The 72089-nt window shown below is 36.9% G+C and overlaps 4 protein-coding genes across 5 annotated transcripts in view; 1 reads left to right on the top strand and 3 right to left on the bottom strand.

Annotated features, from left to right (window-relative positions):
• LOC137944550 (inositol transporter 1-like) overlaps positions 1 to 1765 on the bottom strand; it is a 4483-nt gene extending 2718 nt beyond the window's left edge. Inside the window, exons 1-3 of the mRNA XM_068790234.1 lie at positions 1008 to 1765; positions 723 to 793; positions 284 to 619 (exon numbers count right to left, since the gene is read on the bottom strand). Coding sequence (XP_068646335.1) covers positions 284 to 619; positions 723 to 793; positions 1008 to 1149 — 549 coding nt within the window. The 5' untranslated portion in view covers positions 1150 to 1765. The remainder of the gene's footprint in view (positions 1 to 283; positions 620 to 722; positions 794 to 1007) is intronic.
• Positions 1766 to 23752: 21987 nt separating this feature from the next.
• LOC137958344 (inositol transporter 1-like) lies at positions 23753 to 27755 on the bottom strand. The gene is made up of 6 exons (XM_068805312.1): positions 26959 to 27755; positions 26646 to 26716; positions 26231 to 26566; positions 25381 to 25488; positions 24785 to 24970; positions 23753 to 24546 (listed from the first exon to the last, which is right to left on the bottom strand). The coding sequence occupies exons 1-6, from the start codon at positions 27098 to 27100 to the stop codon at positions 23860 to 23862; spliced, it is 1530 nt and encodes a 509-aa protein (XP_068661413.1). The 5' UTR covers positions 27101 to 27755; the 3' UTR covers positions 23753 to 23859.
• A 6555-nt stretch (positions 27756 to 34310) lies between these two features.
• On the top strand, positions 34311 to 44769 carry LOC137944536 (probable E3 ubiquitin-protein ligase ARI8). 2 transcript variants are annotated; one of them, XM_068790222.1, is made up of 15 exons: positions 34311 to 34678; positions 36549 to 36673; positions 37420 to 37528; positions 37670 to 37760; positions 38895 to 39067; positions 39675 to 39779; positions 39877 to 39965; positions 40588 to 40695; positions 40810 to 40900; positions 40998 to 41087; positions 41790 to 41837; positions 42406 to 42477; positions 42564 to 42663; positions 42739 to 42868; positions 44185 to 44769. In XM_068790222.1, the coding sequence occupies exons 1-15, from the start codon at positions 34505 to 34507 to the stop codon at positions 44462 to 44464; spliced, it is 1785 nt and encodes a 594-aa protein (XP_068646323.1). In that variant the 5' UTR covers positions 34311 to 34504; the 3' UTR covers positions 44465 to 44769. The 2 variants fall into 2 exon arrangements, with proteins under 2 accessions (XP_068646323.1, XP_068646329.1); XM_068790228.1 differs by lacking the exon at positions 34311 to 34678 and adding an exon at positions 34696 to 35251.
• Positions 44770 to 54688: 9919 nt separating this feature from the next.
• Positions 54689 to 58676, bottom strand: LOC137945584 (calcium-dependent protein kinase 7-like). Its single transcript, XM_068791527.1, has 10 exons — positions 58182 to 58676; positions 57901 to 58024; positions 57622 to 57765; positions 57378 to 57530; positions 57120 to 57235; positions 56867 to 57034; positions 56455 to 56688; positions 56227 to 56368; positions 55636 to 55694; positions 54689 to 55102 (listed from the first exon to the last, which is right to left on the bottom strand). Exons 1-10 carry the CDS (start codon positions 58674 to 58676, stop codon positions 54689 to 54691), a joined length of 2049 nt encoding a protein of 682 aa, XP_068647628.1.
• Positions 58677 to 72089: the final 13413 nt, after the last annotated feature.

Raw genomic sequence — 72089 nt, 5'->3', positions numbered from 1 at the left:
CTAACAATATTAACTATAGAATTAATAACGCAAAGAAATGCAGCGATCTATTAAATCGCTTAAATTATTCTCAAACTTCGTGGCTGATTCGAAGTAACACGGAAACACAATTTTGTAACTTATCGTTACCCAATTTTATTCTGATGATATATGTTTCTTTTATAAAAGATGATTTCACAGTTAGCCCTGAGAACTAACATCAGTTGCAGACAATTAATAAGGTCTATAACAATCATACATAATATCCAAAGCAGCGAGTGAACGTAAGCAAGACAAAGCTTACCTCAGTGAAAGCAAGATTTACAAGGTAGGAAAGAAACTGTCCTCCTGTAATCATAAGCACATTCGTGCTCACTAGCCCTCCCCTTATTTCAGCGGGAGAAGCTTCCGCAATATACACAGGAGCAGTAACAGAAGCAACTCCCACGCCCAAACCAACTAGGAGTCTGCCAAATATAAGGAAATATGGATCTGGAGCAATAGCCATGACAATAGCTCCAGCAGCAAAGACTAAATCAGCAGATAGGGTTGCTTTTTTACGTCCATGAACATCATTTAGCCAACCCCCTGCAGCAGAACCAATAATCGCTCCCACCAGTGCCATACTAACAATTGTTTCCTGCAGAGCCGAAATATTTAGAACACTTACCCGCCCAAATGAACAATAGTAGGAAAATAGCACCTGCCAAATAGAAGAGAAAATTTTAACTGCTGCCTTGTACCTGTAAGAACTTGCTGTCGTCAACCACCTTAAATTCATCTCGAATATATAGAAGTGCCCCAGAAATGACACCTACAAATAACATTTTCAACATCAGAAAGTCAGGATATGTTATGGAACCTATTTGTTGAAAATCTAGAACTTTAAACAACTTTTAAAATTCATCTGCAGTTAAGTGAACTGTAGGAATAACCAGAGGGGAAAAACTGAATTTAAAAAAAATATATATATTAATAATAATATAAAATTAAAAAGAAAAAGAAAAAAAGAAGAAGGATACTCATACCTGTGTCGTAGCCAAATAACAAGCCACCGATACCAGCGGTCAGTGTTAAACCAAGTACATATCGGTTGCCGAAGTACGACATCTGTCGGTCAGAGGCATAATCCAACGAACCGGAGCTACCCGGCATGGTCAGAATCGTCATCTCCGGTAACTAATACGAGAGTCGATCCTGAGGAAAGAAATCGTAGGAACAGTGGAGAAATCGATAAAACCCAAAAATAAGACGTTTTATCAACTCCGTCTAAAATACGGTACTTCTCCCCACTTTTGTTCTTTCTATACAAAGAGAAAACAAGGAAAAAATTTCAACCTTTCTGTACAATCTAAGAAAAGTTCAACGCCAATAACCAAAGACTCGAAGTATGACGGATATCGGAGCAAAGACAGAAATTCCTTAAACCGATGGAAGGCCAGAAAGAAATAACGGACTTCCTATGATATAAACAATTTCGAAGAGCAATGTTTCTGACAGTATCCTATAAGGTTCCTTCCAAGTCCAGTATGAGGCAATGAGACATAGATTTTGGAAGTCCAGCACGGTTCTAAACCCTAAACTTTCCGATAGAATCACAGACAACCTCCGGAGCTCCAGTCTTTGGACAGCGGTAGGCACCGAGGGAGGAAGACGAAATTTAGAAACGACAAACCCCCTACGAAACTAAGAATCTGGAGGAGATCAAGAGGAGCCAGAAAGTGATCGCCACTGGCCGGAGAGAAACGAAACTCACAAAATATAACGCACCGCCTAGGAGAAATTCCGACTCCTACAGAGAGAAGTTACTACTTTGCTTGGGCGCGTTAGCAAAGGTATTTATAGATTTTGATTTATGTGGCACAGGCGACTGTGAGAGAACGAAAAGTCCTGGCCATTTCACGAGACCGATACTACCCCGTGACGAAATGCAAAATATCGAGTAGTTAGGGGTACATATGGTAAAAAAAAAAAGTGGTTCTTGGCAGCCGCAGTCGACATTTATCAATTAAAAAGATTATTATTTTAGTAAAACAGTAAAAGTCATTAAACTAAGAATTACGACCTTTTAAGATGCCAACGACACTCTACCTCTTCAAGATTCCCCGCCATAAAAATAGTGCTCCCTGACTCGGAAATCCGCGACCACCAGTAAAAGATTTTCCAGATCGGCCGGCGTGATTTGCCGAATCGAAAATGACCCTTACGCTATTGCGGTTACACTGTTACGCTCTCACACAGTCCATACAGATTTTGTCAGGCTAGTCTCGGTCCTGTTTTAAGGATCATTTATGATTTATGAATCTGCCTTAGGAAGACGGGATCGTTACAGTTCCTAATTAATTCACTTAAATTTCAATTTTAGATTTTAACGTATTAGAGCTAAAAGTCAATTTTGAGGGCAGAACTATGGGTTCATTGAACATAACGAGTAACGAGGACTGGTTCATTGGACGGCGGAGGTCCGGCTGACGTTGACGGTGGCGTGACAGCAGCAAGGTGGAGACCTCAGGCAAGCTGTAACCGAGAGTTCCGACACGGGAAATTGACATCGGATACATCTCCGGTGGAAGAGTCCACGTTTGTCACGTTTGTCCGCCACCAGATGCCATTAAAAAGGCGAAACGCAAAGCATCAACTGTAACTGCTCCGGTTCAATCAAGAGGAAGAAGACAATGGATTAGAATGACTCAACATGTAGGAGTGGGGATGGGTGTGTCGCCTACGTGGGTATCATTGATTCATTCATTCATCAATCGCCATGCTCACGCCGTCGATCTTGCCGGGAACGCTGTATTCTCGGGTATCTTATTCGTAGCTTCCTTTTTCCCGATTCGTGAGTTTTAATTTGGAAGGCAAAACTGCTTTCCTGCGATGTTTTCATTTCCGGCCGAAACATTCTGGGTTTGTTTTCGTTTTTCCCGAATTTGCTTGTGCAGGAAGATACGGATCTTGGATCAACGGCATTTGTTACTACTCATCTGTTCGAGGGCTTTGTTCTTATCTCTTTCTCAAAGGAGCCTAGCGGTTAAAACGTAATTTTCTTCTTTAAGGTTGATGCGTCTCGCACATGGGTGAGCCCCACGGCACTGACATGTCCGAATGGCTCCACCAATGACCCCACATAAATATTAATGTAACAGAAAAAGGACAGAAACATTCAGACATGTGATCATACTCGTGTGGGTCTCATCAAATTCGGACTCACGTATCTTAGGCGCTTCATTTGGATGTGTCATCTTAAACAGAGTCGAATTAGAGTCAAGAAGATAAACGAGTTGAGATTAGATTGGTCTCGAATGTTGGTGGAAGATAGAGACGGAGGTGAAAGGGTGACTCGGATGGCTAAAATTACATAAATCCCTAAATTCGGGTACCCCATGTAATGCGTCCGGTGGAGTGGGCGGTTGGTAATTTGTTGTTTTCCGTTTCCTTCAATGATGTAACTTGTAAGCGTCAGAGTTTCAGTCGTTGGCGTGTCCGTGTTTCCATTAAAAACTATTAGCTCAACGCCTTTAATTTTGGAGGTTTGATCTTGCTGTGTATGGGACCATGGTTCAAAAGTAAGTCAGATGCAGCCGTGTCGACCGTCGACTGGTGCCACGTCTTCATAGCTCAGAAATCATTGTCGAATAGGTTGCTCGATATTTTTACGCATATGCCTCGTCCGTAAATTGGGAGCTTTCTGTGGGTCCACCCATCGCCGGCCACAATCCACGTGAAGATGGGGACATTCTGATGAAGGTCATTGTCGCTCAGCCCCCCAATTTGCTTTCAGCCGCACACGTATCATGATATCGTCAGCGTCTCTTTAGTTTTGCTTTCATCATCGCTGCTGTCCATACCGACTCAACAACATTCTCATGGGTGCGATCACTGCCACAGGCCCCTGGACAACTTGGCTCTTTCGTTTTTGTCCTGAAAATGGTGGTGGTGTCGATAACTTGCCTGATCTTTGGCTTTTCCCGAACCGCAGAGCCATTTGTGTAAGTGGAGATGTTTTACTGCTTCACCAACCATCTGCCATTGCGATCCATGATTGTTCGTTTGAGAGGTCTTCTTCATCGTCGGTTTGGATCAGTTTAGAAGGTAACCGATGTCATTTCAAAATAAAATAGTTTTTAGTTTCGTGAGATCATGCGAGATCAAACAAAATAATTGATCTACTCTATACTCAATCTTACTTTGACCAAGTCGCCATTGCAAAAAAAAATTACGTTCTCGAATAATTCAGTTTCTTGTTCCTTCAAGATAAGCTTCGGCTTTCTTTTGATTAAACATTTTTTGTATTCACTCGTTTTATCAGCCTTCGGCATGTCAGCATCACAGATGGAGTAATTCTTCTTCGATTCATCAAGCTGAAAATGCTGGTCTTGTATGAATTACAGAAGTATCTCCCACTCGAGCGATCAAATGATTCTGCTAGCAATTTACACGAACAGATGCCAGGCGTCCGCGAACTTGGACGGTCACGGTTCACTCACTTCATACTCACTGAGACTATTTTGCGTCTGGAATGACTATGAAGCAGAGATACTTCGACCTGAATAAAGATCCCCACGGCGTCGCCGCGATTACCCAACGGATTCCATAAGTGGTTAGAGGCAGGCCAACCATCTGCCCTGTTTCTGCTTCGGATTCTCGTCCACAAGCTTGTTTTCCAGATCAAAGCTAAACAAGAAAGACAGTGCAGGGGGCATCCAGCTCTAGCTTTATTGGTTTCTTCTAAAGTGGCAGCATCGAGTGATGGTAGATGAATAGATGCAGAGTGCAGACAATCCGTCGATCATGAACTGAAACTTGTTGAAAATGGATTGTTGCTCGAGTCGTCTTCACTAATCAAAGAGCAGAGGTTGTTCCGGTCTTTCATAAATTAATTCCCTTCTCTTATCAACACTCGGTGGCATCTTTTTATTTTAAAAAAAAAAAAAAGTGAAAGAGTATGAGATTGCAAATAAACCAATCTAAGAGAGATGACGCTCGCATCGATCTGGTTTCTCCACGCAATTAGGGATAAATCCAGGTGTCATTGCGATACACTGAAGGAGGTCGATCATCAACCACAAGACAAACAACATTTTCTTTCTGAGTTGACAAAAAGAGTGGAAGACACTCCACAGTAACTTGAGGTGCCGTCTCACCTAAGATGTCTCGAACGAATGACGACCTCAAAGCATCACCGAGGGGATCAGGAAGCAGTTGAAAATAATGCAGTCTTATTTTTTATTCAAATCATCGGTTTAAATAGTTATTTTATAGAATATATATGAAAGAATTATGAGTGATTAATGAGATTACATAATCACTAGATTTATAGAATATTTACATGATTTCTTCTTAGAGAAGAAATCTCAGAGTAAATCTTAACACTCCCCCTCAAGTTGGTACATAGATATCACTCATACCCAACTTGTCAAGACATTTGTTAAAAGCTCGGTAAGACACTGCCTTAGTTAGCACATCGACAAACTGATCTTCAGATCGAACATGAGGGACTTCAATGATTCTTGCTTCTAATTTTTCTTTAATAAAGTGTCTATCAACTTCAACAAGTTTTGTTCTATCATGCTGGACTGGGTTGTGGGCAATATCACATGTTGCCTTATTGTCACAATATAATTTCATAGGACTTGTCTGCTCAATATGTAGTTCTTGTATCAGATTTTTATCCATAATAATTCATATATTGCCTTGGTCATTCCCTTGTATTCGGCTTCAACTGACGATCTAGCCACCACCTCTTGTTTTTTACTTCTCCAAGTGACCAAATTTCCACCTACAAATGTAAAGTATCCAGATGTAGACCATCGATCTTCTATTGACCCAGCCCAATCAACATCGGTATAACCTTCAATTTTCAAGTTACCTCTCTTTTTAAATAAAATTCCTTTCCCTAGAGATGATTTCAAGTAGCGCAGGATACAGTTGACGGCATTCATTTGTTCTTCACTTGGAGAGTGCATAAATTGACTAACCACACTTGGTACATAAGCTAAGTCTGGTCTGGTATGTGCAAGATACATTAGCCTCCCAACTAATCTCTGATAACGCTCCTTGTTAGTAGGGACTTGATTTGAATGTGTTTCCAGTTTCAGATTTTCTTCCATAGGAGTACTGACTGGACTACATGCTGTCATACCAGTTTCCTTCAATAAATCCAAAGTATATTTTCGTTGAGATAGAAAAAATTCTTCCTTGGATCCGGATACTTCAATACCAAGAAAATATTTTAAGTAGCCAAGATCTTTCATTTTAAATTTTCTAGCAAGATGACTTTGCAATGATTTCTTTTCTTTTGGATCATTCCCAGTTACTATCATATCATCAACATATACAATAAAAGTTATGATAGCCTTCTTGTTATATTTCAGGAAGAGAGTATGATCTAAGTTGTTTTGCTTGTATCCGATAGATTTCATAAAATTTGTGAACCTTCCAAACCACGCCCTTGGGGACTGCTTCAAACCATATAGGGATTTCCTCAGTTTACATACTTGTTTGCATCATTTGTTTTGCATGATACATTCGAGAGGTAATTTCATATATACTTCTTCTTGGAGATCTCCGTGCAAAAATGCATTTTTAACATCAAACTGATATAAGGACCAGTCAAGATTCACAGCCTGAGAGTAGAATCTGAACAATGTTGATTTTGGCCACTGGTGCGAATGTCTCCATATAATCGATCCCATAGGTTTGTGTATATCCTTTGGCGACAAACCTTGCTTTGAACCTTTCAATGGTGTCATCGGCTTTATATTTAATGGTAAATACCCACCTGCATCCAACTGGTGTCTTTCCTACAGGTAGGTCAACCACTTCCCATTTTGAATTCTTTTGGAGGGACCTCATTTCTTCATTCATGGCTTCTTTCCACTTAGGATCTTTCAAGGCTTCCTGCACACTATTAGGAATAGATATAGCAGATAATTGATTCACAAATACTTCATTTGCCTTTGACAATCTATGATAAGACACAAAATTATGCATGGGATATTGAGATTTAGAGGTGAGAAGAGGTTTATAATTGACTATAGGTTTTCCTCTTGTGGTTCGACGAGGTAGCACTCTTAGTTGAGTTTCGGAACTTACCTGAGGCTCAGACATGGACTCAGACTCAGAAGGCAATTGATCCATTGGTACATTATGAAGGGGGGGAGATGATGGCTGAGACTCTAGTTGCATCACTTCCATTTGGTCTTGTTTATCTCTATCTTGTGAAGATGTCGGTTGAGACTTTGGTTGCATCACTTCCATCTGGTTTTGTCTTTCTTCATCCTGTGAATCATGCTCATTTGTATCATTTTGATATCCACAGTTGTAATCTGAATATTTACCACTTGTAGTATCCAAGATATCCAAATAATGATTAAGGGTCTTCGATTCAATCATGTTCTCCCCCTGTATTGAAGACTCGGGAGTAGAATAATACATGTTATCTTCGTGAAATACCACATCAAGAGTGACATACAATTTTCAAGAGGGAGGATGATAACAACAATAACCTTTCTGATGTTGAGCATAACCAATTAAAACACACTTGAGAGCTCGGGGTTCCAATTTATTTCTCAATGACTTATGGAGGTGAACAAAGGCTATACACCCAAAAACTCTAGGTGGCAGATTCGGCATAGCAGGTGAACTTATGGTTTTATGAATAACACTCAAGGGAGTCTGAAATTGTAACACACTCGAGGGTATTCGATTGATAAAGTAAACTGCAGTTGTGATGGCTTCACCCCAGTAACTAGCCGACATATGAGCTTCAAACAAGGAAGCACGAACAACCTCAAGATGGTGGCGGTTCTTTCGCTCTGCAACCCCATGTTGCTGAGGGGTGTACGGACAAGTAGTTTGATGAGTAATACCACGATCATCTAGATATTCTTTTAAACTTTGATTCACAAATTTCCACCATTGTCACTTCGAAGAGTTCGTATTGTAAAATGATACTGAGTGACTATCATTCTGTGAAATTGTTTGAACAACAAACTAACTTCACTTTTTGACTTTATTAAACAAGTCCAAGTTATGCAGGTGTAATCATCGATAAAATAAACAAACCACCGTTTATCACTAAGAGAGGTTATATTTGTTGGACCCCACACATCAGAGTGAATAATCATAAAGGGTGCTGGACTACTATTCATGCTTATTTGGAATGGAACACGATGGTTTTTTGCCAATTCACATACATCACACTTAAAAATCTGAAACAAATAATTTTTCAAAAAAATTAGGAAACAATTTCTTTAAATAACCAAAGGATGAATGACCCAACTGTTTATGCCATAACCAAGTTTCAGAATCTGCAGATTTATTCTTCATGGAGAACGCTTGGGCTAACTGATGAAAACTCTCTGGCTGTAGATCAAGGTAATAGAGTTTCCCCCTTCTAGTACCATACCCAATTGTCTTCTGAGTTCGAATGTTCTTAAAAACACAAAGGTTAGGCCAAAAAACCACAATACAATGCAGAGTACGAGTTATTTGAGCAACTGATAATAGATTATGATTGAGGGTTGGAACAACTAATACAGAATCAAGACTCAAATTTTCAGTGAGAGTGATAGAACCTTCTCTAATAACGTGAGAGGGAGTACCATTTGCTGTAGATACGATATGTTATTCAGATGGTTTCATACTTTTAACATGATGATTGTCAAAGATCATATGATGAGTAGCACCAGAATCAATTATCCATTCACTATTTCTACTAGGAGAGGAAGAATTAAGAACCTTACCAGATGTAGCGATTAAGACTGATGCATCCTCAGTTGTGTGAGAGGTGGAAAATTTTGCTACTACAATGGAAGCATGATTATTTGATTTGGAGTTCCGTTTGCGAGGCGCTTTGGTAGGATCCCACTATTCTGGATACCCGATAAGTTCATAATATCGTGACTTTGTATGCCTAATCTCACCACAGTGAGTACAAATGCGCTTTGGTTTGGTTGTTCCAACCTCATAGCTGCGATTCTGAGATCTTAATATTCGATTTTGATCACTATTAGGACTAGTTGGTCGAACTGTTTTAAGCTTAGCTCGACGTGCTACCATTGCAGATGCCTCAACACGATCAACTTCACTATTTAAAGTAGTTCTACGAACAGAGTCACGATGTACATAAGCATAGGCTTCTTCAAGATCCAATATCGGGTCTTTTCTGATAATTTCGCCACGGACTTGTTCGAATTCTGCATCCAACCCATCCAATTTGTTTAAGAAAATATGAACACACAATCTTTCAACGGATTTTCTATAAGCGATAACATCATCAGGATATTTCATTATAATCTTGTCATGATGATCAAGTTCTTGAAAATTTTCCACAAGATCACCATAATACATTGATAAAGGGTGACCATTCTATTTGGTGAAGAAAGCTCTCTGATTCAATGAAAATAATTGTGATTCATCTGACCCATCATTGAAAGTTTTTTCCAGAGCATTCCATATTTCGCGTGTGGTACGTAGCCGAATATAGCGCTTCATAATATCTGGTGACATAGAGGTTAACAACTACCCCTTGACTTTTTAATTTTCAACATACAATTTCGCATAGGAGGCATCCGTTTCTTGTGGGAATGGTATTTTTCCCATAATATATTCGAGTTTTTCACGTCTTGCAATTTGCATCTCCATGATCTGGGACCATACATCATAGTTGACTTCGGTAAGAGTGAAGCTGGTTATAAAACCAAAGTTTTCAGATTGCACATGAATAATCGGTGTTGATTCCTTCAACATGATGAAAAAGAAGATCGGCGGGGATAAAAAAAAATCACCCAAAAAATATTGGTCATGGTCGCTCGGCAAAATAATAAAAAATCACAAACCTAAGTTAAGTGGAAAAAAATAAAATTTTATGTACCTCTTCTTCGTTGAGACGCAACTTCTTCTTCATCGAGACAGTGCGTCTCTTCCCCTTTGTCGGCGCCGATTGGGCTAACGGTTTGTTGGAAGGCCGAGAGGTAACTTGACTGTCGTCGTCGGTGCGTCCAGAAGGTCCGTCTTCGTCGAGATGCACGCTGGTGTGGCGCTGAAGTGGCTTCTTTTTTTTTTTGTCGTCGGTCGGCGACGCTTTCTAATGGAAGATCGAGCGGTGGCTCGGCTGCAGTTGTCGGCGGCCTGCGGAACTTCTGAACAGCGTTGTTCGCTACGAAACAGAGTTTACAGTTTCTCCAGCGACTGAGATTATGGGACAGAGCTTTCGCTCTGTTCTTTGGGTACGATAGACTATGGAACAGAGATTTTGCTCTGCTCTTCGGCGACGAGAAGGAGAAGGAGATATTCTCCTGCTCTGATACCAAGTTGAAAATAATACTTCAATTTCATCTTATTTTCTCATTCACATCATCAGCTTAAAAAACTATTTTACAAAATATACATGGAAGAATTATGAGTGATTAACGAAATTACACAATTACTGGATTTACAGAATATTTACATGATTTCTCCTTAAGGGAAGAAATCTCAGAGTAAATCTTAACAAAAGCAAGCTACCTTGGAGTTTGTGGAGATTTTTAGGGAAAGATTATTGGATATTAAACTTGACTAGAATCAAAGAAATAGTTAAAGCGGATATTTTCATTTAAATGGTACAAATAATATATCATTAGAAAGCTATGCTTGTCTAGGTTCCAATGAATCAGATTATTCATGAATTGAAGTTTTCTAGGAGAAGTTATTACCAATTTACTACAAGTTATTTAACAAAACCGAAAATAAGATACATCCATTGATTAATGTCTTTTGGTGTGATAAGATGTATCCATTGATTAATGTCTTTTGATGTGATAAATTGTATCTATTGATTAATGTCTTTTGGTGTGAAAAGATGTATCTATTAATTATCTTTTGAGTTGTATAAATACCTATATATTCAAGTTTTGAATCAGTAAACAATTGTAAGAAAGAATTCCTTTTTAAATTTTTTTCTCTTTCTTTGAATTGTTTGCCCACACCTTAGATTCCAACAGAGATTACCTCTCCTTGCCAGAAGGCTCTCCTAAACTCAATTTCTGATCAGTTTTTCTTCTTTCCTGTGGCACTTAGGCAATCTTCTCTTCCAAAAAATCTCTTTCATTGATCCAATTACCACCCATTTCGTTACTCTTTTTGAAGAAACCAACGACTCAAGATATCTTACTGCAACCAAAGATATAGACTAATGACTTATTATGATCCGTAAGTTTCATCTGAAACCGCAGGAGAGTTTCCAGACTGGGAAAATAATCAAACAACCTTTACGTAAAGTGCTACTTGAGCCGTTTAATCCATCTACCTTTACGTCAAATCGGACAATTCGAGTTGATCATTTAACTGGCTAAAAATCGATCGAGGGCGACGTTTTTTTTTCCCATTTTCTGCACAAAAACTAGAAGAAAGACATTCGACGTATCGAAAAATGGAGATCTGCAGTTGCGTCTGATAGAGATGAGTGGTAAAACTTACGTCCTCTTCTTGCTCTCCGCTTTCCTCGATTAACCATCAACATCGACAGATATCACCATTAGACGTAACCCCAGACATGCTGGGCCGTTCAGATCAGAACATGCGGCCCCCGCCGGTGACGGAGTCGTGCAGACTCTGGGTTGCCTAAAGGGTGATAAGGAAGCTAATGGCTGAGACAAGGAATTAAGTCAAAGAAACAGATACTATCCTTGGGAATTAGTTCGTGATCAGTCGAACAAGGATATTAAATATGTCACGACAAACCAACCGGGAGAAGATGAATGGAGTGGTACAACTAAAGCTTGACTAATGATTCTGGAAAGACATGGATTTCTCCGCGTCAATGGGTTAGAGCTTCTCTAATGAACGGCAAAGTGGTCGTGTGGTTGGAAGGGGCATGAGCTCTATGAGTCAATAGGATGGAGACGGAGCAGCTCAATAAAGATTAAAATCAAAGGGGATGCTAGAATCATATTATGTTCCCCAGTATTGGTCTTGAACTAGAGATCGGATAAATAGAACAATAATAGTAGACCGACGATAAGTTATATCACCAGCCCAATCTGCATCGAAATATGTAAAAAGGATATGTAATAACCCCTTAAACAAGGTGTTTTTTATATGTCAAAAAATATGTAAGACTACTACAAAATTTATGGAACTTGGAGCTGACATAAATTGGCTAACCACATGAACTACATATTAGAACGAGTAATAGCCAAATAGATGAGATTACCAACCAACTGCTTGTAGATCGATCATAAAATTACAAAGCAGTTCACCATCCACGGAATAAAGTTTGATGTTGAGCTCCGAAGGGGTATCGCAAATCTTGTGAATAGAGAATCCAACACAGGATTATAATTGATGCATACTTAACTTGAGATAAAACATATGCAACTAAGGAATTATGAAGGCTAGTACAATTAAAATAAAATAAACATCCAAGATCTTTCTGTAAGGCCAATGAAGAATACACCTAGAGGGCGAGGGGGATGAATAGGTTCGTCAAATTTTACTGCTATTTAGTTCTCTTGATTAATCGTTGTATGTGTGTATTTATCTTTTCAATAAAAGTGTAAAGTCAATTTTATAATTTATGTTTATGCCCAATAATAAAAGTATTAAGTGGAAGCAATCACATAACAAACACATAGGAATTTTAGGTACTTCACAATTCTTTTATAGATTTTTAGTTTATTCCGCCAAGATGTTTTAGTACTTTGAAGCTTTACTAAGTTTGATTTGCCTTATGACATCTACAACAAGTTGCTTCTAAGACCAATTTTAATGATAGCCAAACAGCATCTTACGATACTTAATTGACCATAATAACTAATTTACAATAGCACACATTCACTTAGATTTACAACAACCAATTACGCATACTAACCTAGACCCACAAAAGAATTTTCCTACGTCTCACTAGGCTATAGAAGCCTAGACCCATACAGGATTTTTTGGTAGCTCACTAGGCACTCCAGTCTAGACCCACAAAGAGATTTTCAGTACATCTTGCTTATACAAAGTCTTATGGCTCACTTAATAACGAGTTCAATTTGTCAACCCCTATACCTCAAGCACAACAGCTTCTCTCAAATTCTTTGGGGGAATTAAAGGTCTTACCTACTCAAAGCTTGACCCAAAGTGAAAGAATTACTTGCTTATAATATATTGTAATTTGTTTCTCAGTATATTATTTTAAAATTTAAGCTCAAACAAATAGGCATAACAATCCAAGTCCCTACTCAATAAAATCAGCAATATAAAATTGTCATTAGTGACTAGATTTTAAAGTTAAGACAATATATATAGTTCCCAATGACTTGATTTGAAAATACATGCACCTCAAGGTGACTTAATATGAAATTTTGGGCCTAATATGGGATTTGTTTTTCAAGTTGCACATTACACACAAAACAACTCAATGTAATATTTGATTTCGAAGTATAGCCCGTGAATATTAATATGAGCTTAAAATAATTATTTCAAAGTGTTATAACTCTAGTTCAATGTACTCAACCAAGTATAATCAATCTATTTCAAAGTATGAGGATGTAAATACATAAATTTGAAATCTTATCCCCAAAATCTCAATGTTTTGTAAAAATCCCCATTCAAAAACCCCTAATAAATCAGTAAATAAGCATATAAGATATGAGTTAAAAAAAAAAGAAGGTTGCTTATAAGATTTCGAGAGGTAGTCAATGTCACTACTACTTACAGTATAATGGTTGGATCAAATAAGATGTTAAAAATGCATGACACAAATTCAACAAACTAAGTTTTAAGTGTTTAATTAAGATTTAAAAGATTAACATTGAAATACTTAGCTCAATAAAGAAAGCTTTCAAATTGTGCTTCACTTCTAGGCTTGAATCATGCTAAAACTTCTCAAAACGAGTGTGAGGATTGAGAGACTTTGTTTTCACTCGAGGAAAGAGAGAGTTTGATTGGAGTCAGTTTGGGCTAAATAGCACGATTCCCAAATGTTTTAAAAAACTAGTCTTTATGAATGGATAAGGCTATTTTTAGCATTTACAAAAACATATGCAAAATAGTCCAAAAATTGTGAAATATATCTATATATAATGAAATTTGGTGAGTTACTTTCAAATTTTGAAGAGCTACAACCATTTGAATCTACTTCTAACATTAAAAAAAAATGAACTTTTTATAGCAAGGGTTCAAATTCATAGCCCTAGGTTTGAATCTGTTCCTTCTAACGATATGACTTTCCCATCAAATGCATCATTGTGCCAATTTTTTTTGTAACTAGGCTTTCTATCCTTTAATTGTTTTTCACCCTGATGGGGTCAAATCCACCCATGGGTGTGACTCTTACAGGTGCTTCTTCAATATAGGGGTCCAATCCACTTTTAACTCCAAAAGTTTTTGTAATTAGGGTTCGACTCCTTTCACTTTTCTAATTGCCTTAAGGGTTCGACACGTAATACTTGGGTTTAGATCCTTCTTTCTTTCCATTCTTCCTAGCATTTGAATCTACTCCCTGATGGGTTCGAATCCATGTGTGTATTCAAATCCTTCCATAGGGTCGATTCATTTTCTTCCTTTTTCACTATATGCTAACTACCTTTTTGTCCTTTCACTTTAAGGCCCGACTTTTTTGCATGAACTTGAGTCCTTCAACCATTGACATCTCATTTGATCGTCTTGTTTTACCTGCTTTACTCTTCTTGCCTTTTCTAGCTTGGCTTACATCCTTCTCTTGTTAAAATGATTCTTTTTTCTCTTCTTCAGGCAAACAATATTGCTAAGCCATTTGGATAATGTGCTTCTTGACATGAGTTACTTGTTTCTTTTGATGTATGGGACAATTTAGACATTTTCTTGCCACTCGAACGAATATGCTACAAAAAAATTCCTTTAATGGCTTCTTAAGCAACACAACATACTTATTACATATCATTAGAAGTTTGAGTGTTTATTATCATCAAAATTATCCAATTGAATTAAGATCTCGAGACCAACACTTTTATCTCAAAACAAAGAGTGAGATAAACTTTTAATTCCTAAATTCCAACTAAATCATCACTGACAATGTCACAATGCAAAGTAATATTAACACAATTCCTTAAAATGTCCTTCTAGTAAAGAGGGTGGATCATGAAGGTTTTGAGTATAACCAAATTTTAGAATTGTTGAACTAAATTTGGAAAACCAAGCATGAAGAGCTCATTTTAAACCATATAAAGCATGTCATAAACCTACAAATTTGGCCCTTAGCGTGAGAAAACCAATATAGGGCTTCGGGTAGACCTTTTCAAAAAGATCACCATTCAAAAAAGCATTTTATACATCCATTTGAAAAATACTCCATTAACAAATGGAAGTAAGAGTAATCAGGATACAAATAAAAGTGAGGCAAGCTACAAGAGCACAATTGTTTTCATAATCAATATCAATTCTTGAGAATTACCCTTTTGCAACAAGAAATGTTTTATATCAGTCAATCGAACCATCAAATTTAATCTTAATTTTGTACACCCACTTACACCCTATCACAAACTAATTATGTGGAAGATTAACAAGTTCCCTTATGTGAGCCTTATGTAAGGCTTCCAATTAGTTTGCCACTGCTTATTACCAAAGAAGATAAGAAGAAGCCTTGCTATAGACGAGGTTCATGGAGAGAATCAAGAGAAGAAAAATAAGTATTTGATGGCCCCTTGTCAAATTGTGAGACCTTGATTCAAGCAAGGAATTAGTAGCTGGGAGATCATCTGAAGAAGCAAAAATCTTGAGTGGAAGCATCAGGCAGAGAGACATCAAGGGATAGAGAAATTGAAGGTTGTGGAGCTTGCACTCACATATATAGCAGATTTGGACTGTATTTTCTCACATTCTTGCACTGGAAGAAAAAACAAAGCAAGTTGACCCACAAGACGAAGGTCAAAACAATTGGATGCAACACCATAAAGACGTTCAAAATGAGTCAATCCATGTGACACTGATAATTAATCACGTTATAGAAATAAAAACACTTTTCCCCTAAAAGGATTGGAGGACGGAAGATGAAATTAGTAAAATACGCTATTTTATTGTGGTGAGTGGGAATACGACAATTGGGATAGTGTACCATTGATGTGGTACATATTCACTACCCGAATCAGAATGAAATATTTTAATGGAGGTCAAAAATTGGGTGTGGGTCATGGTGGAAAAAAACTACATATGCATCAAAGCAATTAGATTGAGAACATAAGAATAAATCCAAATATATCGACTATAACCATTGACAAATATCACATAATAACACGAATCACCCATGGCTAGGACAGGAGCAGGTCCTCAAATATTAAAATATATAAAAATGACTAATAAAATTTAGATCATATCTACTAAATGATAATGCGAATTGTTTAGTAAGTCTACAACTCATACAATTCTATTCCCTATAAGAAATTGATCCAAGTGGCTTGGATGAATCAAAACAATGAAGACAATAGACAGATACATGACCTAAACATTTATGCAAAAGAAAAAATATTTGAGGAGATACTAATAGATATACCAAAGCGAAAGGATAAAATAGCAGAAGAAGACTCTGTAAAGTCTCGAGCTCGAACAACCTCCTAACTTTACAACATGTCCCAATAACATTCCCTGATGAAGGGTCCTTCACTAAAAAACCAGATAATAAAAAAATAACATAAAAACCAAGATCACAAGTTGGCTAATCGACAAAATGCAAATATTATAGGAGTTTGAATAGACCTAACTTTAACAATTCGGAGAGTAGAGTCATTAGTTGTATAAATGGAGGGAAGAGGAATGCTAGTAGAACAAAATATAGAATGAACAAAAGACGTGATTGGATGCACCAAAGTTAATAATAGAAGAATGATTACTTGAAGCACAAGACAAAATATAGGAAGAAGAACTATTGCCAAGACCTGCTAGGGGTTTATTAATCATGTCTTAAATATCATTTGTAGAAAGAGTGATAACATGTTGCTCAACCTAGTCGAGAGGTACTATTAGAAGAAATAGAAGCAACAAGCACAAGAGGGAGATGGCTTAGCCAAGGATTTCTTGTTCTTGAGAGCATCATATGTACACTTCATGCGCCCAAATTCCTTGCAATAATTATATTGGACTTTTGACATATGTTGTGAAGCATCTTGTTTACTGTTTGAAGTAGAAAACTGACGTTGAGTAATAAAGGATGACTAAATAGTAGGAACAACTATAAGAACAATCCCAACCTCTATAGTAAGATGGCGTATATGATAACTTGCTATTTTATGGATTTCTTGGATAATACTTCTAATAAGACATTAACAACATATGGAATTGGGCTTCTATAAACAAGGAAGTAAGAATAAATTTAAATTCATCTTGTAATGCTATAGGTAAGTTTCATCTATGTATTGCTAAACATTCTAGTAATATTTTCAATGTCAAACTTATGATCCATAACAACCAATTGATGCCACAAAAATGACATATTTGAATTGGAATTCAATGATAGATTAATATTTACCTTGACATAAGAACGAATATCCATCTCTAGTTTATACTTACAGGAAAAAGTAGTGAAAACTTCATTTGAAGGTCAGACCAAAATTTTTTTGCAGTTTGATATTTACCAAGTAGCTTTCGCAAAGCCAAGAAAGAGCCTTGTAATTAGTTATCTCCCACTCATAGCTTTTGAAATATGGGATTGAGAAATAACATTTGTTTAATTGGATCTCTTCTCCCTTGTAACATATTTTCACACATTAATTATCTAGCCTTTAGAACATTTCCCACAAATAGATAGCCAATGTGTATACTTTATTTCATCCATTTGTATGGGTATTGGTTAAATAAGCTCAGTGGTGAAGGCCATTAATAAAATTTAGCAATCAAATTAAGCAAAAATGATGAGAACAAAATAAAAGAGGGTTGACTGATAAACCCACATATGATCAATCCAAGCATAATACCCACAAGTTAAGTTGTCCTCAACAAGGATAACTTTTGTCCTCAACAACAATAGTAGAACACCAATCCACAAAGCAATTGTAGTTTTAGTCCAAGGCAACCAAAATCATGAACCATAATTATATCAATTCCACAACGAATCAACTTAAATTAAAGTGAAGGAGGTTATTAATTAACCATGATGGTAAAATGGATGGATTCACTCAACACAAACAACAAATCCAAGAACAATGAAGCGTCAACACAAGTTTAAAAGAAAACTAATGTCAAGACGAACCGAATCAAAGAGGAAATATTATCGTAAGTGATGATTTTTTGTTGAAATTTGTTGACCCACAAAAATAAAATAAATGTAGATGAGAAACACCAAACCAAATATGAAACAAAATCCAAAACTACAAAATGAAGAGAGATCGCTGAGAAGAGTTTAGGAGAAAAAATGACAAAAGGGAAAAAGATTAGAATGGATGCAATAATTTGATAGTTGATCATATTTAGATATGCAAATTAAAGATGAATCTCATGAAAAGAGTGTCAAGCAAATAATTTTAGTGAGGAAACACGAAAGAAAGTAGAAAATCTGAGTGCAAAAAGACAAAAATGATTCATAATCTCTCTGCAACCATATCTATGACCAAGAGAATGAAGGCCATTTACAACAAGTTAACTTATTGTAACTTATAAAAAATTCATTCAATAGTGATTTGACCTATTTGAGTTAAATTTTTAAAAACCCAACAAAACAAAGTCTACTGAAATGGCTCTAATACCATGCCAATGAAAGAATTTTGCATTGTATTTCTCATCTTTAAATCAATGCTATTATGCTATTTATACATGAGTAGTTAATTAAGTAAAATATCCTTTCCAAGTATGAAATACAAAAAATGTAAAGATAACTTATTTATAATCTGACATTAGTGATCAATCCTACTTCCTGGTTATTTAAGAAGAAAAGTTGGAATTCAAAAGTTGCTTGTAAGTTAATGTAAAATTTTTCTTATTGGTGAGAATGAAAATTGTCCATGAAAAGGTTAAATTATTTATGATTTCTATGAAAAATAAAAGATATTAGTGGAATAGAAAATTTCAAGAGTCACCTTCAACTCGCCGTAGAAAGGGATCCCAAATATCCATTGATGACACTTGCAGATTCATTGACGTGATGAACAGTATTGCTGAATCATTTATAGAGGTCTTCCAACCTAAAGATGTGAATACCAAACTATCATGGTACGAAGCCCTTCTGGAAATATCATGCTTCTCAGTGGTTGGACACGACAAATAAGAAGGATATGGTCGTTAGGATGATAATGGAAGAACGACGTGAATGACTTGATTTTAATTATCATGAATTGTAATGAATTTTAAGTAAACTATTGACATTGGGGCAACTAGTTTGTATTAATGATGTTTTTTTTTAATTATGACATTGTAAGACTTGGGCAATTATTGTTGTGTTATAAATGTCATTATATTTTTGAATTATTATTGTGTTGTGATTGTGTGGATGAATATGGTTGTGTAAGATTGTGAATGATGATAAGATGTGTGAATGAATATGGTTGTGTGGATGAATATGGATATGGTGAATATGGATGAGGATGAATATAGTTGTGGAGGGTTGTGAATGAAGATAGGATGTGTGGATGTTGATAAAAATAGATGTGGATGAATATGTCTCATAGGAGTTGGGGAATTAATTGAAGATGTGATGTGATTGAAGATAGGTTGTAATTGGAGATAGGGGGTGTTTGTGGTTGTGTAGAAGTGTGATTGAAGATATGGGTATGTTTGTATTTATGTATTTGGGTTGATACATGCCGTGGTGTTCTGGTTGTGATTATGATTGTGTAGAGTTGTGATTAAAGATAAAGGTGTATTTGTGGTTGTGTAGAGGTGTGATTGAAGATAAGTTGTGATTGAAGACATGCAAATGTTTGTGTTTATATATTTGGGTTGATACACGTTGTGGTTTTATTGTTGTGATTGTGGTTGTGTAGAGTTGTGATTGAAGATAGATTATGCTTGAAGGTAGGGGTGTGTTTGTGTTTATGTCTTTTAGGTTGATATAGGTCGTGGTTTTTCGATTGTGATTATGTTTGCAGGTATCCATAGATGATATTACAAAAAAATAAAAGATTGTCATTATATTTGCCTTCACCACAATTATGTTTTCCACATCAAGATACTATTTATTCCATTGCAGTAAACATGTATCATGTTCTTATGGGATTGGTGTTCCATTATATTTGCAAAAGGCATTAGAAAAATCACCTATTAAATTTCAGAAAGTTTATAGGATTAATCAAATTATCTTTCACAAATTGACTGACATATTAAAGAATAGAGGATTCTTATTAGCCACAAGGACCATCTCGGTGGAAGAACAATTTGCATATTTTCTCCTCACTGTTGGTAAAAAATAATCATATAGTGTCACATCAGAGATGTTTGATAGATCGAATTAGACCATAAGTATATACTTCAATAAGGTGTTGGATGTTGTTGTCAAACTTTACTCTGATTATATCAAACGACCTTCAGAATGCACTCACTCAAAGATTTTAAACAATCTCATGTTTTATCTGTATTTTAAGATAACATCACTAGTCCTCTGGTGAATAATTTTAGGTTCATATTAAATATGTGTCTGTATTAATTGAAATTGTATCATTAGGATTGTATTGGGGCTATTGATGGAACTCATATCAAAGCAAATATCCCACTTTAGCAACAACAAAGATTTTGGAACAAGATTTCTCTCATAAAATGTAACGGCAGCATGTACATTTGACATGCAATTCACTTATGTACTGGCTGGATGGGATAGATCAACAACTAATTCACGTGTACTGAAGTTAGCATTGACTCGACCAGATAAACTTTGTGTATATGAAGGTAAATAATTTATTTTTATGTAGTATTTTTTTATTACATTCAATTAATTTATGTAGAATATATCTTTTATTGTAGGTAAATATTATTTAATCGATGTTGGTTATGCAAATCTTCTATGATTTTTGGCTCCATATCGAGGCATTCATTATCATTTGCAAGAATTTGGAGATAATCTTCCCAGAAATGATAAAGAATTATTCAACCGAAGGCACTCATCTTTGAGGAATACTATTGAGTGTACTTTTGATGTTTTAAAAACTCAATTTCAAATATTAAAATACGCTCCTCCATTTACTTTTGAGATCCAGAAAAAAATTGTAATTACTTGTTGTATGTTACATAATTATATACGTACAAAGGATTACTGGGATACCTTTGAAACGAAAGAGGTTGATTCGAGTGATGAGCTTAGTGGAAGAGATGGTGAGGTCTTAGGTGTAAATTATGATCAAGATAGCGATGACAGTGATGGTCTTGTAGATGATGACAACCAATTAACAAATATTTTGAGGGAGTGTGGATTACAATCCGTAAGAGCATCATACCGAGATGGCTTAACGACTCACATGTGGAATGATTATTGATTATTGTATCTTACTAATTTTGAACATGTATGTTGTCTTTCACATGTACTAACTTGATGTTTTTTGTATTAAAGTCACAAACATGTTAGCTAAACGTTTGCTTTTATATTGTGAATTGTGAACTTTTACATGTAATTCGGTTCATTATCAAGCATTTTTTTAATTATTCTATTTTATCATTAATTAAACTAGTATTTTTTATTTTTTGAAAATATATTATTAATTTATACTACGTAAAAATATATATTATATTATTAATAAAATAATATGTATATTTATTATTGTAGTTTTTTTATTACTATATTAAATTAGTGATTTAAGAAGGATAATTAAAATATTTTTAAAGTAAACATTTGATCACGTATTTTTGTTTAATGTTATAATTTTTTATAATTAATTAAACTAATGGTTTTTTATTTTTTAGAAATATATTATTAATTTATAATATGTAAAAAGATATCTTATGTTATTAATAAAATAATATACTTTATTTATTATATTCATTACTATTATTTTTGTTTACTTTTTATTTATTTTTTTAATTAATTAGTGCACTAGTTAATTTTTATATGTAATTATTATATTAATTTATACTAAACTGTAATCTATCTTAATTTATCAATGAAATATCTTATTTAACTAATTATTATATTAAAATATTTGAATATTACATTAAATTACTTATTAGGGTAGTAACCATGTTTTTTAGGTTAATTATCAATTTAGGTATATGATTTATTTAGGTATATTATCAAAAGTAACTCATTCTCTTGTTTATACTACATTTTTCATTTTGGGAACTAACACAGGAAAGTGTTTTTCGGTGCATTCATTTCACTTACACTAAGGAGGGGTTAGTCCACAATGAAGTGGAATGAATTCCCCTTGTTCATCAAATAATGACGTTAGTGTAGAAAAAATTGAATTGAAATGAGATTACACCATTTCATTCGCTCAGGCAAAAACGAAGGAAAGTTGATTCATACCTATTTTGATAATCAACCACTTTCCTCGCGCGACGCGCGTTGCTTCTCCCCCCCACCCCGAAAGGAAAAAATTTATCGTCATTCGCTATTCTCCTCTCCCTCTCCCTCGGCCTTCGTCTCCCGGTGATTTTTTTCGCCCCATCTTCTTCCTCTCGTCTTCGCTCTCTCTCCTCCCTCTCCAACCCCCCCCCCCCCCCCCATGTCGTCGGCCTCCCTCTCTTCTCACTCTCGGCGTACCGTCGGAGCGCCGCCTCCGCTATAAAATAATTATTTTTTTATTTATTTAATATATTTATTCTATAATTACTATATTAAATTAGTGATTTAATAGTCATAATTAAAATATATTTAAAATAAATATTTGATAAATTGTTTTGGTTTAATTATCCCATCGCTATTATTAATTAAACCAATGGTTTTAAATTTTGTGACAATATATTATTAATTATTAATACATAAAAATATATATTATGTTATTGATAAATATATTTATTTATTATTATTATATTAAATTAGTGAGTTTTAATGTTAAAATATTTCTTATGTTATTACAAAATTATTTATTTATTTATTATATGCGCTTCTGTTATTTTTTACTTTTTTTATTAATTTTTAATCATTTATTCTAGTCATTGTATTAATTTATAATAAACAATAATCATTAAGTAATATAATATAATTTTTTCGTTTTTAGGATATTAACATATTTTAATACTACACGTTAAATCACTTATAAGTGTAGTAACCATGTTTATTTTGGTTAATTATCTATTTAGGTATATGTTCTATTTAAGTATATTATAAAAGGTTACTCATTTTCTTGTTTATATCATACTTTTCATTTGGGGGCACTAACATTGGAATCTGTCTTCCAATGCACTTGAACTCGTCTACACTATCACTCAAGGATAAGTTGAAGTTGAATCAATTCATTTAAGTTCAATTCAATTCTTCATTTCAATTGAAGTTCATTGTGGACTAACCCCCCCTAAGTAATTCACTTTTACTTTCACTTATTATATTGGTTAAAAATGTGTAACATCTCATTTCATGTGCCTAGCACATAAGCATATTTACATGGGTGCTCATTTGGTCACATGTGAAATTTTAGTAAACCACCCAAATGCTTTAGTACCAAAGCATGAACACATGCAATTGCTACAGACCCGTGAAAGGCAATTGATGCATTTTTAATCAACAATTGTTTTTGTGTTATAGGTATGCTTCTTGATTTAAGCAAAACCTATATGAGTTTCTCCATATAGTCTTTACAGACGTTTGCCATTTACAAGAATGGGCATTTGATGATACATTCAACACCTCTCTCTCATTATAACATTTTCAGAAGAAACGGCGTTGAGGGCTTAAGAAAATCACCCCAGCCGACCAAAGCAGTAGACAATGAACAGAAAGATATCTATAGAGCTTTCGGAGCAATTGAAGAAAACGCACACCAGCTGTTGCCCCCAACAGTTGTTTTTGTTCATGATAGCAAAGAACAGTTAGACTCCACTCTCAAGAAGGCTTTGTGAACCATTAACGTTTCCCCATGCTCTCTCCTTCCACAGCCTCTCAACCTGATCAAAGCTCAACCCTTTAGTTTCAGGCACAAAGGCCACAACGAAAGCAAAGGCCAATACACCCACTCCGGCAAGTATCAGAAAAGTTGCAGCAGTCCCTACGGCTGCAGCTATTGACAAAAACGTTTGAGCCACAATAAGGTTCGAGATCCAATTCACTGTGGCAGACATACCCCCACAAACTCCACGGTATGCCTCTGGGTAAATCTCCGAGTTCACAGCCCAAGGGACAGGGCCCATGCCTGGTGAGAAAAATGCAATATATAAGGCTAAGCCCCCAACTGCAAACCACCCAAAAGCACCAGCCTTGCACTCGTCTTGGAGATCATGGGTACTACAAAGGCCAGACATAGTATTGAATGTTTGTAAGAAGAAAGCTCCAGAAAGGATGCCCAGAGATAGGATCACACCGGTTAGACTGGTCAGTGCCAAACGCCTCCTCCCAAAACGATCAATCAGGTAGATTCCGGCCACAGTTCCAGCTGCATTTATCGCGGCAACTATCAGGGAAAGGAGCAAGGCAAGCTGGTTGGAACTAAAACCAGCCATTTGTACAATGGTGGGGCTATAATACATGACTGTATTGATACCAGTGAACTGCTGAAACGCCTGCACAAACATGAAACAGTAAGAATAATCTTATGAACATTAGACAATCAACAGTCCATTTCCATCATCTTCCAAAATGACAACTAGATGTCCAATTAACGGAAGTTCCTTAAATTCATAAAAGAGACATAAAGCAGTCACAGGCTACCGACAGGGAGAAAAAGAGAAGAAAGAAAATTATTTGAACTTCTCATAAAATTCATCATATCTACAAACATCCTTCTTAATATGAAATTACCTGAAGTCCAGCTCCAGCCAAAAATGCAAGCCTTATTTCTTTGATCTTAAACACATCCCAAAATCTGAGTCTCTTCTTCGAATGGAACTCTTCCTCTGCAATGACAGAAAGTTGGTCTACCTCCTCTTCCAGACGGTCAGGCTCAAAGATCTTGGCAAGAACTGCAACAGCTTTGGACTTGTCACCCTACAAATGACATTCCTTTCTCGATATAAGAACGGGTTCATAGTGTTCATGATGTTGATAACACATTCTCCATTTTTGCCAGAGTAAAATTTTGCAAAATTGACCCAAAAATAATGACAACTTCATTTAGTGATTTGATTACATACTAAGCTCAACATATTCTAGGGCCAAGGACACAATTTCACTATAGTAACAGTGGATAGAAGAAATTGATAATAACATCTCAGTGAAAATTTGAAATTGTTTGCTTAAAAACATTTTACACCGAGCACAAACAGAGAGGAAGATAGTTGAAGGAGCACTACAGGAGCAGCTTAGCTTGATTGATGCGGATCCTTATAATGTAATGAGCAAGGTCCCTAATTTAATAAAATTAAATTGAATTCAAAAGGGGAAGAGAAGAATCCCACTTTCAAATAAAGCCAGCGAGGTGACTCAGGCAAGAACAGCATTAAACAGAACTGGATAACAGCTGGCACACCAGAAACTCCAAGCATCCAGCGCCATGTTCCAGGGACCTGTTCAAGTTATAAGTTAAATGTCTCACACCAAAAAAGGAAGGAAAAGAAATGAAGTAGAAGACCATAAATTCAGGTCATATCAAATGTCCTAACGTAAAATGAGTACGCTCTATCTCTATTTGTCAGGTGCTAGAATGAACCGGAAAAAATGCCTTCAGCAAGGGTATTCTAAATGCACCCATTGGATTATCCATGTAACACAACATGATAAGATTTTGAAAAGGGACGCGACTAATTGGGCTAAGGTTTCAGGCTTCTGCTTAACAAAGCTATAATAGCAGCAGTGAACATTTTAAACAACTAAAATATACAATTAATTCATGTTCAAGATCAAGGAAAACTACATGCAAATTCATAGGAATCTTAAGATTGATATCCCACGGGAAATAAGAAAGCTATTTTATCTATAAAGCTGTTTGATGAGAAAACAGCACCATAACTCAGAGACTTGTTTGATCATAACAAAATGTTGAAATGAAACCATCAACTATCACAACGACAAGTGAAAAATGTGAAATGACCCAAGCTTTTAGAAATTATTGAACTGCACATACTTTCATTTATATAATTAGATCCCTTTCCACGAACATGGAAACCGAAATGTCAGACAGACGTACTAAACCTGTTATGAAATGTTTAAATAACATCTTTTTCTCTTCCTCTCTCCCCACCCCCTTTCTATCTCTCAAGGCTTTTAGACAACCACAGCATAAGCTGGGAGCAGAGAGAGAAAGCTGACCTCTGTGAAGGCAAGATTTACAAGGTAGGAAAGAAACTGTCCACTAGTTATCATAAGCACATTTGTGCTCACAAGCCCTCCCCTTATTTCAGATGGAGATGCTTCAGCAATATATACAGGTGCTGTAACAGATGCGACCCCCACACCCAAGCCAATCAAGAGTCTTCCAAATATAAGAAAATATGGATCTGGGGCAACCGCCATGATAATAGACCCAACAGTGAAGACCACATCAGCAAGCATGGTGGCTTTTTTACGTCCATAAGCATCATTTAGCCAACCCCCCGCTGCAGCCCCAATAATAGCTCCCACCACAGCCATACTGACAATTGTTTCCTGCAAGTGCAAGGTTTGCATGCTTAATCTGTCACCCATGCGACCAAGTAATCGGAGATTCAGCAATATAGTGAAGTACCTGTAGGAACTCACTGTCATTAACCACCTTAAAGTCATCACGGATATACAAAAGTGCTCCAGATATGACACCTGAGAACAATAAATTCAACATATTAAACTGTCACGTACTCACCAATCAACTCAATCCAGGGAGAAATGAGGTTAGTAACACAATAAGCAGGAAAGAATAAAACTCTGCACATGCAAGAAGAGAGGAACAAGGAAGAACATTTGGATAAAAAAATGTACAAGAGACGTTTTATTTTTAAACATGAGAATCAGAAATTGGAGAAATTGTCAAATGAAATTTATTTAGACAAAAGAGTCATTACCTGTATCATACCCAAATAGCAAGCCACCTATCCCAGCAGTTAAAGTCAAGCCAAGGACGTAACGGTTGCTGAAGTATGTTAACTTTCTCTCAGGGCTAGCGTCCAACAACCCGGAGCTCCCGGGAACAGAGAGGATCGTCATTTTTTAGAAGCTCAATCACTTGCTGAAAAATCTTCAACGGGTGGGGGGGAGAGAGGGAACGTCCAAGGCAGCTTCCAAAAATTCTAAGAGATTCAAGAGCCCTAAAGACACAAAATCATCCAGTTACAAGAAGATGTTCTGGATTCTTGCAACCTCCGCTTCGGACTCCAATGGCTCTCTCAAATCATACCGAAATATATTCTCCGGGAAGAAAGCCTTCCGGTTTCAGTTCGAGCCTCCAATTCGTGAAGCAGAAATTCGACCAAAGTAATTGGATGAATCGAAAAAGATAACAGCCTCTCTGTAATTGCTTTCAGCAGAGAAGACCTCTCCGTAAGAAAGCTCAGCTTCAGACCATAGACAACGAGATTTTAATTACGAAACAAGAAGCAAGCGGAACCCAATTTTCTTAAACCAGTGGAATCAACACTACGAGCAGCAGAGACGACAATAAGAAAACCTACTTCAGTACGATTGAACCTTTAACTGAAGTATCCGACCAATTCCCGCAATGAAAAATGAAAGGCACAAAAATGAACGGGCGACTGAAATAGTGCAAATCTGGAAAACTTAGAGGAGACGAATTCTGATCAATTTGAAAAAAAATAGTTGTGACTAATGAAGCTGCGGAGGGAAATATAAAACAGAAAAAGACTTCTGCAGAAGACTGGAACGGTGTATTCTCAGAAATGCCAAAAGATAAAAGGTCCTGGTAGAGAAAATTTCAAGGCGGATAAGGACAGTGACCGACGAGGACGACGGCACGGATAATACCACAATGTACTAATCCCACAAGAAGACGGAAACCCAAAGTTATTTTAGTGAAAAGAGAAATCATAACATTTTTTGCAGCGAAAAAATGTGTTAATTCTTAACACCATTTCTGCAAAGCGAGAAATTTGATTGGAGTATGTGGAGGAGCGATGACTAATTCTTTGAACAAGGACAAGCGCGGGTCCTTTGTACTAAAATCTTTAAATATATTTAGAGAAATTGGATAGGACAAACAGAAGATAAGGATCAGGAGCATAGCCGAATAGTTTTTCTTTTTCTAATCTGCTTCGTGTTTGATGACTCCTGCTCGGCCTGAATAGCAAATTAGCGGCGTCTGGACCATACGCCGGAAAAGGTCATTTGACAATTTTCCTGCAATCGATTACTAGATTTCTTTACTAGATTAAAGAAATCATTAAACTTTTAATCACGAGCTTGATGAAGACACTACAATGTGCGAGCGTCCTGTGTAAAAACGTATCTTACTCCTAAACGAGAAATGAGATGGCCTAGTTGCCACTTGCCACAAGCTTCGCTCGTCAGAAGTCGACGTCGCCACCGATTCACAGTTGAGCGAAAGAGAACCAGATCGCATCCAAACAGGAAGACGTGTCCCCCGTTTACCCCGCTTCAGTAAGATGGATGTTGGATGTAGAAGAACCGACACCACTACGAGTCACACCAAGCACGGTCTGAACATCACCCTCAAATGATCTACGGGTAAAGAACGTGAATGGCGAGGGATTTTTCGTTGTCAATGTTATCTTGCGCTTTAACCCAATTGGCAAAAAGCGAACATAGGAAGATCACACGAAGGTAGTTTTCCAACCTGGCGAATGTGAGCCAATTCAACTCAGATTTTTTCAGATCTAGGTTGGGTGGGAGAGAAAGGGCCATTCTAGGGGTAACATCTAGTCGAACCAAGTTCGAACCTGTCTATGTTTAAACTAAACTTGATTTAAATATTTCAAACTCGAGCTCGAGCCCAGTACAACCTCGAGCCTAAAATTATAATCGAGATCAAGCCCAATAATTTTAACAGAGTTTGAACTTGAGTTTGAGTCGAGTTTGAACTCCAACCTACATTTAAAACTTTGCATAAAATGCATGTTAAATAAACTATATATAAATTATGCATAAATTTTACTTAAAGTTGGGTATAGCCTCTACATAAAATTGGACATGACCTCTGTACATAAACCATGCATAAAATTGTTCATAAATACTGCTTAATATTATACATAAACTTTATTCAATAATCAAACACAAAAAAAAAAAAATGAAATATCAATATCAATTTACAATCACCCAAATAAAAACTATAAATCCAATATAAATTTATAAACTCCAACTTTTTTTCTTCATGCTAGAAAACAATATACTAAGTCCCTGTTTGCATGAGTAAAATCTCCACCTATGACAAAAAAAAGAATAAAATTTATTATTGTCTGATAAAAAAAAATACTCTTCTACTACTAATTATTTAATGTAGTGAAAAAAATTAAAATTACCAATATGAGAAAAAGATAAAAATCAAGTAACTTGTAGCATTTTCTCCTTAGTCTTCTTCTCCAGCTATAATCATCAAACAAAATTTTAATAAAAAAAAAATTTACTCAAAAATATCATAATAAATAAATATTCAAAAGTAGTTCACCTTTTGATTTTTCTTGACACCGTGAAGAGCCTGAACCCAATCAACGCTTCAAATCAAAGTTTAAACTGTATTTGGTGTAAGGAAGAACGATATAGACCTATTACTCTACCACCAGCACTAAAGGTAGACTCTAAAGTTATTATAGATATGAGAATTAAAAGGATATCTGTTGCCATCTTGGATAATACTCGAAATTTTAAATTATTCATTTTCAACCATTCTAAAACATCAAAATCATATTGTAAAGTTTCCTCACAAATATACGCACCTTCTTCAAGATAATTTTCCAATCCTGACTTTGGTGAATTCACTACTTCCACTTGTTTCACATAAGTCATTAACTTTGACTAACTTGGACTCATACGACTTGTGGAAACACCCATGGAGCTAATATTTGAAGCAATCCCTTCATTACTAATCTCCACGTTATATATGGATACATATTCATCATAAATCTCTCATAAGCTCCGTAGAACTAAGTTTATATTCATTGTAGTTTCCTCCTCAGAATATATCTCAAGAAAACACATTTTGTTCAATCTTAATTTGACCTTTGGACCCAAAACTGAAGCAAAAGTCATCAACAAATTGCATTCACCCTAGTACTTCTCAAATTTCTTATTGATTCTACTAACCATTTTCCTAATGAAAATTCAAAACTTCTTTTACCCTATATAGTTCACTAAGGTACAAATTAAAAGTAGGATAATCACTCCCAAAAATTATATTAGTGACTACATTAAAAACTTTTAAAATCTCACACACCATTTCAACCTTTTTCCCATTTATCAAGACTTGGCAAACAATCATAAGTTAGTCTCTATCTTGAAATTTCGTAATTTATCTTTGAATTTTAATGCAGAAGACAACATGTCATAAGTGGAGTTGCAACGGGTTGGACAATCAATAACCAACATTTTTGCACCTAGTTGTAGTTACTGCACAATTTCAGAAAAAGTGCGAAGTCTAGCCTCAGACAAATTTATGAATTTGGCACTTCTACGCACATTCTTAATGATATCCTTAATTTGAACAAGACCATCTTAGACTAATGTTGTGCACCTAGCCAATACTACCAAAAAGATTGGCATATTAGGAGCGGAAGACATAGGTACGTAACCCAGGACCACAACATCACACCCATCCTTAAGAGTCGGCGACCACGACGGCTTAACACATAGTGTCGATGGACCTAGCCTAATCGGGAAACCCTACATTCTGGGGTTCGCGATCACCCGTCCGTTGGGAATCAAATTCGGGACGTAGCGCTAACTCTGATACCAAATGTTGTGCACCTAGTCAATACTACCCAAAAAATCGGCCTGTTAAGAGCGGAAGACATATGTACTTAACCTAAGACTACAACAACTAATAAGTTCATAATATGAGCACAACACGCACATGAAATAACTTTCTACCACAAACCAATTTCCTATTTCTTGAAAATTCATTTTTAAAAACTCTCACACAAACATCATATATGCAACATTATCAACTGAGCATACTAAATACTTTTATTTTGATTTCCTAATCTTTCAAATACTTCTAAATAAGATCTGTTATGTCAACACCACCACCATGAGAAAGAGGAACATGCATAAAACTCAAGACTCGTTTTTGTAGCTTCCAATTTCTATCAATAAAATGTCCAATAATAATCATGTATTCAATCTTTTGATTTTGGGACTTCCAAAGATCCATAGTAAAACTAATCTTGTTAATCTCTTTTAACAAAATTTTAAATTTCCTTTTCTCTGCCTCATACATCTCCATATACTATTTCTTAATGGTCTTACGAGATATTTTTCCTAATTCACATTTATCATCTTCATTACAAAATTAAATCCCTCCTCTTCTACTATCATTGATGGATGTTCATCTATAAAAATCCAATGAGCAATGTTTACTCTAATTCTAGTTTAATCATATTTGTCTCTAAAATCCATAAAAGGAAGGTCAGATGGACTTTGATCAACATTAGACCCCACTGGTTAAAAATTTATGAATTTTTGTTTTCGTATTGGCACTTTTCTATTAAGACAACGTTTCAAATGTCGACTCATATGTATTGTCATTTTCACTACTAATAATACTCATATTGGTTTTATAATGACTAATATCTATTATAAATATTATAAAATACGTATTGACAATCAACTAATATCTAAAAGTCTAATTAAGAAATGACTATAAACAACAATAAATTTATTTAAAATATATTGAGCATTACTAATCATTACTAATCAAACGAAACATGATCTTACAGAAATAGGAAGTAAAACTACATCTGACATATTATGCAATTTTAACAGTACACTATTAGCAGTATTTACACCAAGTTAATGTCACAAAACAAAAACAGAGAGAGAAAAAGGGGAGAGAGTACCTCTGTTCCGTCACTAACGCTCGGTTACAAAAATCGACGAAGATCGCAGAGATTGAGGAAGAAAAATCCAAACATCGTAGAAATAGAGGATGAAATCTAAAACCACCATTAAAACTAAAAAAAAGAAATTACAGTCCACAAAACAGAAACCGAGAGAGAGTACCTCTATTCTGCCACTTCCGTCGACGACGCTCAGTTACAAAAATCGATTGAGTGACGAAGATTAGAGAGATTGAGGAAGGAAAAATAAAACATCGTAGAAATAGAGGATGAAATCTAAAACCACCATTAAAACTAAAAAAACGCAATCACAGGGTCGGAAACCCTCGCTGAGAATTGAAATCTAAGATAATGTATGATGGAGACTGGAGAGAGGAAAGGTGTTATCATCGTTTTGTCGAACATCTTACGCGCCGCGGCAGCTCGCATGAACCTAGCTACTCTTTATAAGTGGCGGCACCAGGACCACATAGACAATAAGGATGTACAAACCACACACGCGGACATGCAGAGTTTCAGACACGAGGGTACACCGTATTCTGCTCCTCCGCTTCCTCTTTCTCTCACCCCGCAAAAGTCGCTATCTTGGAACTGAGAACTCGTTTGGGAAGGAGAGGCACTGGAGCTTATTCTAATATTCTCTACCAAAATAACGGAAAACGGTGCTCCCCCACTACTGAAATTGGCAAGTGGATAACGAATCAGCATTTGAGATTCTCCATAAGAAACAAGCACGATATTCAAATAATTTTTTTTAGTCTTTTGGATGGACGTGACAATGGTCTTCTGTCCATTCTCATGGAATTGGGCCCCTTAGGCCGTCTTCATGCTTGTCCATACTTCTCAAGATTTGTTTGGGGTCCAATGGGCCTTGATCTCATGGGTCTTAGTAAGAATTACCAATAGACTACTGCGTCCATTATTACATCATCGCATGCCATCCGACATATCGTATTTTGCAAGTCAAATACTTGTAAATCTAGTAGGAAGTCGAGCCAAGCTCGAAACTACATATGTTCTAGTTTGGCTTGATTTGAATACTTCAAACTCGAGTTTAAGCTCAAAAATTTTAACCGAGTTTGAGTCTGTTATATTTAAAACTTTGAAAATATAAAAAATTATAAAAATAAATAAAGAGAATATTGTGATGATTTTGGTACCATTGAAGAACAATGGAGTTCAAGATTTTGCAATGAAACATATTAATGTATAATAACCAGCTTAATAGACCTAAAAGAAAGAACAAACATCTCCACCAATAGTATTTATTTCATTGGCAAACAACAACATTAGATGTTGAGGGGTTGAACAATCGATCATCTTTGATGTTTGAGGTAAATAAGAACAACTATTAACCAACTAAAGGGTATTTTGTAAAAAAATATACTCTAACGAGTCGGCTCACGAGTTAACAATCCGAGTTTGAAAAATCTAGAGTTTGACTTGTTATATTTTATGAATCTTATTTCAAGTTTAAGCTCGAGTTGAGCTCAAGTAATAACTAAATTGAGCCGAGTTTAAACGGTTTGTAAACCGATTTGGCTTGGTGTGACCCCTAACCTGAACCACCCTTTGGTTATAGGTTTTACCGATTTACATACGTCTTAGCTACGATTGACCTTTTCATTCAAGGAACATCACCTCAAGGTGATCATTTTCAACAAGCTTCACTTCTTGCTTACGTCTTGTGGTTAACTCTTTCGCAACAAGACATAGTTATTTCACTATTCATTGATATCTACCGTTGAACATTTTCAATATAAATTATTCAAACATATAGCAAGTTTGCTTGCACTTATCTCATCTCTCGAATCCATTTAAAAACTCAACAAACACTTATCATATGAAAAAGTTACGCCTTTTCAAAGAATAATTTCTAAATTGAACCAAGCAAGCGAGTCACCATTACACTTTGGGGTTTTGTCCTTCCGGATCAATTTCACCAGCTACCCCATTGACATTCGGTCCTCAACTCCAGCCGTGATGGCACTAGGCGTGTCCCCTCATTTTTCGCGCTCTCCGCTTATCAGGACCACAATCAACGTAGTCCACTTGCAACCTTGGAGGATTTACGATATACAAAAGTGTGCCTGAACCTGAGGCAGCGTCGGGCGAGCTATGATGCCTCCGTTTTTAAAAGAAAAATTATTTCTCACCTCTCTCTCTCTCTCTCTCTCTCTCTCTCTCGGCGAGCTATGATGCCTCCGTTTTTAAAAGAAAAATTATTTCTCACCTCTCTCTCTCTCTCTCTCTCTCTCTCTCTCTCTCTCTCTCTCTCTCTCTCTCATTAGTCTTTGTACGTATTACGTATAAAAGCTAGATTCCTACCTTGTCTCAAAAACCAATACACAGCACCCGTTCCTCGGCTCCAACCCCCCCCCCCCCCCCCCTCCCTTCTGTTCCTTTTTCTGTTCGGTGTCACCTATTCTTCTCAATTCTTTTCGACGCTCATCGATCCGATCGCCTCTGCGCGATTTGCATCGGATTCTCGGCGCGGTTTTTGTGTATTTGGGCTCTGATTTCCTTTTTTTTTTTTCCTGTCCCGTAGTCGGAATTGTTTGAGGGATTTTAGGGTTTGGTTTGCCGGATGATGGATTCCGAGGACGACATGCACGATGCGAACGATGTGGAGTCTCTGGACGACTTCTACAGCGGCGAGACGGCGATGGATAGCGACGACGGTGATGAAAATTATGGCTTCATCGATAATGATTCTGATGGGTCAGACGACAGCACCTCCTACCGCCCTCACCGCCAGCAGGTGCTTTTCGGTTTTATTCCGTGGCAGTTTGCATCATTTCGTTGATGAGAGAAAAAATCGGTGTTTTATTTTTTATTTTGAAGGCAGCAAGCTGCCAGCTCCCGTTTTATCTCCTGCAAGACCCCCATCATCCTTTGTTTGCGATAATCTTGGTCTTCAATTGCGATTGGTGGAAAAAAAATTGAGATTGATGACAATGTTATCAAGTCTCTCTTTGGACGTTAAATGCTTCAGCCGTCGTCCATCGTTCGCTTTAAGGGTCCTTTTTTCGTTAACAATTGTAGATTTGATTTCTGTCATGATCAAGATTATGCGGTTGTATTTATGATTGTAATGTCCGGAGGTTATGGTTTGATGATAAATCGTCTTGGAAAGGTGTGAGGCGGTGTAGTGTGGTTGCTGCAACAACAGCATAACGTAATTTGTCACTCTTATTAGTTTGGCTTTTGAGAAGAGGGAGCAGCGGCATGATCATTTTTGCGGCTCCAATTCACTAATGAGTTTTCCTAAACATTTTGGGGGTCTTCGGACTATTCGACTGTGGAACTTCAAAAATACCTTTGGTGAAACATGGTTGGTTGATCATTAGAACGGAGTGCATATTTCTTTTTTAATTTTTTTATTGCCCTAGTAAACGATGTTATGCTACCTGCCACATTTTGATTCATTTGGCTGTTCTCTTCCTATTTCATCTTTTTTATGCTGATCGTTGTCCTCTTATAGCGTGTTTTAGTGCATATGCGATAAGTTAATCTTGCATTCTTCAAGAACTTGGTGGGGTAAAAAGTGGTTGGTAGGTCATTTATGAAAATTTATTCTAGTTAGTTTATTATTATTCTCCTTCGTTAAGTATAGTTGCTTGCACACTAGGATTTCTTAACTAGTTGTAAGATGGACAGTCTGGAACACCCTTAATAGTTTCATCTGACTTGTACTCTTCTCAGGAAATTTTAGAAGATTATAGTATTGTGTGCTTGGCACCATGGATATCCTATTGAACCTTATGTATTTGCAAAAAGTATTTAAGAAAAAAAGGTATGTGGCTCATGTAAACAAGCTGAATATGCTTTAGCCTTATGATAACATTCTTAACTGGTTGATCTTTGTTGGAGATTCTTCTCTTGGTCTCAAAGTGTACATTTGGGAAAAGTCAGTTATGGAGATCTAGTAATTCAATGTAGGAGTGAAGTCTCGTTTTTTCCATACCCGGCATCTAATGACACTGATTCAACCCGCATCCTCCCTTCAACAGGGAAAAACAAGTAGCATGGTCGCAAGTCTTGTTTGCGATAATATTTGAAAGGCAATTACCTGTATGAAGGTACTGGTCAGACTCTGTTGGGGACCCTAGAAGTGGGTAACACAAACATGAGTTCATTTTGATGTATTATGTTTAAGATAGCCATATATATATATATATATATATTTATTTATTTGAAAGGCAGTTGCTTGTGTGAAGGTACTGGTCAGAGGGCATCAGTCGGGGGATCCTCTGTTGACTTCTGTCCATTGGGGAACCTAGAAGTGGGTAACACAAACATGAATGCATTTTGATGTATTATGTTTAAGATAGCCATGATTGGTTTCCCCGGTTGTGGTCATGTTTCAAACAAGCATAAATACTTATCTTGTTTTTTTAATTTTTAAAACGACGGTGCTATTAAACATGCATGTATTTATTTATTTATTTATTTATTTTTGTGCTGGTTTATGTACTTTCTCACAGGTTTTACCTTTCTCCCTTGGAGTTTTCTTTATGAAATCCATATAAAAGGAATAAAAGAACATGGTGGATATGTCAAGTATGCAGATTTTCTTTTATACGTGCTTTACGTCAGAAAAATAAATTGTGCACCTGTCAATCTTCCAGCAAAATTACACAATCTTGAGTGATGCTGATATCCGAGAGCGCCAGGAGGAAGACATAACAATGATATCTACTGTCCTTTCAATTCCGAGAGTTTCAGCTAGTATCCTTCTACGGCACTATAATTGGTAATATTAATGTTTTAATGAAAAAAAGAATTTCTTAATAATTTAAGCTTATCTGTCATTCTCTAAATATGGACATCTGTATGCATCTTTATTTGCTTATATGAGATCTTGCTGATGTCCTAAGTGAGTATGGATATTACAGGAAGTCATGCAACTGATAATATATCCTTGTGATTCCTTCATGTATTTAATTTGTGTGACAGTTCTGGAATCTTAATGTGTCTCTTTATAATAACTTCTATTATTTTTAGCTATTTAATTATTGATCATTAATCTTTAAAAAAATTTATTGTCTATTTTATGTATTTAAGCAAGAGTTGGCTCATTGTAAATATGGATCATATTAGTCTTTTTGATTCCAATATTGAGTCCGGATGCAGTATTACCTTTCTTGAAGCAGTTGAGTTATCTGCTATATATATGGAAAAAAAAGGAGTATGGACCTCTTAGTTCATCTAAGTTAGGTGCACCAAATTTTAATTTAACCATCAAATTTGAATTGAATGACTCATTATTCTACACTTATTTTTTATCCCATGCATTCGTTTTATGATGTTTTTATTTTGTCATTTTAAATGATAAAATGGAGATAATGGTAAAGGGCTAAAAAGTTAAGTGCAGTTAAAGTTGGACTTCATACATATATCTATTTGTCTTATCTATAGTTATGCATGTGAATCAAACTGAAGTTGCAAAGGTTGCAATATTACATTCTGAAATGAGAGTTACTTCTATCTACTATGCAGGGATGTTAGCAAGGTGCATGATGCTTGGTTTGCTGATGAAGATAGGGTACGCAAGGCTGTTGGCTTGTTGGAGAAAGCAGTTCTTGATCCAATGCGGAATGCTACAGAAGTATGTATTTTTTATGTTCAAATTTGAGGTTGAATATGGCTACATGTTTGGTTGACCTTGAAAATTGTGTATTTCCTCCTGTAAATGTCTCTGCTATATTTACTTTTTCCCTATTTACTAATGATTTGTCTATGATTGCAGCTTACTTGTGGGATTTGTTTCGAGTCCTATCCTTGTGATAGGAGGCATGCTGCTGCTTGTGGTCATCCTTTTTGTACTTCTTGCTGGAGAGGTTTGTTAATTAATGCAATTTTTTTGGCGAATGAAAGCATTTTTTAATGGGTATAATGCGATCAAATATTTCAAGTTAAGGGCTGTGGCGTGTGGTGTGAGGCAGTTTCATCACCTCCTTCTAGATGATGATATGATGAACTATGGTAAATGAGATCCATTTATATGTTTGATGTGGGTACATCAAATTTCCAGGAAAACAGAAATGGAACTGCAGGAAACTCTTGTAGAAACATGAAAGTAACTTTATTTAGGTATTTTTAAGATGCAAAATAAGTCATATATAAAGCTTCTTAAAGGGAAACTCATCTGTAAGCAATTCGTGAGGTTCTTGGTAAGCTTAGATTAATTTTTGAAATTCATGCGGGTATTTTTTTAGACAAACAAACTTGTTGAACTGATGAATTGTTCTTAGGAGGGAGAATTAATTTTTAAGCAGTCTGTTCTAGCAGCCCCTGAGCTAAAACATATTTTCGTGGGTGTATGTTTGGTACATTGTGGTTCTTGTAAAATGTCTAAAATATATTTGTTAAGATTCTTCGAAAATTTTCTGTGGTTTTTCACAGTTTTTCACATATAAGCGTCTCAGTATGTCTTGCAGCTACTTCTTTTATCTCCTTCTCATGGTTACCAAAGAAAGAAAACTTCTTCTTTTAATGCAGTTCCAAAAACTTCCTGCCTGTTTAAATTAAGTGTTTGAGTTGCAATTTATTTGTCTCGTTCTGTTTTTAAAAAGTGTCTCATTGTCTTTCCATTTTTTGACAGATCAGGAAGGAATTTTCTTTCCTTAGTGTGTACATGGTAAAGGGTGGATTTTTTCCCCTCAAAATGAACATGGTCAAAAGTGGATTTTGGCTTGTATTTTCCCAAATAGTTTGGATAGCTTCATGTTTTGGCACCATATATTTTGAGAGTTTTTCTGCTTTCTGCACCTTTGATGTTTTAAGTTTTTCTCAAAAACTCCTACTTTTGTCATGTTTACACAGTTTTTTTTATTGAGTTTTTTATTAACTTCCATATTTTCTTTTGATACATCTGCAGTACTACCTTGTCTCTACATATAAGCAGCTTGTGGATGGAGTTTGATTAAAATATGTACTGTATCTTATTATTGATCCTTCAATTCTAATGACAGGTTATATTAGCACATCAATAAATGATGGTCCTGGATGCTTGATGTTGCGGTGTCCTGATCCCTCATGTGGAGCTGCTGTTGGTCAGGACATGATTAATGTTATTGCTTCTGAGGAGGACAGGCATAAGTATGCCCGATATCTCCTTAGATCTTATATTGAAGACAATAAGAAGGTATATCTGGCATTCAAACTAGTGGGATTTTATGTTTTCCGGAATGCTAAATCATGGTTCCTGTTTCTCATTTTCAAATATGCTGTCACTTGGATGTTTCAAGATGGGAAAAATCTGGAAGTAAGAAAACCATATGTGTATAAATACGTTGGAACTAGTTATTTTTTGGTTTTTTAGCGAGGTTGCAAATTCTGGGAGTAGGGATATTTAAATCTGAAGATTATTACAAGGCCAACATATCCCAGAGTCTTAGTGGGACTTATCTTTCTGTATACATGGTTCTTAGTAGCAACTAGATGCTGCATATCTGGAAAAAAAATTCTGAACAGTTGCTCAGTATTTCAGATTCTCTGCCTCCCTATCTGTAGGAAATGTGAAATTGAAAGCTCTCTTGAGTGTTTGACTCAGATATTTGGTCAGAACTGCGAAGCATGTTTTATTATTTTTTTGGAGTGAAGGTATCTTGCTGTATTTTTTTCTTTCATTGAAGGGGCAGTGAAACCTATCTGTTTTTCTTTCAGTTTTTTTTGTTGGTGGATGATATGACATTTCTTTTTTGTATGTTGATGCTTGAACTTGTAACTTGACTATTTCTTTTTACTTGTAGACAAAGTGGTGTCCAGCTCCAGGCTGTGAATATTCTGTTGATTATGTCATGGGTAGTGGAAACTATGACATCACCTGCAATTGTTCTTATAACTTTTGTTGGAATGTAAGTAACCACCGGTAATAGATTTGCTGAGTAAAAAGTTATTGAGTTGATGGAGTGATGCATCTGGATGTTCTAATACATTGAGGTAAATCTGCAGTGTACAGAAGAAGCTCACCGTCCAGTTGATTGTGGCACTGTGGCCATGTGGATCTTGAAGAACAGCGCGGAGTCTGAAAACATGAACTGGTATGAATTCATAGAACATTGCAGTGTGCTCATTTATGTTCTTTTGGATCTCATTCTGAAAATCTGTAACTGGGGATTTTTAGTTTCTCAATTCTGATTTGAAATAATATGTTTATGGATGGTTGTTTCTGATTATTTAAGTTACTTCTCTTGATTATGTAATTTTAGAGAGTGCCTTGACCAGGATAGTTATCTGCTATTCCAAGCATCTCTACTGTTTTAATGAAGTACATTTGTTTACATACTTATTATGTATTTAACATATTGGTTGTTTAAATGGAAGAGTTAGGTTGTACTTCAAATCAGTTAGGTAAAGATAACTGTGTACTTCTATGCAACTGTGTCACTATTCAGCATTCGTATTTTTTTTTACCAGTTATGTAAGTTCTGTGTCTGGACAACTTTTTATGATTTAAATGTTTTTTTTATAACTTCTTTGGAAAAACTGATGAGCAATTAAATTCAGCCTTCTGATCCTTTACTCTCCTCTGTTAACTGGTTGAACTGCATAGCTATTGCAAGATTTATTTAGACGATCTCTAGGTTGTTAACTGCATGTGCTTACTCTTTCTTCTCTTCTGTTTTGTTTCATAATAATGTAATGTTTTTGCAATATTGCCAGGATATTGGCCAATTCCAAGCCTTGTCCAAAATGCAAGCGACCAATTGAGAAGAACCAAGGATGCATGCACATAACTTGCACTCCGCCTTGTAAATTTGAGTTCTGCTGGTAAACCATTCATATCTCTGTTGTGGATGGATATTAGAATAATTAACTGTCCTATTTGTTGTCTTGTTTTATTTTGCACGTGACATGTGTATCCGTCTTTCATATGCTATGCAGGCTGTGTCTAGGTGCATGGTCAGATCATGGTGAGAGGACTGGTGGCTTTTATGCCTGCAACCGCTATGAAACAGCGAAGCAGGAAGGGGTGGTATGTACATCTGTTTGTGCCTATTAGTCTGTTAGATACAGCATCTCTTTGGATTGGGTTGTAAAAGCACAACTGATTGTTTTTGAAAATAATACAGTATGATGAAGCTGAGAGGAGGAGGGAAATGGCAAAAAATTCTCTGGAGAGGTATACGCACTATTATGAGAGATGGGCGACAAATCAATCAGTATGTATTTTTCACCTTGTTGAAATTTAGACCCACATGTTTCATATTCTTGTTTTAATTTATGCCAGTGCTTAACACCCGAAGTCTTACCTTTTCTGTAGCTGTAATATTTTGGGTTACCTTTTCTAAATTTTTTATTGTTCACTATGTCACGCTTTCTCTTGCAATCACTATTCTTCAACTTAAGCTTTGTCCCTGTCACAGGTTTGTGTATGATTCACTTGTAACATTAAAACTCCACATTTTACTTGCTGAGCGATTGATGTGATATTTTCTTAATCACTTCACCAGAGAACTTTTATTGTGTGGTGATTAATTTTATTCTTTTTATTTCTAGTGCTTCTGAGAACAATTTTCTAATTATGTAGATATCTTAAGTTTGCTTATCAAGGTGAAAATTGTAGCTCAGATTAGAGCCATTAGCTACTACTGAATCTTGGTTGACATAGCAGAGTTGCTTCTTTAAGTTGTTTTCGTATGGATAGATTCTTGTACCGTTTTGCTTTTCCCAGTACAAGTAATTTGAGTCGGTTTATGTGAAGCTAATCGTGCTGTTAATTGATAGACATATGTTTCAGGGACTCGTATAAATTCCTAAAAGCAGACAATTTTTAAGTCTTCCTATAGTTTGTCATCTGAACTTCTATAAGTATACCTTGTCTGTGAACTATAAATTTATTATGATTTTTGGCAACTGTGCAGTCAAGGCAAAAGGCTCTTCAGGATCTACAGCAGATGCAAAGTGTGCAGGTATGTCATATCTCTGTCCAAAACTCTGCTGATTCTACCTGTATACTGCTTATAACTAAAGCACAAGTTTCTTTTCTCGACCTCCTATCTGCTATGGAAAGTCATAAGCATCCTCTCTAATGTGTGTGTGAAAGTAATTGTTTTAGTACACATCTATGAGCTGTCCTTAATTTTTTGTCTGGACAAGTAAAAACTTTTTGAATGGTCATATTAAAGTTGTTTAACTGTGGCAGTATGCTTTCTTTTAAGAAAGAACAATAGCAATATGCTTTGTTGTTCAGACATGCATGAACACATGTGCAGACACACACACTGACACACATGAACAAATGTTTGGTTGTTCTCTTAGTGGAAGGTGAGAAGGGGATCGGGGGATGGTTTCCATCATGAGTGGCAATATGCTACATAGGCAGTTATCTTGCTTTAAAAAGACCATCTTATGATGCTAGAGAGAAGCCATTATCTTAATTCTTGATTGCACTTTAAGGTAGAGTGAGAATATTTATGCATGTCCTAATTTTTACTGCTTCCTTGCATTCATTATGAATCAATAACTGCGGCTTTGCAGTTGGGGAAGCTGAGCGACAAATATATGCAGCCTGAATCCCAGTTGAAATTTATCACAGAGGCATGGTTGCAGGTCTCTATTTTTATCTTGAAAGCTTCTTTTCCTTTTAGTTCTGAAGTACTTCTCATGTGCCAAATTGAAAACAATGTACTTCTCAGATAGTAGAGTGTAGGCGAGTGCTGAAGTGGACCTATGCTTATGGTTACTATCTTCCTGAGCATGAACATGCAAAGAGACAGTTTTTTGAGTATTTGCAAGGTATCTTCTGGTCCACTATTGAACGCTCCAAAGTATGTTACTTAAGCTTAAATATTCTGCTTTTGTTGTGTTAAGGTGAGGCCGAGTCTGGGCTAGAGCGGCTTCATCAATGTGCTGAGAAGGAATTGCAGTGTTTTGTTGATGATGAGGGTTCACAGACCAAAGATTTCAATGAGTTTCGCACTAAGCTTGCTGGTCTGACCACGTAAGTTCAACTGGATCCTTTTCCTTTTTTAAATGTGATTAAAAAAATGTTAAAATCATTGTAAGCATTTTCATCACCAATTAGCAATTGCTTCATGGTGGTGAAACAAATGATATTCGAAAATCTGTATGTGTCAGTAACTTGGTAACACTCTGCTAGTTAATGGTGTTAAATCTTCCAGTTGGTATTAACCGTGGGTCGGGAACAGAGGGTTACAGCTTGGGTTAAAGCTTCAATCATCTATTATACTATGCATCTTTCTCTTCTTTCTTTTATCTTTTCTTACTTCTCTAGCAAAAGGCTTCCACCACTGTAGCTCCTAAGTGCCTGATACTAGCTACGTGGAGGATGATGAATGTAGTTCAATAATGTAGTTGTCACAAGCCTTCTGATGGTCTTTTTTCATTCCACTTGCTGATTGTTTACTATTATGTCATTTAAAATGCATTTGGTTTCTGAGATGGTGTATATGTAGCATTTTATTAAATTTCAACACAAGATATCAAAGTTGACCTGTACATGTTGGACTGGGACTATTTTAACAGAACTACATTGTCAAAGGTTTCTTTGACAAGAGGAGACAGAATAAACTAAGTGGAAGGCTTCTCAGTCACTTAGGCAGTAGGTTCTGCTTGTGGAAAATCAGATGTATTATAAAAATGAGCTCCAAGCATTGAGGCATGGCTTAAGATTTTTCAAAGAGCAACTTTCTGGTTGACTTCACATTGAAGGAGACTCCAGGAATGTTAGAGAAGGGGGGTAACCTTCTAATCCCTCATTGAATGGGGGCCACTGCTTGATGTTCCAGTGCAGCCTTCAAGTTTTTTAATGAAATGTGCCTTTTCTCAAAAAAGAAAGTGAAGAAGAAAAGAGGATATATCATGAAAATAGTGGCAGAGCAGATTTGTAAGGGCTTCTTTGGTGGGCACTTGCTTAAAATCTATTCAGTGAGGTCCAATGTTTTTTTTTTTTTTGTTGTTCCCTTGTGGTTTAGTTGAGTTTACATTGTGCTCTGGGCCAGTGAAAATCTTAGTTAGAAATCTGAGGGATTTTTTATTTTTTATTTTTTTAAGAGATCTGAGAGATCTAACCTTCTTGTGTTGGTCAAGTTTTCATGTTATTGTTTGTAAAGTAGTGTAGTTAATTGGTTGTTATTTCCTGATTCCTATCTTCTGTTATACTGCTTCTCTGTACCAGATGTTTTGTTGTGATGATGTGAAATTGCATGGTAGATCCACTTTACTGACTTGTCAATTGCTTCCTATCTAACATTTGCAAGATTGCTGATTTGTTTCTATTTATGGTTTAATTGTCAGTGTGACTCGAAATTACTTTGAGAACCTAGTGCGTGCTTTGGAGAATGGTTTGTCAGATGTGGATTCTCATGGCGCCTGCAGTAGGACAGTGAGCTCCAAGAGCCTCAGTGGGAGCAAGGGAGGTCGAGGTGGAAGAAGCAAGCCTGGTAGCTCCAAATCTAACGGTGGTTCCAGTCGTGGGGGTGGCTTAGATGCTTCAACCCATTGGTCTTGTGAACACTGCACTTATGCTAATGTTAAATCTGTCACTACATGTGAGATATGTCATCATCACCGATGATCGATGAGAAAGTATCTTTACAACATGGGTGCCTGACCAGAAGAAATGTTTTTTGCTGCCGGTGTCAATCATAACATTCTGTTAGTCTGCAGTTAAAAAAGATGTTCTTCAAGGCTGTGAAGGGGACCCCGAAATAAGTGGATCAGTCGCAGCATTGGATGCTAGTCTTTTGTGTGTTATAGAGGTAGCTTTATTTTTCCCAGTCTCTGTATATATGATGTCTCTGCTTGAAGTGGCTTTTGTTGTCGATAACATAGTGCAGCACAGAAAAAAAAAGTGCTCTTCTCTCTTCCATTTGTAGTTAATCCATGCAGACTCGTTTGGTCATTCTGTTGTGGCGTCTCCTAAGAAATACTGAAATTGTACACTCGTGCCTTGTTTAGCATATAATATATAGAAGAAAATGCTGGCAGAAAAAAAATGTAAAGGCAGGAAATAGATTAAAGATTTTGCTGTGTTTGCATTTTTGTTGCATTCAGGTGATTTAGCTCAAGTTGAACTGCCCAAATCAAACTGTTGAAAAGATGCTATTGACGTGTAGGACTTGGTGAGAAGCATGAGCAGAGACTAGGACACTTAAAAAATTTTTGGTGGACAAGTACTGAACCTGTTATAATACTATGAAAAAGATGTCACGCTGCAGTTGTTATATAAACTCGAAGTCAGCTCTTACTCATGTGGGATTATTCTCAACCCAAGGCAAAAAAGAGTACAGTTAACATCAATGTAGTTAAGCATGCAATCACGCACAGCTGGAATTTTTTATGGACTTGATTGTATTGCATCACGGGGTAGATCATGCGAGTTGTTGTTTCAACATCTTTAAAACATTGCGCAGTTCTATTCAAAACCAGTCTTAAGAAACTGCAATGTTAACGGGCTGCTTATTAGGTTCGATATGTGAAAGCTTAATTTGTAGCGACGTAGTGAAAATTTTCCTAGTTCTTGGTGGAGGCACCTTATCGAAGAAGTCAGCAAAAAATTTATAATCTTTCAATAATTTTGGACTCAAGAAGGATTAATTGCTGTCAAGTCCAGTTTTTCAGCAAATAACGTAAATGGACTCTATTCCATTGATTGAGTTTCCCCCTGTACTTTTTTCTAATAGACTAGAGTCTCCATTGTTTTAGATCTGACTCAGCAGTGAAGCCATTAAAATGCTGGTTTGATAGGATATTTCAGACCTCTCCAACTCGAATGCCTTTTATGGAATTGCTACTGCAACCAGTTGGATCACCCAACAGGAAGCCTGCAGTTCAGTACTTGCATATTACATATGATTTCAAACTAAAAGCAACCAAAAAGTCACCTGCAGCATCTGCCCTGAACAAATTGAGGAGATTACCAGCAACCTCTGCCTGCTAGAAGATCCATCAGCATCAGGGAAATATAACAAAGCAAAAACCATGTTTACTCATATTCCCTGTGGCACTGCAGTTTGAAAAATATGAGGCTGTTGTGTTTCTAGTGATTACAGATATCTGGATATAGCACAGCAAAAAGCCACAGCAATCCTATGGAAGAATCCTTTCCCATTTTTATCTACCACCGATACTTTCCTTCCTGAGGATACAATAACACTGAATACTAGGATTAGAATATGATATTTATACTCTAAGGATGCAATCCTACTCTCATTTTCATGCTTGAACCAAAATTTAGGAGGGAAAACTGTTTCATATTACGGAGTAACTCTCCTGCCCCATTGCAGATGAGTTTTATGATTGATTCTTCTGTTTTCAGTGTTGAATCCACCGAATTCATGACTACTTATAAAAAATAAAAAATTTAAAAAATAACAGAAGAGAATATAATAAATAAATAAATAAATTATTTTTTAATAATATCAGATATATTTTAACATTAAAAATCACTAATTTAATACAATAATAAGAATATAAATATAATAAATAAATAAATATATTAATTTATCAATAACATAATATTATTTTTACATATTATTAATTAATAATATATTGCCACAAAATGTAAAACCATTGGTTTAATTAATTATAACAATTGGATAATTAAACCAAAACAATTTATCAAATGTTTACTTCAACAATATTTTAATTATAACTATTAAATCACTAATTTAATATAATAATTAAAAAATGAATATACTGAATAAATAAAAAAATATGGATAATGAAGTTATGACACGGTTTAATTTTTCTTAACTTAAGAAAAATTAAACCAGCGTCGTCTTCCTCACGACGCCGATGACGGCGGGAGACAATGGCGGGCCAACAGGCAACAACGACGGAGGCGGCACTCCAACGGTATGCCAAGAGGGAGAAGAGAGGGAGGCCGAGAGGCACTGCGACAGACGCTCGGTCTCCCGTGCTTTGCGATGGCAGCTCGGGGATTGAGGCCGAGAGGGAGATGATAAAGGGAAAAAAATTTGGGGGAGAAAGGCCGAGAAGGGAGCGAAGACGAGGGGAAGAAGAGGGGGTGAAAAAATTCGTCGGGAGAGGAGGCCAAGGGAGAGGGAGAACAGAGGTAAATAAAAGAAATTTTTTCCTTCGGGGGGAGGGAGAAACATGTCCCATGCGCAATTCATGTGGATGATTCGTTAAATAGGTATGAAACCTAATTCCCCCGTTTTTGCCTGAGTACATTACCTGACATGATTCAAATGAAAAAGAGATCATTTTGGACTAACTGCCTAATCGAATGAATTGAGTAATGCGGGAGTAATTCATGTCTGACTCATTTTGGACTAACCCCCCCTTTTGAAAGAACAAACAGATAAATGCAAGAGGTCACAAGTTGTAATTTACTCTATTACAAAATCTGGCAGTCTCTTTTTATTTTCTCTACAACAACACAACTTATCAACTAATGATTGAAAATGGTAATAGAGAAATATGTGAAGCCAAATGTGTAGGTTTTAATGAAAAAATCTTTATTCTCCACGATTTGGAAACCAAGATTACGTCATATATTTATACATAAAATTGGAAACAAAAATTTGCTATTTCTGGCACTCATGATCTGGTAGTCATCTTCCTTCGGTTCCGGTAATGGAAGCCTGGTCTGCAGGCTTCTATTAAGATGGCATATCATTCACACACAGATTGGAACAAACTTGAAGTTTAGAGTGAAAAAATTCAAAAATAGGGCGTGGAATACTTTTGGTGAAAATATCGGCAACCTGTAGGTGAGATGATATATACTACGTGTGAAGTTTGTTAGCAACAATAAGTTCTTGAAGGAAATGATAATCTAATTCAACATGTTTGGCTCGCTTGTGAGAAACTAGATTGGAGCTGAGGAAGATTGCACTTTTGTTGTCACATAAGAGAAGATGTGGCTGTGGAATTGGAACATGTAGATCGCAAAGGAGATGCGTAAGCCAAATAAGTTTAGTTGCACTGCGCAAGAGCACGATACTCAGATTCACAGTTGGAACATGATGCCATAGGTTGCTTTTTAGCACTCTAAGAAATCAAATTGTCTCTAAGATAAATGAAGTAACTAGAGGTGGAACAACGAGTGTCAGGACATCTAACCCAGTCAGCATTAGAGTAAGCAACTAGAGTAAGCAACTACAGTAGCAGGAGTAACAAATGGGCAAAAGATAAGGCCAAAGTGAATGGTGTCTTTGACATAGAGAAGAATAAGCTTAACAAAAAGAAAATGATTTTTTGTGGGAGCATGCAAGAATTGGCTAACATACTTGACCGCATGGGTTATGTCAGGGTGAATGATGGTTAAGTATTAAAGGGTGCCAACGAGAGACCTGTAAAGAGTTGGATCCGAAAATAGAGAACCATCAACGGACTGATACTGTGAAATGACCATAGGCGTAGGAATAGGTTTGCTATCAAGTAGCTGAGCTCGAGTAAGAATATCTTGTGCATATTCGAGCTGACTGATAAATAATCCATCAATAGTTGGCAAAGCTTAAAGGCGAAGAAAGTAACTGAGTGGACGCAAATCTTTACTGGCAAACTCATAATTGAGCTCACTAGTGAACTTGGTTATAAGAGCTAATTTGTTGCCAGTAATAATGATGTCATCAACATAAAGGAGCAGATAGATAGTATCTGAGTGCTTATGAAAGACAAACAGAGAAGTGTCAGCACGATTGCAGAAGAATCCAAGTTGAGTGATAAAGGAGCTGAAGTGCTGGAACCAGGCACGAGGAGTTTGCATGAGACCATAGAGAACTTTCTGCAACTGATAAACATGATGAGGAAAACGAAGGTTAATGTACCCAGGAGGTTGTTCTATATAAACATTTTTAGCGAAAGTACCGTTGAGGAACTCATTCTTGATGTCAAGTTGGTGAAAAGGCCATTTTTCAGTCACAACAATAGAGAGCACAATTCGGACAGTGGTAGCCTTTACCACATGGCTAAAGGCATCAGTGTAGTCAAGACTAGGTACCTGAGTGTAGCCCATGGCAACAAGGTGTGCTTTGAGACACTCAATGGATCCATTAGATAGATATTTGGTCTGAAACACCCATTTGGAGCCCACAATGTTGGTGTTGGCAAGTTGAGGGACTAAAATCCAGGTTCAATTATTTTGTAAACCTTGAACTTCTTCATCCATGGCAGCAAGCCAAGTTGGATTCTTAGCGGCAAGTTTGAATCCTTTAGGCGCAGTAGAGACAACGAGAGCAAAGAGAAGTCCAAAAGATCCCACGATACCGAGGTTGGCCAGATGGCATGGTTTAAAAATACTAGTTTTACCTCGTGTAAGCATAGGGTAAAAACCCAATGGTAGTGTAGAAGCCGGAGGAAGGAGTCATGTCTCAGTAGGTTCTGGATTGGAAGCCTGGTGCGGGGAGGGACCTGCAAATGAATTAGTGCATGCATGGACTCATTGATCGGATCAGGATAAATAGAACATGGGGTAAAGCTGGATTGAATAATTTGCAGAGAATGGTGTGAGGAGGAAGAGGGGTTGCTGTTTGGATAAGGTTGGGTTCCACAAAATTGAAAAAGTGGGGAGAGGAAGGGGGTTGAGCCTGAGATGATTTTATGAAAGGAAAGTTGTGTTCATCAAATTGAGCATGGCAAATGATGTAGATCTAAGAGGTGATGGGATCAAAGTAGCGAAACCCTTTATAAGAGGGACTGTATCCAAAAAAAATGTAGGGAATACTACGAGGTGAAAATTTATTAGACATATAATCACGTAAGCAAAGATAAACACGACAACCAAAGGGATGAAAAGAACCATATAAAAGTTCAATCAATGATTTACCTTCAAGAAGTGATGTGGGCAAACGGTTGATGATGTAAGCTGCAGTGCTGAAGGCTTCAACCCAAAAACGAGGAGACAGATGGGAGTGAAAAAGATGTGCCAGACCAGTCACAATCACATGACGATGCTTGGGTTCTGCACGTCCATTTTGGACAGGTGTATATGGGCAAGAAATTTGATGATGGATGCCAGAGGTACAAATATGAGTTTGGAAGCAAGTACTAGGAAACCCTGTCATCACTTTGGAAAATTTTAATATAGGCCCAATATTGATTTTCCACAAGTTTTTGAAATTGGATAAAAATATCATAAATATCGTATTGAATTTCAATGGATAAAGGCAAGTGAAACGAAAAAAATCATCAATGAAAATAACATACTATGCAAATTCTAAATGAGATTTGACAGGTGAAGGGCCCCATATGTCACAATGAATAAGATCTAACACATTAGACGATTTATGTTCATGGCGTGGATTAGGCATATGATGATTTTACGCAAGTTAGATATGAACTACATAATGATGGAGAGTGCAATAAAGAGGTAAGATAAAGATGTCCTTGTTTGTGTAAAGAAGAAATAACATAATGATTTACATCTCCAAGGTGAGCATGCCATAAATCATAGGAAACATGTAAATATGTATTCTTAAGGACAGAAAGAAGGGTAGGGTTGCCAATCTCCAGCACATATAAGCCTCCATCTCTCTTATCGGTTGCCACCACCATTCCTATGAGAAGATTATAAATTGTGAACATATTATTAGTAAATGTAACGGTTAAAGGAAAATCAAACATTAATTAATTGATAAAACCGTTACATTTACTGATGGAGAGAAGATTTTTGGTGAGATGAGGAACAACTAAAACATCTAATAACTGAATATTTGGGTTAGGAGAGAGAATACCAGTATGTGAGATAGGTAAGGAGGTACCATTCCCAACAATTACAAAGTTTTTACCTTATATGGAGCAGACTGGTCCAGGATGGATGCATTATTGGACATATGAGTGGAAACCCTAGTGTCCAAGAACCAATCTGAGGGCACAAATCCAGTGAGAGAGCATGATCCAGTGAAAGCCTCATCAAGATGGGCATGAGATTCACTGGACTCACTGTGGGCATAACGCTGGTTGCATCAATTAGCATAGTGATTGTCAAGACGAAAAAATCTGGCAATGAGGAAGGCGACGCCCTTGTCCAGAATGAGTTCAGCCTTGGTTGAAAAAATGGCGGCCATAACCATTGGTTTGGCCTTGGGTTCGACCAGAGCCGCGGCTGGTCGATCGGTCCAATCTAGGGGATGCAATAGGAGAAATAGATCTCTCCAGAGATTTTTGAAAGAGCTCAAAGCTCTTGGCTCTGGAGACGAGGTCAGAGATATGGGGGAGAGGCGTGATGGCCATTTGTGTGATGGAGAAGGGGGAAAATTCGGCGCCGAGTCCACAGAGAAACCAGTGGAGTTTGTCGGTGTTGTCGATAGGTCTGTCGATTGCGTGAAGCTGATTGCAGAGACCCTTGAAAATGCTGGTATAAGTGACAACATATTGATTTCTGCACTATAACTGCTGGAGATTATCTTTGAGACGAATTTTTTGAGCTTTTGATTGATGACTGAAGGCATTTTACAACGCAAGCCAGTTCTCGCATGCAGTGGAGTGGCCTACAGCTTCGGCCATTGCCTCCTCGGTGAGGAAGGAAAGGAGGAGGTTGAGAAGGCGTTGATCTATTGCTCTCCATACTAAATATTCAACAATAGGGGGGGTAGAATCCATGGCAGCAAACTGAGGTGGTGGCGCGAGGTTTTCGTCCACATAATTGAGGAGATTTTGACTTTCAAGAAGAGTAAGAAGTTGGATTTTCCACAAGAGGTAGGTTGTGGAAGAGAATTTAAATGTGATCATGTGGATGAGGGTATGAAAATGGAGAAGATGAGAAAAGGATTCAACCACCATTTTTTAAAATCTCTGTGAACCGAGTTGGGCACATGATTGAACCATGGACCGACCTGAGTTCATGTACGTGGGTTGGCTAACCCGTGGCCCCGATGAATTTTCCTCTCGAACTCAAAAACAATTTGCGGGACTTTGATCCTGGTGGTCCCTCAACAAATAAAATCTCATCGAGGTCTTTGGGAACAAGGTTGATGGAAGAGAAAGAAGCTGAGGGACACAACGATGATGAGTCGGCGGAGAAAAGAGGTACACTTGGTGGCCTTCACGTCAGGGCGGATATATGAGGGGCGACGACTATGCTGGTGTCGGGGAAAAGAGCCAATGCACGAAGGTGAGTAGCAGCGGAAGTAGAACAATGATAAACAAAGGAGAAGTTTCTCGCAAGAAAAAAATGGCACAAGATCCCTTGTTGCTCTGATACCATGTAAGTTTTTAATGAAAAACTCTTTATTCACCACGATTTGGAAACCAAGATTATATCGTATATTTATACATAAAATTGGAAATGAAAAATTTGCTATTTCTGGCACTCGTGATGTGATTGTTGTCTTCCTTCTCTTCCTGTAATGGAAGCTTGGTCTGCAAGCTTCTGTTACGATGGCATATCGTTCACAAAATGGGCATTTAAATTACTATGTTCCCATTGAGTTCTCAAGCTCCATTAACTCAATGTCCAAAAACACAAATATAATGTCAATCAGAACACCATCTTCTCATAGTTGTCACAACCATACTTTGGCTCATCTCAGTAGAAAGTAACATTAAAAAATGATAATAGAAAATAAAATACTACTAATTTTCAAGTTATTTTTGCATTCAGTAATTATACAAAGAGAAACTTCCATCAGCATGGACATCATTTATCAACATTATCAATTTTGAAAACAGAATTAATTAGAAAAGCAGAGTAGAAAGTATTAAACAATTCATAATGTTGGAAATCCTCTAAAGCTTGAACATTGAACACTTCGCTGGAAATATGAAAATGCTAATTTCAATAGAAAAATAATAACTTAAAATTGATGCAAGCGAAGATCCATTGTCTCATATAAAAATGTCTTGTTGCTTTGTCCTTAATGGAAACACTTCAATAAAAAATATTTTCTTGGAACAAACTAGTGTATATGCCATTAACTTAGAAAGATGATCCAAGATTACACATCAACAAAAATAGGATGAATAGCACACATATACCACTAAAATCATGTTTATGCCTATAATGGGAAAAACTTAAAGAGTAGCCTGAATAGAGGATGGGTAATTGCCATTACATACAAAAAGGTGACCCATGACTTGAAATAAAGATGAATGAATAGACAAGCAGATACAAGCATGAATTTGATAAAAATGGAATTCTCTTCTTCGTATCTTTGATTTACAGAAACAAGATATCTATATATATAGCATAATATAGAAAAAAATATTCATAAAATGACAAACTGTTCTTTACTGTTCTCCAGAATCATGGATGATTCATGAAAGAAGGAAATCGATCCTTTGGTTCCTCTGAGAGAAAACTACTCCAAAACTCCCTCCCTCAATTTGGTGCATAGATATCTATCATGCCCAACTTGTCAAGTGAGTTGTAGAAGGTTTTCCTAAGAACAACTTTTTTAAGTATATTTACCAAGTGGACTTAAAATTTAACAAATGGAAATTGAATTATCTTGGCTTCAAGATTCTGTTTGATGAAATGTCGATTTGCCTCAACATGTTTAGTTCAATCATGTTGGACTAAATTATGAGAAATGTCAAATGTTGTCTTATTAATTCAAAACAAGTTCATTTCATCAATGGCAGCAAATCCAATCTCATTCAACAATCTTTCAAGCCAAAGAAGTTCACAAAGACCTTTCACTATTCCTCTGAACTCGGCTTTAGCACTAGACAATGAGACTACCTTTTACTTCTTACTCTTCCATGTGACCAAATTGCCTCCTATGAATGTAAAATAACCTGAGGTGAATTTTCTATCAAAAACATTTCCTACCCAATCTGCATCTGTGTAGTCATCAATATGTAGACTATTCTTGGAGAACATAAGTCTTTTTCCAAGAGAGGACTTTAAATAGTGAAGAATCTGGAATATTGCTCTCATATAGTTTTCACTAGGAAAATACATAAATTTACTTACTATGCTTACAACATAAATAATACTTAGGTGAGCGTCAGATAAATAGATTAGCATACCAACCAAGTTTTGATACCTTTCTTTATTAGTTGGCACATGATATGCACATTCTCCAAGTTTGTGGCTTTGGACAATTGGATTGTCACCTGACTTGTTGTCTAATAATCCTACTTCTAACAAAAAATCTATCACATATCTCATTTGAGAAAGAAATATGCCTTATTTTGATTTAGCTACTTCGATTCCCAAAAAATATTTGAATCCTTAGAAATTCTTCATTTCAAATTCAATTGTCAATTGTGCCTAAATTTAATAGATCTCTTCTAAGTCATCAATTCATCTACATATATTATTATAGTTGTTATCTTTCCCAATCGATGTTTCATGAACAGAGTATGATCCGAGTTACTCTTTTGGGAACTATATTTTCTCATAGCCAATTTGAATTTGATCAAACCCCGCACTGGGTGATTGTTTTAGCCCATATAATGCACGTTGCAACTAACACACAACCTTAATTTTTTAGGATGTAGTGTGCTCCAGTGGTATATCCATTTAGACCTCCTCCTTGAGATTACCATAAAGAAATACATTGTTCACGTCAAATTGATGCAATGGCTAGTCTAAGTTTACTGCAAGAATAACAAGACTTGGATGGTATTAAACTTTACCACCGGTGAGAAAGTCTCTTGATAATTAATACCATAAGTTTGTATATATCATTTTGCCATAAGCCTCACTTTGTATCTTTCTATGGATCCATTTGCCTTGTTGCCTTGTGCTTAATTGAGAAAACCTATTTGCACCTACTGTTTTCTAGAGCTTCCCTTAGTTGCTTACTATCTATCTCGTATGGTTTTCGCAGGCACAACTGCATATGTAGGACCTGAACTGAACCACATCATCTTCCCTTTATCGCTATGATGGTTGCATTACCAACTTCAAAACAGGAAGATGACCCCCGGTACTCACTGTGCTCCAGTTGACACCAATCAATACAGAAAACAGAAAAATACAATTGGAAAGTAGAAAAACAGAAAGCAATATCATAAGCAGCTGATTACCAGAGCCAATAGCACCGGAGAAAGGAATCCCGGCATCAACGGTGGCAACAGGAAGCTCCGATTCGAGTAGGAACTCTCTAGAAATGCTCCAACCCATGATCCCAACACCGACAATGACAATGTCGAAGTCCAAATTCTCCACCATATTGGCACTCGAAAACGCAGTCGCCAGATGGAAAGGCAAGGGCGGCAGCTTTCGGACTTGATCGTCCCGACCTTGAGGGACGAAATATTTGTAAACCCGGGGGTAGGAGACCCTGCTCGAATCCTAGAAACGAAAGATCGACGAGAAAAAATCGTCTCCAGAACCGAAAGATTATCATTTTGTCTGCACAAACCACGTGAAGAGACGGCAATGGGCGTGCACTTTTAATGGGAATCAGCTCAGAGGATGTTTCAAGGCAAGGAAGGTGTTTGGCTACTTTGCACTTAACAGGTAGAGAAGAAGCGGCCCCTGGCAAATAGTGTGCGGAAGCTCGAACGGTGGATGGATTTCCAATCTTCAAAATCACAGTAAGGGTAAACACATGGAGGGAATCGGTTGTTCCCCCTATATATTAATCCTCACTGCCGGAGCCGGTCATCCTGAGGGTTCTTCAGTCCGCTCAATGGAGTTTGGGAACAGAATGAGTGACACCCTGATCTTTCGTATTGAACGGTTTTGACTTTGGATTGATTGTTGAACTTATATACTCCAAAAGAAGACACGATTGCAGGAATCCTGGATTGTTTATCTGAGATATGTTGGGGGGATCGGTCACATATGCTGTAAATCTTTTAATTTGCTTGCTCGAAACTTACCCTCTGGCATCTGAAGCTTACTCTATCAAAGTTTGCACTGAACGGCCACTCAAGCTTTGCTGTTGGATCAAATAGTTATGCTGTCAAAGCTTCAAAGTACGTCATAATAAGAAATTCAATTGCGAAATAATTGTTTAACTAACCCGAGGCATCCAATGTCCTCTTATTTCCTTTCCTCACCCAGCGAGGGGTCAGATAGCTACGATTTTGTAGCTTTACTCACTACGGTTGCTAAACTGTTTCTTCTATTGGGTGTAATAAAGACGCAGTAATTTAGTAGAAAATGGAGTAATGGCAGCAAATCAGAAGCATTTATTCGGTGATAAAAGATGTAACAATTACCAACACAAAAATTCCAGGAAAGTTTTCCATCCGAAGCTCATCTCCCAATGAATATGTTTCAGAAATGGAGTAGAATCAGTTGTATGGACATGGTAGAATCTACTAGTAATACATAAGTTCAAACAATGTCAACAAGGGCGTTTTCGTGGAGCTCTAACATTATTGCAGGAGGAAAAACAGCTTAAGTTATTGGATTGGTACATGAGATGCGAGCAATAGGCCTGGTGTTATTTACTGATATTCGTTTACTTAGTTGGGAGGAGAGATCTTTGAACAACTTTTGGCTCAGGGTGTTGAGCAATGCCCTTGAGTACTGGCGTGAGGCCTTCCTCCAATCTGTTCCACCGCTTTTCATCATTGAAATGAACTCCTCGTAGCTGATTCGGCCATCCTACCACAAAAGACGAAGAAAAGCTGAAGATTTGGAAAGGAAAGAGGTAATTTTTGGGAAATTGCTGGAGATTCAGCAGTTTGTACCTTGTCGATGTCGACTTCATGGAAAATGTCGCCGACCACTCGTTCATCTTCTGGACAAAAAATGTCCCCTGATAGCGCTTCTCTCATCTCCTCTATCTCAATGAATCCGCTATTGTTCTGATCGAAATAGTTAAATGCTTTCCGCAAGTACTCATCAGTGCTGATCTTTTTCAAGTGGATGGAGACTGTAACAAACTCGTCACAATCTAGAGTGCCATTTCCATCGATATCAGCCTGCAAAAGTAGTGACAGGTTGATAACGGACTCATTCACTCTGGTGAGAAAGAGGAAGAACAGCTTGAGTCTTGCTTGTGCACAAAGCTCAGAACAACGATGGATAATATATCTGAAAACAAAACCTGAGAGACGAAGACTGCTCAAAAATGTGAAAGAAGGCTAAGATGACACCTACCGCTTCCATTAGCATCTGAACATCTGTGTCAGGAGCAGGTTGTCCAATAATCTCCAGGCCCTCTTTGAGTTCTTCGAGGCTCAGGTTGCCATTCTTGTTAACATCCATCGTATCAAACATTTTCTTTAATGCGTCAATTTCCTCAAAGGGCAATTGTTCAGCTACCACCTACACAGCAAAATAGTAAAAAGCTTATAATTATTCTTTGTAAGTAGTTTGTCAGGAAACACAAATTTAGAGCTGCAAGGCTTACCCTAAGAGCTTTCTTCTTGAACTTGTTCATTGTACAGAACTGCTTCAATCTTGTTCTGACAGTTTCTCCGAGAGGGACATTGGGGACGTTATTTTCATTTTGCAGCCAAGGATGATCTTCATGAGAATCGTGAGAAATTATTTAGTTCCAGTTCCATCCTACATATTTATAAGCAAAACAAGGCAACTGCTACATCCCTACTTCCCCCATTCCCAGAGGGAAAAACAAAGAAAAAAAAAACGACTGAAATTTTCGTACCAAGAACCTCCTGTGCGGTCAACCTGTTGTAGGGATTTGGATCAAGCATGCACTTAACGAGTTCTTTTGCATTGTCAGAAACCTTCGGCCAAGGTTCCCTCTCAAAATCAATCTCCCCCTTAACAATCGCTTCTGCTATTTTCTCTTCGGTTTCTGCATTAGGAATTGGCCAGTACCTTAAACCCCATAAATCAGAAACTGATTCAGATACACAAAAACATCTTAAAGCAGAAGAAGACATTACCTGCCCAAAAAGGTGGAACCCCACATAACAGGATGTAAAGAATAACGCCGGCGCTCCATATATCTATCTCTGGTCCATAATTACGTCTCAGAACCTCGGGAGCCATATAGTATGGACTTCCCACAATTTCTCTGAAACGCTCACCTGTTACACCATACAAAATTTCCGTAAAGAGAGGCTTTTATTTAATCAAACACAACCATAGGGCTGGTAATCATATACAGTAAAAGGAGAAAAACTTGGATACGACCGGCAAAACCAAAAGAATTCAAGGCTTACCGGGCTTGAAGAATATAGAGAGACCAAAATCGATAGCCTTCAGTGGAGCAGTTTCCTTTTTGCTTGCAAATAAGAAATTCTCAGGTTTCAGGTCCCTGTGCATCACTCCATGCTCATGACACACCTTAATTCAATGAATACATGAGAAAAATTTAATGAAATTGTAACTGTAAGGAGATGATTCAATATTCTAAAAGATGTCAAGAAGGTCGACGTCGAAGAAAAGAAAAAATCAATTTCTGATCAATCTTGATTCCAGCTGTGGGTATTGAGAACAGTACCTGAACGATTTCAGTGATAGTCTTTGTCACGATCGCGGCGGCCCTCTCGGTGTAATGTCCTCTCGCAACAATTCGGTCGAAGAGCTCTCCACCCTCGCAGAGCTCCATCACTAGATAAACAGCGTCGTCGTCCTCGTACGTATCTTTCAACCTCACAATGTTAGGATGAGGCGGTAACTGCTTCATGATTTCAACCTCCCGTCGGACGTCCTGCACGTCGATCTCCGACCGGAGCTTGCTCTTCGAGATGGTCTTGCATGCTAAAATCTCCCCTGTTTCTAAGTTGATGCATTGGTGCGTAATCCCAAATTCTCCCCTTCCGAGTTCCTTCTCCAGACGGTACTGACGGAAAATGTTATTTCCGGTCGGGTTGCTGAGGACGGAGACGGGATAAAAGGCGGAAGATCGTCGATCGGCGACATCGATCTCGACGGAAAGAGGTCTAGATTTGCGGGAGTTGATGGTGTTATGGGGAGCAGCACAGCAGTTTCCCATGGCCTCTTTCTCTCTCTTTCCCCTAGTCAGGCAGGAAAGAGAGATGAGAAAACCCTAATGCCCCATGCAACCATGCCTTGTTGAACACCTGCAAGGTTGAAAACGATAGAGTTGGTTTCGTTTCTCCCGCCACTTTTTAAGGTGTACCGGAGATGTGTGTTTCGTTGTCACTGGATGGCCCAGATTGCTTCAAGTTTCCTTAGCCCCCTGCCAGGTTGTTAGACCAGGCAAACCAGGCAACCAGGCTCATCCTCCTCAAATAAATAAATATATTTTATGATTACTATGATATGATTCATGAGTTAATTAGATCAGGTTCAGACTTAAAAATGTAAATTTAGGACAAAGAACTCTGATGTTACCCTTAAAACAAAAACTGACTACTAGAACAACTCCATCCAAACTAAACTAAACTGATAGCAAGATTTTGTAAATGGAAATTGTTAGAACAAAGTTTTATGAAAGAAATTTGGCTGTAACCTGCATGTATGAGTACACTTTAAGTGTAATAATCAAACTGTTTGTCTTTGTTTATTTTTATTTTTATTTTTGTTTTCTCAAAATTTTCATTGTTAAGGGTATGGTGATGGACACATGCGATTGAATATACTAATTAATCCACAGAGGTGTTGTCACTGGCTTAGTCTGACTCGACCCTTTCATAATGGACAGGTCTCCCTCAACCTGAACCAACTTGGGTTGTTTGATTCGATAATTCAAGTAGGTCCAAATTGGCCTTAGTTGAATCGAACGGCTGGATCTTAGTGCGAACACCTGAACTCAACATGGTAGATGCATTATGTTGGCTCAGCTTGTCTTCATATGGGGATGTAATAGTATTGGGTATTGTGCACAAATTCCCAGACTTCTTAAATAGATGTTTTGAGTAAAAAATACCCATATACACTTAATAAACTTTAATCTCCTTATATCTCTTTAACTACATATCCTATGTACATAAAAATTTAACCACTGATGTAATTTAAAGTAAAAAATAAGATTACATAAAGAAAATTAACCACTGAAGTGGTAAAATGACCAAAGTACCCTTGGACGTTAAAATGACCAAAATACCCCTAGATGTAATTTCTAATACTCCCCCTCAAGTTGGAGCATATATATCCAAGAGTCCCAGTTTATTGTAGAATGATATAAATTCTTACTTGCTAGGGGCCTTGGTGAAGACATTTCCAAAGTGATCTCTAGATCGAACAATTGAAGTCACTCCCTCTTTTTTCATCACTACATCTCGATTGAAATGACAATCCACTTCTATATGTTTAGTCCTCTCATGGAAAACTGGGTTACTTGCAATAAATATCGTAACTTGATTATCACAAAACATGCTCATCAGCTCATCGTGGTTAAAACCCAAGTCTTGTGAGATTGTCCTAACCCATATCAACTCGCTTCTGTACTAGATCGAGCTACATTATTCTACTTTTTACTTCGCCAACAAACCAAATTTCCTCCTAGGAAGACACAATATCCAAAGGTTGATTTTTTGTCCAATTTGGAACCCGCATAGTCTGCATCAGAGAAATCCTCGATCTTCATATGATTGATAGGTCTAAGAAAAATATCTTTTCCTTGTGCTCATTTCAAATACCTCAAAATTCTTTGTGCAGCTTTTAAGTGTACTTTCCACAAACTGGCTTACCACACTTATTTCAAAAGAAATGTCAGGTCTAGTAACTGTTGCATAAATTAACTTTCTCACTAACCTCTGATACTATGTTCTGTTATTTAATACATCACTCTATTCATCATGGAGATCATGTTCCACTTCTATTGGGGTATTAGCTTTCTTGTCTCCCAACAAACCATACTCCTGAAGCATATCTGTGACATACTTACGTTGTGTCATCATAACGTTTTTTTATTTTTCATCACTTAAATCCCCAGAAAGTATTTCAACAGTCCCAAGTCATTAGTTTGAAAATGTGGAGAAAAATGAGACTTTGGTATCCTCTATATCAGAAATATCACTCTCAGATAATATAATGTTATCTACATAAACCAAAAGCACCGCAATTCTAGAGGACCTCTGTATCACAAATAAATAGTGATCACAATGACTCCTTGAGAACCCAATAGATACCACAACCTGGATGAATTTTTGTTAAGTTGTGGAGCCTAATTAACACCCTATGCTGAGTTGGTCGTGGATTGACTTGCGCGGTTAGGTCGTCGTAGGGTTGGAAGGGGGGCAGGGGCGGAACCCCTAGTCGATCCACGATATATTGAATGTTGTTTCATTAAGGGCAGTTTGGAAATTTTACTCTTGTATCGCGGTTACCCTAATTTTCTCTTTATAATTGAGGGGAGCCGCTATTAGGTTTGAATCATTTTAATCCGAGTATCTCAAGTTGCAGCCCGAGAGGTTAGAGAGAAACTCCTGTAACTCTCTTGTAAAGTATTTTATCTTCATAGTGGATTACTACAATGACAGAAGATAAGATGTAGTCTCACCTTGAGGCGAACCTGTATAAATTTTGTTGTACTTTTTTGTGCTTGTTTTTTCCTTCTTTCGCGTTTATTATTATTATTCTCGTTAGTTTGGAATTAGAGTGTCTAATTCCTAACATTTTTCAAATCAAGCACGTGGATTCTGCTTCAACCTATAAATCGCCTTCTTAAGTCTATATACTTTATATGTCTCCCCTAGAGCAACATATCCTAGAGTTGCTCCACATATACCTCTTCTTCCATATCAACATATAAGAAGGTGTTTTTGATGGACGAACCACCCCTAATTCACTGCATCTGAGAGCAAAATACACACAAATGACAAACAAGCAACAGGCGAAAAGGTATCAAACCCATCAATACCAAAGGTTTGAGTATACCCCTTCGCAACTAGCTGAACTTTAAATCACTCAATATAACTGTCCGCATTATACTTGATAATATAAACCCAACGACAACTAGAAACTTTGGCCCTATATGGTAGATCACATAGTTGCCAAGTGTCCTGATCTATCAAATCATCCATTTCAACATCCATAGCTTGATTCCAATGAGGAGACGAGAAGGCCTCCTGCACTAAAGAAGGGATAGTGCAGGTAGAAATGGACAAATAAATTTTTTTATAGGAGTCAGATAAGGAACAAAAAAACACATACGGAGATAATGGGTACCTTGTACCTTTACCTTTCTTGACACCTTTCCTGTGTGCAATAGTGATAAGGATGAATCATCTTCTGATTCTCTCCTTGATCTTCAATGATCTATTATGTTTAAGATAAGATATATATCAATTAGTTTCCTTGATCTTCGATGATCTGTTTTGTATATTTTACATACCTTATAAATAAGAGCATTTAGTAACCTCATATTCATTAAGGATTACAACCATACACAAAACTTCTCATGGTATCAGAGCTATTGTAATTTTCTTTTAATTTTCTTTTCTTTTTTCCATCGTCGTCGTCGTCTTTGGCAATGACGCTCTCGCATTTCAGAGACCCTCACTGCAGGGTTGCTCAGCAACAAAGGCATCGCACAAGCCTTTTTCACTGCCGAAGGCTTCTCTATTTCGACAATTTTTTGTCGTCTTCTCCGACAACGACACCCTCTCTGAAAGGTCGCCCAGCAGCAAAGGCATCAACAACAACATCGCACGAGCCTTTTCGTTGCCGATAGCGTCTTTGTTTCGACATCTTTCTGTCGTCTTCTTCGACAATGATGCCCTCTATGCAGGGTCACTCAGCAACATAGGCATCAACGACGGCATCACACGAGTCTTTTCGCTAGTGCTCGGATTATTCTATCCATTGCAGTCACTTCTGGATGGCCCTTACATCAATTAGATGTTAAGAATGTCTTTCTTCATGGTTATATTTCTGAAGAGTCATAGATGGTCTTCAACTTCACTGCACTCCCTCTCATTAGTTACTTGCTTATTCTGATGTTGATTGGGCTGGGTGTCCTGATACACGTCGGTCTACCACTGGCTATACTATCTTCTTGGGAGCTAATCTTGTTTCTTGGTGCTCCAAGAAATAGTCCACTATTTCTTGCTACAGTGTCGGAGCTGAGTATCGATCCTTAGCCGTTGCTACTGCTGAAGTTGGTTGGATTGTTCAACTTCTTCATGATCTCCGTCTTCAATTGCCTTCCCCTCTGAAGATATTATGCAATTAAAAAGTGCTATTTTTATGGCGGTCAATCCTGTCACTCGGCCTCGTTCCAAGCATATTGCGATTGACTATCATTTTTTTCATGAACTGATTACAAATGGTTCCTTAAAAGTCACTTTTGTTCCCTCACATCTCCAGCTTGCTGATTCTTTTACCAAGGGAGTCCCCAAGTCTCAGTTCATTATTTTTCGTAACAAGCTTCACGTGATTCCTTTTGCCACGCTTAGCTTTTTCCATGTATACCTCTTCAGTCTTATGCTTCATCCTTATCAAATAGGAAGATGTAGATCATTACCTCTAGGATCTTGAGATGAAGTAGAGTCATAGTCCGGTGAAAGAGTCGTTGGTGATACTTCTTCCCGGCATTTATATACATGTAATGGTTTCTTGATAGTGACAGCTTATGACGGTCCAATGGGATAACTAATACAGGTATAACTGGTGTCAGTCTAGGTGAGACAACAGGACCAGAAAGTAAAGATCTAGATGAAAAGAATGCTACATCCTCAAAGAAAGTAACATCATCACATACAAATGGACGAGCAAAAACATTTTGCCCCTTCTGTGTGCAAGAGTACCCCAAAAATACACACCTAATAACTCGGGAAGACAACTTATCATTGGCAGACCCAAATACATGAGCAAAGCAAACACATCCAAACACGCGGAGCGAGATACCAAATAGTAGCGCATATGGCAAAAGAACATGCATAAGAATTTTTCCTACTAACACAGATGAAGACATTCTATTAACCAAGAAACAAATTGTAAGAACAACATCATTGCCTAAGCTACCTCCAGTAAATGGCGATTCTTACGTTTAGTTATGCCATTTTGCTGAGGGGTAAAAAAATATGATTTTTGATAAATAATTCCTTGTTCATGACAAAAGACTTGGAATTTATGACTCATGAATTTGAGGCCATTATCAGTACGCAAGATATGAAATGAAGCAACAAACTGATTTTTTATTTCATTGATGAAAAGCTTGAATTCATCAAAAGCCTTAGATCTTTTTCTTAAGAAGGTAAATCCAAGTACACCTACTAAAATCATCGATAACAAAAATAAAATACTTATGACCATACTGACTAGTCACAAGAGAAGGACTCAAATGTTTGAGTGTACAATCTCAAATAGATTGTTAGTTTTATGATATGAGACTAAAAACAAATTTTTGTGATGTTTGCCTAGTTAACACGACCCACACTAAAAATAAGAACTAGATGGAAAGTCGGGAAAGACTTGAGTTAGGTTTGCTGGAGATGGATGACTTAGCCGCAAGTGCCACTGTAGAGGATATACTGAAGGTTCTCCAGGTCGTATAGCCCATCTCTCTAACGAGCGGAACTAGTTGTTTTCCTCGTCACGAGATTCTAAAAAACACGATGAGTAGGATAAAAATGTGAGGGAATAACTCATTGACTTGGCTAACTGACTAACCGACAACAAATTTAGAGAAAACTTGGAAACAAAAAGCATTGACTGGAGAGACAAAAAGGAAGCAGGAGTAACATTACCTACTCCTTGAATAGGAGAGGTAGAACCATCTTTAAGATTAACATTTTTGACACATAGAGACTCTTTGAAATCGGAAAACAATGACAACATACCTGACATGTGTCTAGAGCCTCCTTAGTCAAGAACCAATATGACGAGTGAACATGATTAGCTACATACCTGAGTTAACACTGGTAGAATGTAAAGAGACACCCACGCGTGTAGGGGTGGCATGACTAGTAATTAAGGAAAACTTTCATAGAGATAGAATAAATTTGTAATTGTTCAAGCTGGTGTATGTCCTTGGATGTCTTTTTCCTTTTGATGCATGTAGCTCTAAGGGCATTGTAGTAATTTTAAACAACTTCACACAACTATAAATATAACCTCAAAGCATGGGGTAGAGCATTCAAGCCTCTTCCTCTTGGCTCAAATTCGTCCATACACCCCTTTTTATTTTCCTCTTCCTTCTCTCCCTTGGTTTTTTCTTTCCTCTCTCCCAAGAGCTGGAGTTCCTCTCTTCTCTCATTCCTTTGATATCTCTTGTGTTTATATGTTGTCCCTAGAAATCAACATGGTATTAGAGCAGGCAAAGATCTGAGATGGAAAAGGAGAAGAATATGGAGAAGAAAGGGAGGAAGAAGAAGAAAAAGAAAAAAGAAAAAAAAAGAGGAGTGTCTCATTTTTCTTTAAGTCTTTCTTTCCCAATTCCTATTTTTGTCGTAATTGTAAAAAACTTCACACAACTATAAATATACCCTCAAGGCATGGGGTAGAGCATTCAAGCCTCTTCCTCTTGGCTCAAATTCGTCCATACACCCTTTTTTATTTTCCTCTTCATTCTCTCCCTTGGTTTCTTCTTTCCTCTCTCCCAAGAGCTGGAGTTCCTCTCTTCTCTCCTTCCTTTGATATCTCTTGTGTTTATGTGTTGTCCCTAGAAATCAACATGGTATTAAAGCGGGCAAAGATCTGAGATGGAAATGGAGAAGAATATGGAGAAGAAAGGGAGGAAGAAGAAGAAAAAGAAAAAAAAAAAAGAGGAGTGTCTCATTTTTCATTAAGTCTTTCTTTCCCAATTCCTATTTTTCATTAGATTTTTTACTCTCTTACTATATGTTTCCTATATAAAATTATATATCTTTAAAAATATAAATGATTCTAGTTTCCAATCCAAAAATAATCGTTGAAATCAGATTTTTCTAGAAAGAGAAATCAACATCTAAAGCAGCATAGGCCAAACAGTAGAAAAGTTTCATGTAGCAGTAGAAAGCCTCAACTTTCTAAATCGTGTGTACCAATATGAATGAGAATTTATATTGAAAAATATATCTCAAAAGAAATTTATGTGAGTCTACTTTCTATCCCAAAAACCATTATCAATATGATCTTTCTAGAGAGAGATATCCACATTGGAAGAACCAAAGGCCATTCTAGTATCCTATTGCATGTGAAAATCCAAAATTTTTACTTCACTTTTTGAGTTGCTAATGTTGGTTAACTTTCCTATTTTACCAACTTGAGTATCTTTCTTTCCTTAAAAAGTTTCTTTTGTTTGATCTCTATGGGGAGATAGGGCCCAAGCCACACAACTAAGGAAGACCCACATATCCAAGTGTGTTGGAAGATGGTTTCAAGCCCATAAGACCAAGGAAGGCCCACACAGCCAAGAGATGCAGAAGAATGGCTCAAGGCTCATAGATCAAGGAGAAGGCACCTATATAATGATGGTAGAATGGTAAATAAAGAATCATCTCACAGAGATGGCATTGATGTAATTAGGTTAAAGTTCTAGGGTTTTAACCCTAGACCCTAAACCCTAAGTTCAGGGGTATTATTATAATACATTAGTTTCATTAATCTATAAATTGAGTTGGGGAGGGTTAGGACATCAAGTCCATAACCTCTTCTTCCTCTAGTTTTCTCCCAATGGGTCTCTCTCAATTTTTCTCCATGAGGTAAATCCATGGAGTCCTGAAAATCAACATGGTATCAGATCTTTGATTTTCAGGATTTTGACTACGGTTTTTCAAGTTTCATTCTCCTCCGTTTAGGGTTATAATTTTTTTTCTTTTATCTCTTAGTCTCGTGCATTTGTTTTTGCTCCCTTACTTTGATTAAATTGTATTGCCTTCCTCATCGTTATCTCTACCATCAATTAAAATTTTGATAACTTTCGAGGTCGCTTAGTTCGAGCCAACATATCACCAGATCAATGCTTTTTAGTTTCTTCTCTCTCGCTTCAACATGGAGACAAGAGAATTTTCTGTTAATGTAAGCTCTTTGTCTAGTCCGAAGGAGAGTTTCACCGAAGCAAGAGAGTGAGCTTAAGCAAGTTTCGGTGTCTCCTCTTGGTCGACAGTGGACAATGGGAAATGCGCCGGCATTGGTTTGATTTTCTCTACAGCGTTGGATTGAATTTGAACGAAAGCTTATCGGATTATTTTATTTCCGAGAGTATGCTCTGTTTACTGGAAACTTCCCAATTATCTCAAATATCTCTGATTAAGAGCATAATATCTATGTTCGGCGCCAAAGACGACAACTTCTCACGGTGAGGAAGTTGCCCAACGTTCCTGCCATGAGTGTTGTCTGAGAATATATTTCCTGTCGTTTTTGCTTCTCAATTAACAAAGGAAAATTTCCTTCACCGCTAATGTTTCTCAGTATTCAGTCGCTACTGGATTCAAATGTCTCTGCCTCCTTGCTGGTTAACAACATATTTCAAAAAAAATTTGTTTGGAAAGTTTTTCGTTTCCGTATTCAAGATTGTCTTTGTTGGAATCACTTGATTCTCCAGCTGCTGCTACAATCTCTCCGCCATCTTGTTGCCATTTTTAGACTATTTCCGTCGAGAGTCCTTCGACACCGAAAGGAAGAAGAAGGTTGTTGCCTTATTAATTGTTTCCTAAGTTAGGAAATTTTAATTGATCCGGCCTGCGCCTGTTCTGCAGCAACCTGGACTGGGCGAGTTAACCCAACAAACTTGTCAACCGAGCGTGACTTCTATTCCTTACCGAGTCAACCCAGACCAACTCGGTCTGGGTCAACTCAGTGAGCCAACTTAGACATGGCCCACTTATTTTCTACCTCGATATACGTATTCTTAACCAAAGGTTATACATATTTTTGTCATGACTCGGCTATATTGATCTACTATTTGACTCGGTGCGACTCGGTAATTTTTTTCTATGGTTGGATTATTATTTTGAAGTATTGATAGATTATTCCTTAGACATCATATTATTTGGTACAAATATGTGCATTAGATTATTTCATGGGTTAATTTTACAAGGATTATTTTGGTTCGTGTTATATGGGCCCAAGCCCATTTTAGTTGTTGCTATTGTGTCTCTTTGGATAAGATATTATTATTAAAGAAAATGTGGCCTCAATACCTTTTCTCATACCATAATTTATTTGACTCTCAAAAATATCTCGGTTGGGACACCATCATTTATTTAACTCTCTAAAATATCACTGTTGGGACACCATGAGAGTCGGTGTCCGAATTGGGACACCATGATAAATAAGCCCACTTCTCCCCATTAATGTGATTTATTACTCTACCACTTGAGGCTCGTTGTCCTGTGGAGGGATACGGTGGTGGAGGTGGACTCTTCAGAGCAATGCCGATAGACATACTACCTACAGAATGAGTGTGCCCTACATCCAGCATGAGTTAAGGCTGGAGTATGGAGCAATGTCTTAGAGGTTAGGAGTGATTTTACTCTCACTTATATTATGCCAGTTGGGCCTCATGAACGAGAGCGCTAGCGTGAGGAGTGTTGGAAGACAAAGATATATTGGAATATGTACTATTTTATACAAAAAATATTTTATACATCATTTGCAACAAGCTGGGAGTTCATGATGTTCTCTCACCCCTAGTTTGAGGGGGAGTGTTGGAAGATAGGGCCCAAGCCCACACAACCAAAGAAGGCCCACATATCCAAGTGTGTTAGAAAATGGGCTCAAGCCCATAAGACCAAGAAAGGCCCACACAACCAAATATGTAGAAGATGGGTTCAAGGCCCATAGGCCCACATATAATGATGGTAGGATGGTACAGAAAGAGTCATCTCATAGAGATGACATTAGTATAATTAGGTTAAATTTCCAGGGTTAAAACCCTATACCCTAAATCCTAAGTTCAAGGGTATTATTATAATATAATAGTTTCTTAATCTATAAATTGAGCTTCAGGGGGAGGGTTGGGACATCAAGTCCATAACCTCTACTTCCTCTAGTTTCTCCCAATGGGTCTCTCTCCCTTTTTCTCCATGTGCTAAATTCATGGCATCTTGAAAATCAACAATCTCATATTACGTTAGTTTCCTTACGAGAAATCTTGCCCACTATGAGTTTAGTTTCTATTTTTTACAAAGTCTGAAAATTTTGAATTAGAAAGTTTTGTTTGCTCATTCTAAATTCAAAATATTGGTGTCCTAAAACCTCTCTCATTCCAGAAATTGTCTCTTGAATATTTTTTTTGTAAATTGGTCAAGTTGTGTTAAAAAGTAATTCCCTTATTAGAGAAGTATATTTTTAGAAAATTTTCATTATTATGTTCTATCTTTAAAATTTCTTATTGAAGATATTTGTTTAAGTTTCCTCAATCATCATTTCCATAGAAGAGTTAATTTTTTAATCTCCTTCTTGAGTCAAACCTGGTCACTTTTTATCCATTTATTTGTCTAAAAATGATTCCTTCTTACATGGAAGTATGAAGATCTGTATTGTGCATCTCATTCCTTTTGAAGTATGACACTTGCTATCTCTTAATTTACACCCTTAATTTCTCAAAGTACTTTATTCAATTCATGTCTGTTAAAATCACTTCAGAACAATGCTTATAGACCCACTGCCTAAAAGTATAGGAGTGTGCCCAACATCCATCTTAAGTCATGTATGTTATTCTCACCCAAGAGGTGATTTGTGTTTGAGCTACCCTTTAAAAGTGAGTAGTCACTTTTTTGTGCCCTAAAGTTGGGCCTTTTTTTTGCCTTTGAAATTGAACGGAGTGTGATTCAGACAATGACCATTTTAACTAGTGTATGAAGTTTTGTCTTACAGATCAGAGTTATTTTTCTTCTCTTTCTATTATGTTGTACAAGTTGGGTCTCTTGGTAAAGAACAAAGAGATACCCATTATGAGGGGTAGAAGTAGAAAAAGTACAAGAAAGAAGTGGCCAACAATGAAGAATTTCACATGTTGTGGTAATCAAATTTATGTGACTAGAATATTCAAGTATAGGGGAGAACGAGATGAAAACAATATGAAGACTACAAGCAAGTTGTGAACAAGAAGAAGATGAATCAAATCAAGGCAATCAAAATTTCTTTTTCAATCACACAAGTTCTTGACCAAGATTATTTAAACACCAGTTTGAGGGGAAGTGAAAAGAGACACCCACGTGTGTAGGGGTCGCATGACTAGTAATTAAGGAGAACTTTCATAGAGATAGCATAAAGGTATAGTTATGTAAGTTGGTGTATGTCCTATTATGTTTTTTTCCTTTTGAAGCATGTAGCTGTAAGGGCATTGTAGTCATTGTAAATATTTTCACACAACTATAAATATAACCTCAAGGCATGGTGTAGAGCATTTAAGCTTATTCCTCTCGGCTCAAATTCGTCCATACATCCCTCTCTCTTTTTCTCTTCCTTCTCTCCCTTGGTTTCTACTGTCCTCTCTCCCAAGAGCTAGAGTTCCTCTCTTCTCTCATTCCTTTGAGATCTCTTGTGTTTATGTGTTATCCCTAGAAATCAACATAGAACTAGGAACTGGGATGGAAGCATGAACTACAAATGTTGAGGTCGAAGCATCAGAGATTTGGGTCATGCGCTAAGCAATCTGCCACTATTGGTGTAACCGACATAGAAGAATCTAAACTCCCACTTCCACTATCAAAATTTTTAGAATTAGCCCATCCAGGCTTCCCATACTTAACCCAACATCTTTCAGAATACTGACTATTTTTACACAATGAATATACTTCTTTTTTGACTTACCATCACCACGACCTCTACCTTTGTTTGGGCCCTCTTTACCTCGGCCACTACCCCTACCTCTAGAGGAATCTATAGGGGTTGATGTAGTGTTGTAAGCTTTAAGAGCAGTAGCTTCCATTATCTTACCTCTTGTACCTATTTGAAGTACAATAATCTTCTCACCCTCATAATCCCTTAAAAATGGTAGAGAAAGTAGGAATTTCATCTGAAGCTAACACATGGGTTTTAATAACATCAAATTCAACATCTAAATCATCCAAAAAATTTGCAACAAGTACTTGATTTTGTTGTTTTCTAATTTATTCTCATCTATAGAAAACAAATGATATATATTGATCTCCTGCCATATGCCAAGAAATGCACTATAATATTTTGTAATAGTTCTATTTTCTCTTTTTAACCCAAAAAAATCTATATACAGCTCATAAACTCAAGATAGATTATTTTCCTATGCATATAAAGATTATAAAGACAACCACATAGTCTTTGTTGTCTCACAATTGAACACCTGATTTCTAAGAGTATAATCAATATTATTGACAATCCAGGTCATAACTTGATTGTCCTCTGCCTCCCAATCATCATTTGGAGGCACTGGGGGATCATCTAAAATAAACTTCAACTTCTTTCTACTCTCAAAATGCATGTTGACATACTTAGTTTTATTAAGATAATTAGACCCTGATAACTTTTTCGAAGTAATCATGATGGTATCTTTTCCATCAAACCCAAAATTTCCTCTAGCAGGGGTATAACCTTATCCTATCTCAACCATAATACTGATATTTGATCACAAAATAACCAATTTAAGCTTCCAGATGTTTTGGATTTATCACCAAGGTGGGATTTACTCACAAAATTAGGGTTAGGGCACTGAAACAGGATATGTGCACTTCAACAATATAATAACCAACAATTCACATCTATTTCAACCAATATCATGCAAAAGTGATAGCAATTATGGCTAACATCATCCATTGGGTGATGACACCGGCAACCAACAATGGGTTGGGTGACGTAGAGGGCAATTAAAGTGTAGAGAATCCTTCAATGATTCATAAAGTCCAGTAACCCTAGGTTATGGCGAAGAAAAGAAGAAATAATTTAACTTTGATGAACCAACATTAAAACCCAATAGTTTTTCTCCTTCCAACATGTCTCAAAATGGTAAGAATCTACAATAGAATGCTCCCAACAACGATCTACTATTCTAATACCATGTATAAATCCAGATTTGGATGAAACGTAGAGGAGAAAATTGAGAAAAAAATGAGAATTTTTTTTTTGAAGAGTTCGAAAGGTTTTGTTGGGAATTGTGTACAAATTCTAAGACTTCTTAAATAGGTATTTTGAGTTACAAATTACAAAAAAAGGCCTATATGTACTTAATAAACTTTAATCTCCTTATATCTCCCTAACTACACATCCTATGTACATAAAAATTTAACCATTGATATAATTTAACATGCAAAACAAAATTACATAAAGAAAATTAACCACTGAAATGGTAAAATAACCAAAATACCCTTGGATGGATTTTCTAATACCTTAGGAAAGAGCACATGAAGCTAAAAGAGCTTTAATCGTAATTACAACAAAAAATTGATGAAATTAACTCTACCCTGCGAGGACGTGAACTATGTTCATTTTTTTATTTCTTTAAAAAAAAAACTCGAACTGAAATATAAAGCTACTGATGGAAAGGCTAAATTGGACAAAGTCCCAGTTTCTTGGTTTTACCTGATCGATGGATGTGGCT

The sequence above is a fragment of the Aristolochia californica genome, unplaced genomic scaffold (genome assembly GCF_029961685.1).
Source record: "Aristolochia californica isolate CCGP_79_NKW_82.1479 unplaced genomic scaffold, dmAriCali1.0.hap1 SCAF_1, whole genome shotgun sequence".
Lineage (NCBI taxonomy): Eukaryota > Viridiplantae > Streptophyta > Magnoliopsida > Piperales > Aristolochiaceae > Aristolochia > Aristolochia californica.
This window is presented reverse-complemented; position numbering and strand designations above follow the sequence as displayed.

What these genes read in the sequence shown, in the direction of transcription:
- LOC137958344 (XM_068805312.1), bottom strand. Translation starts at nt 27,100, where the DNA reads ATGACGATCCTCTCTGTTCCCGGGAGCTCCGGGTTGTTGGACGCTAGC. An exon ending in GCTATTTGGGTATGATACAG is followed by an intron (nt 26,717 to 26,958) that starts GTAATGACTCTT and finishes TATTGTTCTCAG; the next exon opens with GTGTCATATCTGGAGCACTT. An exon ending in TAAATCTTGCCTTCACAGAG is followed by an intron (nt 25,489 to 26,230) that starts GTCAGCTTTCTC and finishes TAACTTGAACAG; the next exon opens with GTCCCTGGAACATGGCGCTG.
- LOC137944536 (XM_068790222.1), top strand. Translation starts at nt 34,505, where the DNA reads ATGATGGATTCCGAGGACGACATGCACGATGCGAACGATGTGGAGTCT. An exon ending in ATATTGAAGACAATAAGAAG is followed by an intron (nt 39,068 to 39,674) that starts GTATATCTGGCA and finishes TTTTACTTGTAG; the next exon opens with ACAAAGTGGTGTCCAGCTCC. An exon ending in GATGGGCGACAAATCAATCA is followed by an intron (nt 41,088 to 41,789) that starts GTATGTATTTTT and finishes GCAACTGTGCAG; the next exon opens with TCAAGGCAAAAGGCTCTTCA.
- LOC137945584 (XM_068791527.1), bottom strand. Translation starts at nt 58,676, where the DNA reads ATGGGAAACTGCTGTGCTGCTCCCCATAACACCATCAACTCCCGCAAA. An exon ending in CTATCACTGAAATCGTTCAG is followed by an intron (nt 58,025 to 58,181) that starts GTACTGTTCTCA and finishes CATTGAATTAAG; the next exon opens with GTGTGTCATGAGCATGGAGT. An exon ending in TCAAGAAGAAAGCTCTTAGG is followed by an intron (nt 57,035 to 57,119) that starts GTAAGCCTTGCA and finishes TTTGCTGTGTAG; the next exon opens with GTGGTAGCTGAACAATTGCC.